Genomic DNA, 70,934 nt, shown 5'->3' on the forward strand with positions numbered 1-70,934 from the left:
TTAAATTTTTTTTTATTGGTAACGAGGAACCGATTACACTAAATAAACCAAACCCTGAATACAATCACTGATCTTATAACTACTACAACTAAAAAATTAAGAATTTAATATTAAAATAATATCGAATGAAATTTGAATTCATATCTTCTTATGTATAGAATCATTTTTTTATCACTTAAACAACTCTTTAGAGGCTACAACTATTAAAATATTAACCATTTTTGTCTAACAACTTGTCAAACCCTCCATTTATAAGTGTCTTATTCTCTAGCTCTCTCTCAACAATAGTTGTTCACATGTGGTTTAATCCCTCTTTTATGAAACAGTAAAACTATATATACCTATTTTGAGTACATAAATAGATACATATTTGATATATATTATCATATGAATGAATGATTTTAAATTAATGATAAAATAATATCTAATCACGTGATAATACATATAAATATATCTTCATTCATGTGTTTAATTTAGTACGTATAGTATTCCTCTTTATGAAATCTTTCAAAACCCATTTCATCTCCCGACAGACTCTCTACTATGTGTTCTATTCCTCCTATGATACACCTTTGAAGAGGTCTAATAACTGGATTTTCCTTCATGACCAACAATCGTTCAAAATTCTAAAGTGACACCAATGGCTGAAATTAGTGGCTCATAATGTTGGTCCAGATAGTGCAAAGCTAATGTATTATAGATAAAAATGACATTTTGGCTACATTATATTAACATTGGTTTTTTAATTCATGTATCATTATTTTTGTTCTCATTACACTGGTTGTTTGCCAAACAAACAATTAAGCCTTAGCCATCATGTACTAACTCTAGAATTATGTCTATATGGGTGGGGGTGATATAAATTGAATTGAGCTTGAACACTTTTTAACTCGAGTTTAGTTTAAACGAAAAATAGTTTGGTTTGAATTTCTTGAGCTAATATTAAGAGTGGTTCGAGTTCAATTCGAATGAAAATGATTAGGTTTGAATTCAGTTTGAGTTTAACTTAAATTTATAATTTAAATCCATATATGGAATATTTGACTCAAATTCATAGTTTGAATTCGTAATTTATTAATAAAATGACATTGTTTTATAATTAATTAACATAATTTGAATCAAGCCACGAGTCAAGTTCAAACCGAATTTAGTCATTTACCTAACCGTAAGTCAAACTGAGTCATACTCTATTTAGCCCGAATTTGGTTTAGTTTTAAAATGAACCGAATCTTTTAACTCAAACATGGTTCAAATTCAAATTAAACGAATTCGAATAGAGCCAAATCAAGTCAAGCCAACTCGATTAAGATCTAGTACTATGTGTGGGATAAATAAATAATATATATATATATATATATATATATATAAGAAGATACTCTCCAACTTTCAAAAACTCAAACTCTCACCCATAAACTAAATTCTATTAAAATTTTCAATTAGGGTTAAGGGTAAAATTGTTATTTTAATAATATTATTAAAAATTATATATAATTTATGCATTTTCCCTCCATATTTTAAAAATTAACAAATTCAACCCTAATAAAAGCTTTTCGGTTTTGAAAAATCACATTTTCACCTCCAACCAAAGGTTTTTCTTCTTCACTCTCTGGCCATTGGCAACCTCCTTTTTCCACCCTAAACCATCTCCATCACCGTCTCTTCACCTCTCTAGCAAAAATCCATCTTCATCTGACCTAGAAATGCGTCGTCTAGATGAGTTTCATTTGGATCTAACAAATCCAAATGAATAGTTTGGATGACGTTGTAGTCTAGAAAAAGATATCTCAGAGTGGTTTCTCGATGTTAACGGACGATGCAAGACGAAAGACAACGGATGAAGGATAAGCGAAATCAATGATAGAGGAAATCTCTTTGCTTGATTTCGTTGCTATTGCTCAATGATGAATGAAATTGACGACGTCTGGAGGGAAAGGGAGCTCCAGAGAGAGTGTTGGGAGAAATAGAGCGATGATGACGATGGTGGAAAAGCTTGTCAGAAAAATCTAAGAAAAAAATAAAACTTGGGGGGGGGGGGGGGGGGAATATTGCTTTTCAAACTTTTGATGAGAAAAATTGTAAGATTTTTAAATTAAATGGAAAAAAATAATAAAACTTTTTTTAAAATTTTTTTTATTAAATAATGGTTTTACCTTAACCATAATTGAGATTTTTAATATAAATTAGCTGATAAATGAAAGTTTGAGTTTTTTGAAAATTGGAAAATATGAGTTTAAAATTATACCCAACCTTAGATGGGAACAAGCTTTTGGCCTTTTTATAACTTGCTGGTGATAGTATTAGTTACAGCCAAATTTATTATTATTATTATTATTATTATTATAAGTTTGTAAAATAAATTTATTACTTTGGACCTGGGCTGAAGAAGCAGGTTTCATATGTGGGCCTAGATAGGCAAAGACTTAGTTAGCCCAAGAATTTAACCTGCTGAAGCACATAGGTGAGAGTTGGACTTGAAGAAGAGTTGAGAATGGTAATTGGAAGACCTAAACGAACTAACCTGTCAATTTAATACCAAGCCAATGACCGAATCGACTTAACGCAAGTCTAAAGAAAGGTTAAGAGGGTTGCTAGCTCAAACTTTATCGTCAGCTTTAAGGATAAATTTGAATTGAGTTTTCTCAAATAAGCTTGAAACAATCTCGACTCAAATGAATTAGAGTTTGAATTTAAGTTTGAGTGTTAAATATTTTCGAGTTTGAACTTAAATTTTAAGGGTCTTCGACTCATCAAGCTCATGAACCTGAAAATTTTTAATATAAATTAATTAAAGCAATGTCGTTTAACTAATATATATGAAAACGATATCAGTTTAGTTATTTTTGCCTAATTACAATATGAAACTGAACTTGAAGCTTGACTTGAATTCAAACTCAAACTTGGCTCTCTTGAAGAAAGCCGAGTTTGAACAACTTTAAGATGAACTCGACGAGTTCAAACTTAAGTTTAACTTTACTCAAATTCAATTTAATTCGAATTTGAACTTGAATTCAACTCCATTTAAATCGAATTCAAGTTTAAGCAAATTTGGTTAAACTCAAATCTACCCATAGTTGACTTTGTGTTATACACACTAGCTTTTTTTTACTAACTTAAATATGTCATGTTTTTAGAATCGATGCGTATTACATAATATATGAATCCACTTTTTTGAAGGCATCTTAGGAGAGTTGAAAGAGAGAAAATTTTGTATCTTTTGAAGACACAATATTGGGAGTAATTAATTATTTTAGTCATTTTTTATCTTATTTATACAAATTAAATTACTATTTTTTCACTATACAATTATAATCAAGTTTCTACTTTTCACGATATTATTGACACACATAGCACTCAATTGATCACTTAGAAATGTCAAAAGGGATTGGTTAGTCAGCATAGTATCTGATCAATTACTTAAAAATGTAAAAAGTGATTGGGTGGTCCGCATAACACTTAATCAACCACTTAAGAAATATAAAAATTTGACTATAATTGTATAGTAAAAAAATAGTAATTTAATTTATATACAAAGTAAAAAGGGACTAAAATAATTAATTATCTCAATTTCGGAGTTCAAATTAGTCATTTTATTTGCTATTTAACTAAACAAATAAAAAAATGACACCAATTTGAGTGGAGTTCAAAATTCTAAAGTGACACCAATAGCTGAAATTAGTGGCTCATAATGTTGGTCCGGATATTGCAAAGCTAATGTATTATGGACAAAAATGACATTTTGACTACATTATATTAACAGAGGTTGTTTAATTCATGTATCATTTTTTATGTTTTCATTACATTGTTTGTTTGTAACAAACAATTACGCCTTCGGTATCATGTACTAGCTCTAGAATCATGTTTATGTGGGTAGGGTAAGGGTGGATATGAATTGAATCAATTCCAAACACCTTTTAATTATCTCGAATAAAAAATAGTTTAGTTTAAATTCGTCAAACCAATATTAAAGATAGTTTGAGTTCGATTCGAATAAAAATAATTCGGTTTGAGTTTAACTCGAGTTTGACTTGAATTTATAATTTAAATCTATGAGTTAAATATATGACTCAGATTCATAGTTTAAATTTATGACTCATTAACAAAACGATATCATTTTACAATTAATTAACATAATTCGAATCAAACTACAAACTAAGTTCAAATCGAAGTGAACCACAAGTCAAGTTCAAACTAAATTGAGTCATACTCTATTATAAAAAAAAAAAAGGAAAATCGTGATGATAAAGCAAACCTTGTCCTTACTATCAGTGGGGAAATCAAATTCACGAGAGATCATTGACCGTAGCTATTTTATAAAGGATATTAATTAAAATAGGTAAAAAAATTTCCGCTTATACCCTTTTAGGCAAACACACAGTAGTTTTATTTTTATAAGTAAATTTTTTTGTAACTCCAAAAATACCCTCTCAGTCCTGTAGGTGTAGGCGCTGGAAGGAAGGTATGATGCGCGCGGTGCGTGCGTAGTGCGCGCGATGCATACAGAGTGCGCACACCCTCATATATATATATATATATATATATATATATATATATATATATATATAATATTTAATATAATATACATAAATAATAATAATAATAATTTTTAAATATATATTATATATATAATATTATAATATAATAAATATATATAATAATATAATATATATTTAAAAATTATTATTATTATTTATATATATTATATTAAATATTATAATATTTATTTTATATATTTATTTATTATATTTTTTTAAATATTATATTATATTATTTAATATATATATATATATATATATATATATATATATATATATATATATATATATATATATATATATATATATATATATATATATAAGAAAGTGTGCGCGTAGTTGTTTATATATATTATATGAGGGTGCGCGTACTTTGTACGCACTGCACACTGGGCACGCACCACGCGCACTCCGCGCGCATCGTGTGCACCACACCTTCCTTCCAGTGCCTACACCTACAAGGCTGGGAGGGTATTTTTGGAGTTACAAAAAAATTTGCTTATAAAAGTAAAACTACTGTGTGGTTGCCTAAAAAGGTATAAGCGGAAAATTTTTTGTCTATTTTAATTAATACCCTACTTTATAATCTCACGTAATTTGGTACATATTCGGAAGGCAATTCTATTTCTTCAGTGAAGCAAATTATAATTAATAATTATTGTATTGAATTAATCTTATACTGGAAAATCTAGTAGACTACACTAATTTTTTTTTTTATAACATATGCAACTCAATTTTATAAAGGGATGGTAACGAGGAGGGGTTGAGTCAAATATCCTATTTCTCATTTTTGTCTCTGTAGGAGATATCAATCTCTGTTCTCAACTCATTTTCGTTTGAGGATAATAGAGATTTTCTGACCTCTAACTGTAAAGAAAAATCTTTTTTTCGTCCCCTACTCCTTTATATCTTTTACCTGTGAAAAATATCTCATTTATATATCTTTTAAACATAATAAAAATATATTAAACAATAAAATTAACTAAAATTAAAATCAATCAATTATTTAAAATACCACAAATAATATATGCTAACCATTTTAATATATACAATAAAAAATATAAATAAATTTAAAAAATATAATTAATCTAACATTACAAAAAGAAAGTTAGTACTTTAAATAAATATATTAATATAAAAGAGGCGGAGTCGGGACGGGTTAGGAATGAGACATATGTATTCCTGTCTCCAATTGTAGAGATATTTTTTGTCTCCATCCCCTTCCTCATATTGGAGAATCTCTTTTTTGTTAGAGCAGGGGAGAGCCGAAAACCCAAAATCGAATCAAAATTACCATATTTGATTTCATACAACCACTCACTGCCTGCTAGTTTTATATATATTCATAATGAGTAATACTATATGTATCCATTTTGGGTACATAAATAAACATACACTTATATGTATCATTATATGATTGAGTATTACTTTGTCTTTAATTCAAAATTATCTAATCATATAATGACATATATAAAATATATATTCATTTATATACTTAAAATAGATATACATAATTTTATTAATTCATAATATGACTTTTATTTTAATTTTAATTTTAAAAAATTAAAATTAAATTGAAACGTCTAGTTTGGTCAATTTATATAATAAATCTAATTTTCTGAAGAACAAGAATTTGAATAATAAACATTACTGAATATGTTTTAAACTTTAATTTTTTTGAATTTTGAAAAATAATAATAATTAATTGAACAAAAGATATAATAATGGCTTTTGTCGTTCTTGTTATGTCAAGGTGCAAGTACTGAGCCCCCAAAACAATCTCTTTCCGGTTTGCCTTTTCACTTTTCAGCCCTATCTGGCTAAACATCTACCTCCCACGTTTTTGTATTTTATTTTTTAATCTCCAAAAGGACTCTTTTGTCCTATTATTTTATTTTATGCTATCAAAAATCAAAATTAAATTTATTTTTCTAACATTATATCAATACATAAATAGAGATGATAATGGAGAGGGAAAGGAAGGAGATGACTACCCTGTCTCTGTCCTGAAAGGGAGAGATATGCCTTCATTTATGTTTCGTCTTTGTTACGAAAATTATGGAGAATCTAATCCCTTTATCCACAAGAAATATTTTTTTTCTTTTTCTCTCCCATTTTCCCCTCTTTGCTCAAGTCATATTACAGTATTAACATTATTGTAAATAATTAAAAATTTAATAAAATTTTCATAAATTATACTTAAAAATATGTATGCGATAGAGAGGTAATGGGGCGAGGAGGGAGACGTCTATTTCCATTACTGTTTTGTCCCCACTTAACAAAAATTGTCCTTATCTCCATATTAGCTTTTGTTGAAAAATCTATTTTCGTGGGTTTAGAGCAAGGGCAGGACCCTATTTTAGGCCCAATTATCATTTTTTTCACATGAAGAAATTAAATTGATCTTTTAAAAGATATCATGTATCTCAATCAAGAAGTCACCATCTGGGATTGGGTAATTTTAATTTTGGGAAGACGAGACCTTCATTTCGCTTAACTCTTAGGTTTATACATCTTCACCGTTTATCCTTGTCCTTATCCATGAATCTTCACCTTACATGTTTGACTACATTAAAAATCTAAAAAAGAACAGGAATTACGTCACTAGATAATATGAAACTTTTATTTTATTGATGTGAAAATCTATATAACATCCATTAGTATATAAGATTAGACTTTTGCTTAGAGATGATAACAACAATTAAAATCTGTGCATAAAATGATTAAAATACCCTTTATTAATAAATACCCAAAAGAAGCGACAAAAGGATGTCTTCATAATTAATAACATAAATGTGTATAAATCATCAAGTACATAACTATAACAAACATGTGAATATAAATAAAAGGCCAAATGACTATTTCCCACCTAAGGTTTGATGCAAACCTAATCTCTCACCTTTTAACTATTGAAAATCTAAACTCTCACTCATTGACTGTTAAAATTAACAGAAATAGATAATTCTAGGGGTAAAGTCATTTTTTAATTAATAATATATTAAAACTAATAAATTATTATCCATTTCCTCTATAAGTTTTGAAAACCAATAATTTTCCTTTAGGATTAAACTTTAAAATCTTACATTTTTCCTTCAAGGGTTTTTTTCTTTTTCCCTCCCTTTCTTCGACGTTGTCCCCAGCCTGATTCTCTCTTCCTCCCTTTTTCTTCCCCTTTCGCGACTTCTCTCTCCCTTTTCTTCTCATTTCCTATGTTGAAAACCAAAAAGACTGACAAAACAACTAAAAAGACCTCGGGTGGGAGATATCTGGACGAAGCAAGAGGCTTTGTCTCTGGACGACGGACAAGATGAAGACGACTTCTTCATCCAGAGGCTAAACTTTGTCTCTTTGATTTTGACATCGAAAAGGAGAAGAAAAGGGAGAAAGCAGCCAAAAGAGGGGAGGGAGAGAGGATCCAACCAACGACAATGTCAAAGAAGCGGATGGTAAAAGAAGGAAACTGTAAGGTGGAAAATGTAAGATTTTAAAGTCTAATTTTAGTTTTCTAAACCTAAGAGAAAATTGATAATGTTTTATTATTTTTAATATATTATTTGTTAAATAACAATTTTACCTCTAGAGTTAATTGTTTATGTTAATTTCAACAACCATGCGTGAGAATTTGAATTTTCGGTAGTTAGCAGATAGAAGGTTGGGTTTGCATCAAACCTTGGGTGGGAAATAGTCATTTGGCCTATACATCTAACTATTAGTCTTTTATGTGCTAATACTTATTTTCCACTTGAACTTGGTTATCTAGAGTATATATTCAAACTCTAAACTTCAATGAAAAGAAATTTTTTTACTTAACTTTTCTAAGTAATACCTTTGGTCCTTCTCAAGACAATTCATTGTAATCTTTAAGCAAACATACTTTGCCAAAACATTTTCCCAGAGCTACTAAATTCAAAAACGTGGAAATAGGTTATTGAACAACGGACCAAACCACATTATAAAAACCATTGTGTCCAACTTTATCTTTGCATGTATGTCATATTGTTGTAGTAGATATCAAGATTCATTGTTAGATCCTCAACGACACCATCATAGCCTCTCTTGCTAAGACTCTGAATTGTGCTTATTGTTTGATGACAAAAAAGTAAAGGAGACTAATTAAGATAAAAATTAAGGAGTCCATGCAAATACAACCACATTGTTGACTTTTACACCCATATTACCATTAGATTCAAGTTTGACAAAATTACGAGAAATTAATTATTTTATCCAAAATTATTCTTATAGATAAACTCAATTTTCAATCATTCTACATATTCAAAGTAACTATATACGACTTAAACACATTTTATGTAGATGAGAAAATATGCAGTTTGAATACAGTTTTACACTAGTCGTGTACTTTTTTACGAAGGTCACATATTTTCCTTGGTCCACAGAAGTAGTCGCGTATATATTTTTTTTTATGTAGGTTGAGTATTATTTAGTTTTTTTGTCATATTTGTATAAGACTAGGGTTTATTTAATTTTTTCTCATAAACTCTTAGGATTGTGCAAACTTAAGAAATTGTATACTTTTCTTGGTCTATGAAAGTTGATTTTATAGATGAGTAATGTTATATATATATATATATATTGGTATATAATTCGTGTATACAGATGATATATTATTATATAATTAAGTGTTGTTTTATCTTTAATTTAAAATCATTCAACTATATGATGACATATCATCTGTAAACATAAATTATACACTAAAAATAAATATACATAATTTTATTGTATTTATAGTTTCACAACCCGGTGAACAAAAACACTCTATTTTCAACGATAATTTTAGTTGTTCTCAAACTATTTACTTTCTTTATACATCTTTGAATCTTGAGAAACAATTAACCAAATTGGAATAACACATGTTACACCATTTAAATACCATATTCAATAACATTAAAACAACATAAATTACATTTTAAAATCTTTTGTTTGTTATTCATTTTAATATCAATAAAAATATATATACTTATTGTTTATTCAAAATTTATATACACAGATAATATGTCATTATGTAATTGAGTAATTTTCAAATAAGAATAAAGTAATATTCAATCACATATAATATATCATTTACTTACATAAATAATGTATCAAAAGTGGGAACATATAGTATTGCTCTCTTAATATTTGGACTACTAATATTTTTTTCTTGATTTTTAGTTTTAAGTGTTATATATATATATGACTTCACTCTCGTCGGATAATCTTTTTTCAGGACCAAACCAATCACACTAAGCATGAGTATGATAAATTTTTTATTTAGTGATCGATCCCACAACTATTGAACCAGATAAGTCAAAAATTTGATCTTGATATATTATCAAAAGATTAAATGTAGTGTTAGACTTGAATCGAGCTGGCTTAAGATTGAAAGGTTGTTCCACTTGATTCGATTTAGTTTGGTTTAAATTTGTTTAGTGTGAATTTAACCGAGTTTGAGTTAGGAGGTTCAACTTATTCTAAAATCGAACTAAACTCAAACTAGAGAGAGTTTGATTCGGTTTGACTTGAGAGCTGATAAATAGTTTGATTCGATTCAAACTTGATTGATAGCACGATTTGAAATATGTTAAGTAATTATTAAATGATATCGTTTTCTCAATAAATTATTAATTCAATCAATAAATCTAAGTCATATATTCGAGTCACTGATGTAAACTATAAATTTGATCTAAACTCAAACTGAATTATTTTTATTTAAACTATTTTTAATGTTGATTTAATAAATTCAAAATGAGTTATTTTTTATTTAAATTAAATTTAAATAAATAAATATTTAATTAAGTGCCATATATTACAATGATATAAAAGTCGGAGACTTACAAGTTGAAGTTTTTAATTTAATGTTTTGCTGAAATGACGAAATTATATTTAATTACATTAATTTGTAATATTAATAAATAATTAAAATTATTACCATAATTATATAAACCCTCTAATTTGTAATATTTTAATTGATATAAAGAGAAATATTATCCCTGTGTAAAATGTTATTTCATTGGCCTTAACGCTCATGTAACAATGGTTTCTAGAACTCTCCTCAGAAACTAAAAGAAAAATCTACAACACGTGTGTACGGAAAATTGGAAACTTTAAATGAGAAAAAGAAATTATTGCCCTTGGTTTTTTCTTATTATTACAATATAACCATCAACTTTTTAAAATAAAATCCAAAAGACAAAAAACCAGTCAGCTTAAAAAGCCATTAAAATATCCAATTTGTTACCGTAATTAAAATTATATTCATTAATAATATATATTATTTTTAAACCATATTTTTAAAATTGAATCAACAATTAAACTAATTATTTTATTAATTTATAATTGAACCAATTTAATGAAATAATTAATTAATTTAATTTGTTATAGAATAATTAAATATTTCTTAAAATATGCAAAATATAATTTTAAATATATTAATTAAATAATAGATAATCCATTATATAAATAAAAAAATCAATTATAAATTTTATTATTTAAGATAAAAATTATGTCATATTATGTAAATTTAATTTTATTAGTTCTAAACAGTTTTTTATTTAATAAATTTATTTAATTTGATTGAATTTTAAATAAATTAATATTTATATATAGACAAGATCATATTATAAAATGGGATCTGATTGTATGTGGAAACCCTTTTTAAAAATATTAGTTTTTAAATTAGGTATAAATTAACACTTAATTACCATTAATATGCAAGTGGTCATAATTAATTTTATTAATTACCCAATTAATCACGCCTCTGTCAAGTTTAAGTAAGGAAAATCTGGAAAACTTGAAAGAATTGCACTCTTGCAACGACGTCGTATAACTTCACTTCTCTGAAAAATACAAGCGTAGCCTTGTGATAAATACTTCTCCCACATAATTCACTCGAAATTCTAGGCAGACTCAGCTGTTGGAAGCCATAAATAAGGTGAAAACGAGGGGTATTTTCGTAAAGTGGATATTATATAAATGGAAGGCTGGGCCTCTGCCATTTGTAGGTATTGTGAAAGAAAAGGCGAGCGGAGAAGAGGAGTTTCCGTTATCCACATTGTCAATATCTCTCTTGGAAATTAAAAATAGAAAAATCCCCAGTTTCAATCAAAATTTTATTTCCGGGATCAAATCTTTAGTTTTTGTAGTCCGAATTCATTGTCAGTCTTTGGTTGCGAGAAAAAATGGTTTCTGATTCAGTCACCAACGCTTCGATTCCGTCTAACCCCAACTGCAAGGATTTCGGCAAGAAAAAGAGGGTAATTAATTCTTATTTCCGTCTTTAATTTTCATATTGAAGCTTTATTGTATTTATTTTTTTATTTTTATAACTATTTTTGTGTTTTTGTTTGGGTTTCAGACTAATAGGACTGCCAAATTGAAGCAGTACAAGCTCGACGCTCGCCGTGAGCAATGGCTTTCACTAGGTTTGTATGCGATCTTTCTTTGCATGTGTTACATCTTGAGTTTGTAATTGTTCTGAAATTAATTTGACTGATTTTTTTTTGTTAGATAATTTTTAATTTTTATTGTTTTCTTTTTTTATTCGTGATGGTTTGGTATTTGTTAGGTGCGGTGAAGAGCAGGGGATGCAAGGACGGATTAGGAGATGGCCGGAAAGAGAGGGACAGGTCCTTGCTGAATTCAAGGCAAAGAGATGAGGACAATAACAACGAAAGATCGATCCATCATGAGAGCGACTCAGAGTCCCCGTCGAACAGCCCAATTAACAGCCCCTTAAGTAGCGGAGGAACGGATTCGGCTACAAATTTTGGCGGAAGCAGTAGTAGTAGCAGTAGCAGTAGCAGCAGCGGTAGTAGTGTTTGCGAAAGCAGCACTGGTGGCTGTTGTTCTGGTAGCATAACGGAAGAGGAAGATGATTGTTTGGACGATTGGGAGGCTGTGGCTGATGCTCTTGCGGCGAGTGATGATAAAAATAACAATAAACCGCAAGGGGAACATGATAAACCCTGTCACCAATCACCCTCCGAGAGTCATTTAAGTGTTCAGTCGGATTCTCCGCATGAGTTGACCTGTGAATTTGGTTTAGATTCTGTCAACTCAATGGCTGATAGTGCGACAGTTGTACCAAGAAGATCTGGGAATAATATGCGGGCATGGAGACCGGATGATGCTTTTAGACCTCAGAGTCTGCCTAACTTGGCAAAGCAGCGGAGTTTTCCTGCTTCTGGCCGGCATTTTGTTCAAGGTGGGGTTCCATGGACTTGCAACAATGTTTTAACAGTGCCCTCTTCTTGTCCTATATGTTGTGAGGAATTGGACTTCACGGACTCAAATTTTTTGCCCTGTTTGTGTGGTTTCCGACTCTGCTTGTTTTGTCACAAGAGGATTCTTGAGGAGGATGGGCGGTGTCCTGGCTGCAGGAAGCCATATAAGCCCGATGAAATCGAGTTGGAGGCAACTGTGCAAGGAGGCAGCCTGACATATCGGCTTGCCCGTTCCTATAGCATGATTGCAAGGTCTTAGGAAGTGGAATTGTCTTGGTCCCTATTTTCTTGAATTAAGTATGTTGTGTCTATCTTTTTCAAATGCTTTTTCTGTGTTGGTATGTTAGAGTTAGATTCATTTCATAGACATTTTTGATGTTGATATAGGGTTATTGTCTTTTTGCACCCGGGAATTGAGCTGCTTCTCTTATGAGTTTGGTTCTTATTTGTATGGTGCATGTGCTAATGTAGAGGACTAAAAGTTGCTATTATGTGAATAGACAAGGTGGTATAGAAATCGAATACATAAAAAACTGATTATAATAACTGTTTTATGGTTCACTTAGTTTCAATGGTGGGTGAGCTTTTTTTTTTTATGTATTTCTTCCTTGTTTAGAATAACTTAACAAGGTTAATTTCCATGATAAATGCTGTACTTAGACTGTTGATGGTCAGATTGGCAACTATTTATTTGAAATTTATTGTCTAAGCACAATTTCATTGCAGCCTTGGAGCCAATGTAATTTTGGTTGTATTCTTCCTTAACACATTTCTTATTTGTATTACATTTAATGACCTTAATGTATACAAAAAACATTTAGTTTTTCTCTATGTTTCTGGTCTGAGCTGTCTATAACTGCAGATTCACATTGCTGAATTTGACTGTAATACTTTTCAATCTTAGGTTCTTGCTAAAAGATTCAATACGTGCTAATCTATCTCGAGATTAACCTAATTCTTTATCTTAAAAAGTGTTAGAATAGAAAATATATGGAGGTCCCAATAAAGCCTAAAATATGTTGACAGGAAATTCTTTGGATGATTTTTGCTGTATAGCTTTGTTTTTGTCCCTGTTTAGTCTTCACTATCTTGTTCCCTTTCTTCTGTTTGTGGAGATGGTAGGACAGGATGAACTTAGGTTGTTTCTCTAGCCTTTTTTTCTTAAGGCTCACGGTTTTTCTTTCTTTAATATACACTTACAAAAAAAAAAAAAAAAAAATCTTTGGATGACATATGCTCAGTTTAGGTCTGGGCCTAATTTCTTGTGGTCTGCTTCATGCTTCCAGGTTGTTTGTTGATTGTTGTATTTCACTATGTACTTCATCACATGTATCAAATTTTTTTTGTCTTTTGTGGTCCTAGTTTATAGACTGTAGAATTGAATGATGGATAATGCCATAGCGAGGGTTTGCCTCTGAGATTAAAGTGGTAAATGTCCTGCAGGCTGAAATCTATCGGGTTCTCTATATAGTGAGTAGATTTAGAATGTTCTGCTGTTGCTTCTTGTATAGAAGTTTCCAGCCTCACTTCTTAGGCTTTATTTATAGTGGGGTTTGTTTATTTACCAATGTAGCATATATGGGGTTAGAGGTAATCTTTACCTCCAGAATGCGTATAGATTGTGTTATTTACAATATTTTATTTCACTGCTATCATGATATTGTTGTCTTGCAAGTCAATATAATATGTCACATTCTGATTCTTGGTAATAATTGGCTGTGTTTGCATAGCTATAAAGTTTCTGTACTCACACACACCTCTTATAAGTATATAGTCGCTGCCTGCATATGACAAATTTTACTTGTTATTAGCTTCCCTTTCACATTCAAAGAATTGTTATACAACAATAGAAGTAATTATTTTCTACAAATGGGAAGAAACAGAGGAAGGTGAGTATTTGACTTTTTCATGAGAGGAGAACGTGAAAAGCCAATAAAAGTTACGGGTTCTTATTCTGAGATTGGTGTTTAACTTTGATTTAGTGTTCCTCTGCTGCATGCTATAACTAATATTATCATTATGTGAGTTGATCAGTGTAGTGAGGTGTCATCTTTCTCTAGCAATTGATTTAGGTGGTGACATATTACATTGAAGTTTTTGAAGTGTTTCTTTATCTATAAGTACTTCCAATCTCCCCTCTCCATACATGTTTGTATTTCTATCTAGAAACCCTGGAAATATAACATTTTTTCCTTATTTTAATCTGTTTGTATAGGTCAGTAGATTGGTATGATAATTGATTATCATATGCATGATTATTTTCTTGGCCAGTAGGTATCTTTTAATTTTTGTGGTTCGCTTTTGATCTGCCTCTTATCTATAGTTGCTTTATCCTTGTGGGGAATTCTTGTTTAGAGACCTTTATTCATGCATTGACAGCCTTTTCATCATAGATAATAGCATTTGTCTTAGGTGCACTACTAATACTGTATCTTGATCATGAAGTCATATCCTTATTCAACCTGAAGTTGAGTGTTCCTGTGTTTGGGGTAGGCAGTAGCAATTTATTTATTTTACTCATTTTATATGGTCACTTGTGATGTTATTCATTTGAAGCAATGAATTTTTGCATTTTCCTTGTGTGAATTACTTCGCAGATGGTGTGGTTCTTGAGAAATTGAAGTATTGTGAAACCTTCTGGTCTCTTCACTTTTTAATCCATGCAGTCTTATAATGCTAGATTATGACAAAATGTAATCATTTAGATTGTAGTTTTGCTCAATTTTGGCTGGGAACTGGGATGTAGAACAACTTCATTTACCTTTGAGGCTAGCCTAAGTCTAGCAAATTACAATCTAAATGATAAATGAGATCCTGCATCTAGTAAAATGCAATCTGAAGTACCTTTGCGTCTTTAAATTTATGTCTTTGCAAGCATTGTTTTCATGCATTAATTATGCTTGACATAGCTTAACTGTTGAATATATTACCAGACTAGTACTCTTTGGAGCTGTTACATTATCAACATGTACTATTTACTCACGATCTCTACCTGCAAATGGGACATTTATCTGGATTGAATTCATTAGGATGTGGGGATTTCTGTTATTTGTTTTTCATTTTCACCTGTAATTGCTCTGGTAGGCTGATCTTTTGGCTCAAACCCTGTTTATTAAAGTCATTTCCAGTAAGTCCTGACTATCGAATCCCATCATGAAGTTTGTTAAATTTTGTCATCTTAAAGTTATAATACATATAAAATTCTGGTTGAACTGTATTGATGATTTGAAATGCCTGGTTTCTTTACATTAATATTTGCTGTTCTGTTGTTGACAGTCCATGAAAGACTTACAAATTCAGAAACTTGAAAGACTCGCGTTTTGATCCTTTCGAACCTTAGAAGTTCTAGATCTAGCATACATTAAAATCCAAGATTACTACTAGTTCTGAGGCACCTCTGCAGCTCCTCTACCTCTGCCCAGAAAGAAACAGGATTCCCATTTGGATACTTTTTCCATCTTTAGAGCATACTCACACAACTTCAGGTGAATTCGTATCGTTTCAGTCTGCCCTTTATAATATAGGATGATCATTTATCCTCGTTGTTCAATTGCCCGTAGTATTTAGGGATACTTAGAGGTTGTCGATAACTTGTTCCTATTTTTATTCACTCATTACTGCCTTGACAATTCATCAGGAAGTTCATGCCTTTTTATCATTTCCATCCTCTAATCATCTAGGAGTCCAGCCACTTCCAAGCGTCATCACATTTGCATCGCAATCATCATGGTCTCTCGACTTCCTGAAGGGGTCATAGCTGCTCTCTTTGCGAGCCTCACACCTGGCTTTGTACCTTTCTAGCATTTCTATTCCTTATATATATATATGTATGTATTTATTTTTTTCAAACTTTATAACCAATCTTTTCTTGTTTCTATTTGTATTCTTATTTATATAAATATAATAAATTGAAAATTTTTATATATATATCATATATATATTATTTTATAAAAACAATTAAACTGTAATTTTTAAAAAGTTTAGTCTAATTTTACAGTTTAAATTGAATTGTGTATATTCATATAAAATCAAACAATTCTGCATATTGTTGTAACAACAATTACAGTAATTAATTACACTATAAAATCAGTCGAAACTCTGAAATAGACTACAAACAATTAAATGAATCTTTTGAAATGAGGCCGAAAGATTTATTCTTACCCAAAGTTTGCCCTAGATCCAAACTTTCACCTACAAAATTTTAAAAACTCAAATATTCACCTTTATATTAAAATTTTTTATTAGGATTAAGCATAAAATTGTTATTTAATAAAAATTAAAAAATTAAAAATTTAAAAATTTATCTCATTTTTCCCTCAGTTTAAAAAATTCTTGTCTTTGTTTGTTAAGGTTAAGATTAAATATGACGTGTTTTTATCTTATACAAAGGCGGTGATGGAAGGAGATGATAGAGACCAGGAGGGAGAGAGAAATTGAGAGGAAAAAAGAACGTAGCCGAAGATTGTGATGTGCGTTGGAAATGGTGACGGAAAAAAATCAAACTCTAGAGGAAAAAAATCAAACTCTAGAAGAAAAAATAAACTTTTCAAAATTATTAGGGGGGCATTGTTAGTTTATTTAACTAAAGGAGGGAATGAGAACAAGTTTTAATTTTTAAAATTTTTTTCATTAAATAATGATTTTACCCTTACCCTTAATAGAAATATGAGTATTTGAGTTTTTAAAACCTTGAAAGTGAGACTTTGGGAATAGCCGACCCTTAGGTGGGAATAAGTCTTTTGGCCTTGAAATAAATTTAAACATACATTTGGATTAAATAATGTTTTATTACTAAAGACGAAATATTACCTTATTTGATATAAATTATTATTATATTTAATAAAAGTTGATAAAAATTAGTACGTATAAATAATTATTGTGTTTGATTAGATATAATAAAAAATACTAAAAAAATATTTTACTTAATTTCTCATACGTATAATTATTCTTAAATATTTTTTATGTTACTATTCATGAAATTATTTTTGTTTTAAAAAATGAATAAGTAATGATATAATTATAACAAAATTAAAATTAGTTTGATAATATTTTAACACCTACAATGAACATACTAATCATATTATCATTTATATTATTTGACACATCACTATCAGTAATATAAAATTATCAAAATCTTTTTATTATCTGATAAACCAAATAAAATAATATAAATAATAAAAGATAGATTATCAAAATAATTTTTATATCCTTTAACCAAACAATACTCAATAGTACACATGCTAATACAAATCTTTGTCAGAATTACAGGTGTCAAATGACTTGAGTTAGTTCGTGGCCAAGTCTAAAGCACAAGAAAATAGTCCAACCTAGAAAGGCCCAATTCACTACTATTCTTGACTTTAGACACAAGACTTATGAGACATAGCGTGAAAATTTTCATAATAATTAAAATAATTAATAATTATAATATAAAAAATTATTTTTTATTAAAATTAATGAGTTGTCTATTACTGTTAAGTTCGATTTGATTCATTACTTTAAAGCCTAACTTGGCCGTATATATAAAATTAAATAGTGAAAATTATACTTTTTATAGGTTAATCAACCAATAAAATTCGTTACTATATAAGTCTTCGATCGGCCGGACAAACCACACCATAGACAATTTGATCCATTACCATCTCTAGTTAGGATATTTACATACACTAGGGAAGTGCTACGAGTAAGATGACCGAGCTTACATTGTGACACCATAGAAGGTTCAAATTTCAATGTCAACGGCTGTTTGTTCCACAAATCTCCACAACAACCTATTGTTTTTAATATTAGATGTTTTCTAGGTAACAAAAATATGATAAACCAATTGATGATAAATAATTAATTTAAAATTATATAAATTTATTTTAAATATATAAATAAATATATATTTATTATATATTATAATATAATTAAATAATTTTAAATTAAAAATAAAATAATATTTAATTATATAATAATATATATTTATTTATACATTTATATTAAATATACATATATTATTATTTTATATAATTAATAATTAATAATTTATATATTTATTAATAATAAAAATTATATAATTGAACAGACGCTTCTTTGACTATCTGATTCCATTGAAAAGCCTCAGCTTTAGAATTCCCAAATTTTTAGGGTTTCTAATTTCCTTTTAGGGACCTCAAGTTTCCCTCTCCAACGGAAGTAGTCGGAAAAGTGCCACTCTTTAATTGACCTTAAAGTGTGTTATGACCGCAAAATTAAATGTTAATATTTTGACAGAAAATAATAACAAAGCAATGGCACGAGATTCATCAGCGAGTAATGCCGATGGAGTTCAAGTATCATTATTCGATTCTTCAGTGGAGAATTATTTTAAAGCCATCGACAAAATCTCGGAGCTCTGTGATGAGCCAGAGACAGATTGCCTTGATGAATCCGACATCCAACGGTTTTCTTCTTCAATTACTTTCTTGAGGTGATTAATTTTGCCTATATGTCTCTGTTTAGGATTTTATATATAAATATTTTAAGTGTAATTGAGAAATTTGTGTTTGTTCAGAGAATGGAGATATTTTAATTATGAGTCAAGAACCGTTAGGTTTGCTAATGAAACGGGAGTTGGTGGGAAAAAGTTGTTTTAAGTGAAATAAACTTACCTCAATTTTCATCAGCAGCTGTTCCTAAGGTATTTGGTACTTGTTGCATGACTAGTTTTTGTATACTTTGTGATGTATTATGATTTGTTATTTATATAATTTTGTTTGTATATTCTTGCAGAATGAAGGTTCATGTGCTGATGCGACTTCACTAGAATCTTGGTATGATTAGACTGTCTGAAGAGTTTTTGATTTGATGTTTGGTTTATGTTACTTATATTTTGGATGATATTTAGTTTAAATCAAGGCATGTACCGATATAGATATCATCCATATGTGTTGAAATTAGTATAACAATGGTTTTAATTCCTGTGGATATTTTTGTATATCCGGCTTTGAAACTTTTCTTCTGCATTGTGATATGCTTTCAACAACCCAATGGTTTTCTAGTGGGTTTAATTGCAGCAAAGACTTTGTGATGTACACCGGAGGATCTGTTTGGGCACTGGATTGGTGTCCTAGAGTTCAAGAAAGGCCTGAATGCCATACAAAATGTGAGGTACTTTTGCTTTTATCTCATAGAACAGTACCATTCATTCTGCTTTTTCATTCTATAATGTTTGCAAATTCTAATTTTCAACTTCATATCATCACCCAAGCCTTGCAAATATGATTGTCTTAATTACTCAAATATTGATCTATTTAAAATTTAGTATCGTTTTTATTAGCTTGGTTGGTGCAATGTTCAGAACCTCTAGCTTCAGCTTCACATCATCACCTAAACTACCTTTGCAATGAGATCAGTATGGGAGCTTCTAGTCTTTAACAAAGATTGAGAGTATGGCTTCAAGAAGATTTATTGTTAGAGTGACAGAGTAGAGTGTCTCATTAGAATTAATACAAGGGAAGAATATTAGGTTTTAATCAAGTTGGTATGGAGAGTAATTATGTATTTTCTCATTGGGTTACTGTGTTGTTATAAGTATTATTGTTTAAGATTATTTGAGTAATAAAAGCTTTTGTCAAATGGCGGGTGTGGAGCAATTTTAACAGTGCATAGTTTATTGTCTTGTGTGGTCGCTTTTTTTTTTTCTTTCTAATTTTAGTTCTTGGTGTTTTTGCCCAAGTTTATTGCCGTTGCTGCTCATCCTCCGGGATCGTATTATCATCAATTGGGTTCTCCACTTACTGGAAGAGGCATTATTCAGATATGGTGTGTACTCAACGTTAGTCTAAATGAAGAAGAGGCATCTCCACCAATAAAAAACCCTAAAAAACGACATAAAGCTGATGATGCCATTGAAGATGAATTAAAGAAACCAAGAGGAAGACCTAGAAAGAATCCGATAAATGAGTATCTTGACAGGGAAGCTTTAACGGATAAGTCAATCCAATTAAAGAGGCCAAGAGGAAGGCCTAGAAAGAAACTGAGAGATGAACCATCTGACAATTTGGATGTTAATGGTCAGTGTGTTCAGCCACCTACTGTTCAATATTTAAATGATTCATCTGAGCTGCAATTTATACAAGAATCTCATGGAAATACCCAAGAGCATAATGTACAGAAAATTATTGGTAAGAAAGAAAAACATTCCACAGAGAGAGAATCTTCAATGCATTCATCCCTTGAAAATCCAGCGAAGAGCAAAAGATTGAAAAGCAAGGGAAATGGTGGGAAAAATAACGCTGACATATGTCAATCATCATGTGCCAAAAATAGCTCTGGACAGGATTCTTTACAATGTAACAATGTTTCAGGCAATGATTCCTTGGACATAAGCTTGGCCTCATGTTCTACCCCAAAGAACATTGTTCTTCCACGAGTCATTTTATGCCTTGCTCACAATGGAAAAGTAGCATGGGATGTAAAATGGCAGCCCAATAATGTGAAAGGTTCCAAATGCCTGCAACGGATGGGATATCTTGCTGTCCTTCTGGGAAATGGATCCTTGGAAGTGTAAGACACCGCCTCAGTTTTCTAGGTCTTTAAAGACATTTCAATTTTTTTTCTGTTCAGTCTTCTGGATAGTTGAGAAATACATTTCTTTCTCCTGCTCATTTATGGGGAAATAGACTTGGTGGCATATCTGAATGGTCTATATTCTGGATTGCTGTTTCTGGTGAAAATGATGACCACATACAAATTGTTGTTATATTGGCTCTATAAAATCTCATTAGCTTATCTAAGTGATGTAGAAATCAGTGTGAATCTATAGAACATAAAATTATTGGAACTCTAGAGAGGTAGTTACCCTTGAGAGTTGCAATCACATGGTGACATAAGATAACATGCTAGGTTTTCGATGTTAGAAAATTGATATATAGTGATAATATAAATAGTTAGCTAATTTTGTTCTATTGTTAAGTTTCTCTTGTTATATTGTTATGCATGTAAGAGCTTTGACTTCTGTATGACCTATTGTTTGCCTCAGGCTATGATCTCCCCTAAAATTGCTAGGTTTTGTATTATAACAATATATCACGAGAATTTTTTTGGTGAGGTCTTATCTCATGTTCCCACCTGTCATATGCAGGTGGGAGGTTCCTCTTCCTTGTACAATGAAAGCTATTTACCTGTCTTCAGTTAATGAGGGCACTGACCCTCGCTTTGTAAAATTGAAGCCAGTATTCAGATGCTCAATGTTGAAATGTGGTGGCATACAGAGGTAATTTGCATTTATGCTGTTAATCTCTTTTAAATAATTTGAATGTTGGCAAAGAATTTCCTTTTCATGGTGATAAAGACGGATATTTCAATATGCTGTTCAACAGAGTTCACCATCATCGCATGAGAGTCCCTCTAGCTGACTGCAGCATTCATTTAGGTTATCTGAAACATAACGAGGGCAGTCTAGAAAAAAAAAAGATTATAAGTATGGTTTTGTTTTTTCTTCTGTTTTATTAGCTAGAGGATGGAAATTTTAAGTAGTGGATTGGGAATGGGAAGAGTGCACTTCACCCATTTCCATTTCCATGTCTGTTTTGGATGCTTGGCTTAGGAAGGCTCTTCTATAGAAATTGTTAGAGCCAAGGCATATGTAACTGGCAAGAAGAAAAAAAGTAGTTGTTTGAGAGTTAAGCTGAGCATATTGGAAGAAACCAATTTAGCAAAAATATTTTATGTTTTCTGATAATTAGCTGTAAAACATCATACTGCCTTAAATTTCATAATTATTTGATACTCTTAAGTGATCTTTGATTTAATGCTTATTTACTTTTATTAAACAGCATCCCTTTGACTGTGGAATGGTCAACCTCACATCCACATGATTTCTTGCTAGCTGGATGCCATGATGGATCGGTAATACATTATTGTATATATATTTGCATTATCCCATTCCAGTTTGCTTCCTAGTTGATTTGAGGCTGTAATTATCTTTCTTTAACATAGATGGTATCACAGATGGGAAAAAGGGTGTCTCTCTTTGTGAAATCTCTTTAAAAAACAGATACGAAAGATATTAGAAGTGTATTCACCAATTGGCACATTTTGATTGAATTTATGTTGATTTACATATCCCAATAATTGTTCAGTCCGATTTATAGGTTACTTATCTATCATTTTAAATTTTCCATCATTCAGGTTGCTTTATGGAAATTCTTTGCAAGAAGTTCAGCAGAAGGTGAATATAGCACGTAATTCACTTCTATGTAGTATAATTTTTTTTCTCTTGCTGACAATTGCTTGGACTTTTGAAGTATATCTAATTAATTATTTCTACATAATTTTTGATTTGCTGATCTACAGATACGAGACCTCTGCTTTGTTTCAGTGCAGATACAGTTCCTATCAGAACGGTTGGATGGGCCCCAACAGAAAGGTCAGTGATTTGAGAAGATTAATTTCCATATTTTCTAGTCTTTTTGTGTTTATATATCTCTATATTATCCTTTTGCAGTAAATGTATGCTTATGCCTATCCTGTGGATGTAATACAATATTTTACATAAAGGAATTTTCTCTTATGCGGAGTGTAAATATTCTTTTTTCGACCACGGCTTTTTTGTAATAACAGTATAAACTTCTAATCTGAAATGTCAATGCTCTTACTGTATCTCATAGTCTGGTATGCATTCAGTAAATAAACATGTCCATTGGATTGTTATCGTTTATAGGATGAAGAGATTGGATTAGGTGGCCCTTTGGCTTGGGTTCATTTGGGAAGCATTGATTGTATTTAGGATCCTGCTGCTACCTCAAGTATCTGTGCAGTAATTGCTTGGTGTAGGATGAGGAGATTAAACTTTATTATTATTATTTTTTGAAAACTAATAGGTGTGTGATGGAATTTGTTGGCTGGCCAGATTTTATTACCTTTAGGCACTTCTTGGTATATGGGATGGACTGGACTAGGTTGGATTGAATTATTGATTATATTTTCTTGCGTTCAGTACAAGATAGGGTTAAATTCCAAAAAAATGTTACTTGATATAAATGTAGGTTAATATGTAAATAAAACTAATTTATAAAAATTTTGAAGGATGTAATTGAAAATTGTGTTAATATTATAAAATATAATTGTAATAAGTTGTTACAATTTATTGTTATTTAAAAAAAAAATGCATTTTTCCTAATTTAATACCAAAACAATTATTTATTGTCAATCATGAGTAACAATATAATTAATGTCATCATCAGTGAAAACCTATAGGGTGGGCAAGATTCTTTTACTCATGGGAGTAAAGATATGTAAGCCAATGGATAGCTAAGAGGTTATGTATCCTATGTACAAAGGATAAAATGGTGTGTACCACAGATTTTATCCCTCGCATTCTACTACCAGACAACCAAATTGGGATTAAAATTCACCGCGATCTCCAGTCTCAGGCTTTCCTCATCCCGAGGCCTTATTGTGTATTATGGACCATCAGTCTGAATAATAATGTCATGAGTCATTCATATATGACTGCCCCTTGATCCCTACTGCTTTATTCTGTTAGACATCCATATATGATTATCTTACTCCTCAACATTAAGCTATATATTATATATTGAATGTCCTAATGTTTGATTACTATAGTTGCTATTTTTGGATTTGAATTATTGTTTTATTTGGTTGCCAATCTAATGCAATGTCATTTGATGGGCTAGGTTCACATTCACTAAAAGGAGCTAAAACATTGTACGTAAATGTTTTTGGTTTCTCAGATTAGGTCCTTTGTTCAAATCAAATGCATAAAAAAAATCTACACCCATAAAAAAAGATCTTTTTATCTATTTTTCTATATGATGCTTTGATTGTTGATATAGCAATATAAAATTCTCCTTTAAATGATTTTCAGTGATCAGGAGAGTGCAAATGTGATAGTCACTGCTGGACATGGAGGTCTAAAGTTTTGGGATATACGGTAGGTTTTATTTGTTTCTTTTTTAATCATATACAATGCCTTTTCTTCCCTTAAGAAAAAAAAAATTGATATTCCTCGTTGAACATGTTTGCACTATTTGAATCTCAACTACTTGATGACTTTATCTGTTCACTTTATTAGACAGATATTTTATAATATATAGTTTGTAAAGAAAATCTACTCAATATTCTAGAGTTTTTCATGTGCCTGGATCATAATGGAGATGCTTCACCTACAGAGCTCCTTTGTTAACAATGTTCAGCAACATAATTGAGGCCCTCTCCTCCAAGCCATGGCTTGTTTAAATATCCCTTACCTTATTTAATTGTAAACCCTGGTCTAAATAGGTAAATATCCTTATTCAATTCTAAATCTTAGTCTAAATAGGTAAATTCTCAATTACCTTTATTCAGTCTTAACTACTAATTTAAATAGGTAACTGCTTTAATTTCTAATTCCCTTTGATTCTCCTATCAAAAACCTTCAATGCTTCGACCCTTTTTGGCCTCCTATGATAAGTGGCTATAATCGGGAGTCTAACGCTGTTTCTTCTCTATAACTCTAAATATAACATGCTTTGTCACAACATCTGTTTTTCACAAATTTTAATAGTACTTGAAAACAAAAATATTTAACATTGACTCCAAGGGTTAGCAAAACTGGTAGAGTATTAGAATTTCCAGGGAGAAGACTTGGATTCGAGTCTCTATTATACTTATGAAATCTTAACTTACCTGGTACAATAGTTTTGGATCATGTCACTATGCCTTTGCTTTACCCGTCCGTCGATGCGCCCAGTTACCCCCAAAAAAAAAAAATTTAGTGTTGACCTTTATGTTGAATTTGTATCTTAAGGAAATTCTAGTTTTTTTTTTTTTTTTTTGTGTAAAATTGAATTCTGTCCTTCACAATACAGATGTACGGCACATGAACACTTTTTGGCATTTTAGGGTTTTTCTTGTTTGTCAAGGAGAGAATTCTGCATTGGGAGTTTTCATTAATAAGACATGTTGAAGACATGAACTCCTATGTTATATAACCTTTCATTTTTGATGATAGTAGGCAATAACATTCAACCTTGTTTAATTTATGCATTGGTTTGATTTGGGACTTTGCAGTGACCCATTCCGCCCTTTGTGGGACCTCCATTCAGTGCCAAGGTTTATATATAGTCTGGATTGGTCTAGAGATCCAAGGTGACTTTTTTATCTGTCTTCTAGATAAAAACGAAATTACATTCCTTATGTTCATTATGTTTTTTCCTACTCTTAAAAGTTGCTTTTTCCATGTGTAGCTGTGTTATTTTATCCTTCGATGATGGAGGATTGAGAATTCTCAGCTTGGTAAAGACTGCATATGATGTCCCTGCTACTGGAAAACCTTTTGTTGGGACAAAACATGGTTTGCACCTTTCAAATTGTTTACCCTTTGCTGTGTGGAGTGTGCATGTGTCGCGACAAACAGGTATCTCTCTTATTATCTGGTATTATTTGTCAAAATGATGTGATATGTTTCTATTTTGGAGTTCTGATCATCATTTCACAGGCAATAGATATGAAATTTCATGCATCGAGTTTTACATGTGAAACAGAATGGATTGGCCTTTTGCAAATTATTGGTTGACATCTATTTAGTGCAACCTTTGCATTTTTTTTTATCTGGGTGAAATTAGTATTTTTTATCCATATATTTATTGCCAAACATTCTTGTGTAGGTATGTTTATGATTCTGGAGATGAAAGAGAACACTGCATGATTAACATATACTTCTGCTTTTCTACAGTGTTTCAGCCAATGCTTTTAGATGGCTAAACTAAAATTTCCTAATGCCATTATTGTTTAATCTTTATGAATTTGATGAATTTCAATTACACTTTAGGTATGGTTGCATATTGCAGTGCAGATGGCACGGTTAACCGATTCCAAGTGAGTGTGACTTCCCTTTCCTGATTAACTTCTGTTAAGAATTTTCTGTCTTACCAGGTTTATAGAAATTTACTTTTAGATAATAACCATTCCCAAGGACCAAACTGTCAGTAAATTCTTTTTATCACATTTAGTTTCCATTACCACCTTTTCACTAGGATGATATTTGAGCATTGGGACCTTAAACAGGAAATCTCCTTCTAAAGAGGTTTCGATACTGAAAATTAATATGATTTTGTCCTTTGAACCACATATCAAAGTTGATAGAACTTTATGATGCGTGTCTATAAAAAACTTTCTGTGGTATGTTCAGTGGGTTTGGTTCACAGCACTCAAGTCGTCTACATCATTATGTGCAATGTTTATCATAATTAGAATTGCGTAGAAGGTTTCAAGTCCCTTTTAGGCTTACTTAACCATATGATCTTGTCTTGAGGGTAGCTCACAGCAAGAGCAGCTGAGAAAGATTCAGCACATAACCGTGCCCCACATTTTATGTGTGGGTATCTGACAGAGGATGAATCAGCTATAACAGTGAACACTCCAATACTAGACATACCAGTAACAACATTAAAGAAGCCAACTAATGATTGTGGGGAAAGAACCATGCGGAGTCTTGCAACTGATTCAAATGCAGTCAAACGAGCCAATGATAAGAAGGGAACAGGTTCAAATTCAGATAATCAAACTTTACGTAAGCTTCAGAAATTTTGGTTAATTGCTCAAATTCTCACACCCATTCTCTCCTTGTGTGGTAATTGTGTTTACATCATCAAATTTACTTGCAGCAATTTGTCATGACAATGATGGAGCTGGGGAGTCTGATGATGATATAACACTGGAAGCTCTTAAGAGCAAGAAAGAATCTAAATCTGTAAGTAATAGTAGAAAAAAAGCCAAAGATGATCAAACAATGGTATGCTTAGATAAACAGGCAAGAAACACGCAAGGGAATGAAATGGAAAAATTAGAAACTGGGGATGATGTTGAAGTTTTGCCTTCGAAAATGGTAGCGGTGCATCGAGTGAGATGGAACATGAACAAAGGTAGTGAGAGATGGCTGTGCTATGGAGGAGCTGCCGGAATTATTCGATGTCAAGAGATTATAGGTCCCCTGCCTAAGAAAGAACGTAAGCGAACTTGATATGGTCATGAGCGTTAATATCGTAATGTTTTGTCTATTATTTATTTATTTGTTAAATTGATTATATATTCGCAAATCAGAAATATATTTTGGAAGTGCAGTTGGAATTCTCATCTAAGTTCTGATGTGTCAATTGAAACTTCGGTGTCACTCTATTTTTGGTTGATGAGAAACTTTTACTTGAGTTGGATTGTTTTGAAAAGAACAAAATCGGTCATTTCAAACAGGTATAACTATGGATCCAGTGAGATCAATGGTATGCCTACTGATGGTTTACACAATCCCTCAGCATTCCACTTCTTGCCCCAGAGTTAAGTTTCCAATGTCTTCCATGCATGAACAAAACACTGCAAATAGAATTGACATCAATGGTATGCCTGCAAGGCTGTATGCTGAGTTAGGTTCTCCAGAGAAGTCTGTAAGTATTAGAACAGGATAATTACTTTGAGCCCTTTGTCTTTCTCTTGCCAACAAGTAGGGTTATGAACGGTCCAGTTTGGTATGGTTGAAAGTTTTTCCAAATCAAATTGAAAAAAATATTTAAAATTTTTTTTATACTAAATTAAATTATTTTAGATTTTAAATCAAATTGAAAAAATACAGTTTGATTTTAGTTAGAGTATGATTTGAATCTATTAAAGAAATTTATTTTTAAATATATATTATTTAATAGAATTAATTGTATTATAGTTTTTAAGAATATAATATAAACATGTAAAATAAATTCAAAATATATATGAAATATAAATGTCAAGAAAATGATAAAATAAATATAAAAAAATAAATTATATATCTAATTACTTATTAAAAAATTATTTCAAGTATAATTTTATATATATTTAAAAAAATATGATTTATAATTTAGTTCGATTTAAAAATCCTCGAACCGAATTTTAAAGTAAAAACTATTTTTTAAAATTTTATTAATCAAAATTGAATTCTCTTATAAATCAACACATTCTACCAATAAGCCTGGCCTTATTGTTGACATTGAAAACTAGTAGGCTGATTTTAGGTTGATTTGAAAAGAGTATAAGTTAGCTTTTATTGGGGTTTGATTTGGTTAGAGTCATGTTTATTTTCTTCTGGTCAGGATTTTGGCTTCATTTTACCGAACGTGGGACTGAACTAAAAATAAAAAACTCTGTACTAATCAGAGAAATTAATACCCATCTCCCCGATGGGTTTACTTTGCACTGGATTCTATCATAAATTTTTACATAATTTTCATTTTTTAAAATATTAGATTTCTTTAAATAATTTCTACCGGACCCAACGGTGACAATGGCAAATCTGTCATGAATGGTATTTTGCTGGAAAGATCAATGAAGATTTGATGAATCTTTTTCGACTATTTTCAATGAAATTTTGTCGACTAAATACTTTTCTGTTAAAACCTTTTGGGGAGATTGGTGGCCAATGATACCGACGGTGTTGTCAGACTCTGTGGCCTGGCGGCCGACAACCCTGCAGGTAGTTACAAATTTTTAATTTTTACATACTTATTGAAACATTTAATTAAATATAATTAATTAATTAAATAATTTAGTCCTATGTTTCGCTGAAAGCATGGAAATATTCTCATTCAAGTCACTGTAATCCATTCTGTAGATGTAATCTATTATTAATTATATAAATGAGATATATTTAAGGCCAAAAGAGTTAGTTTTTAGGGGGGAAAATACAGTTTTTAAAAACTTGGGTTGGGGGAAAGTAGTTTTTAGGGTTTGGAGAGGAAAATGATGATGACCAATGTAACTGTTAAGACAGACCCATACAGGTGGGTAAATAAGATTTTCAGTTAAGTTAACGGGGTGGGTAACGGGGGGAACTTTAAGAATTCAGCATAGTTTGGGTGGGAAATAGTCCTTTGGCCTAAATTTAATTGATATTATTATATAATTAGATAATTTTAAATTAATAATAAAATAATATTTTATTGTATAATAATATATATAAATATATATTTATTTATATAAGGTTAAAGGACTATTTTTTACTCAAGTTTTAATACAAAAACAAATACATACTTTCAAAGTTAAAAAAACTCAAATACGTACTCATAAGTCAATTTCGGTTAAAATTTTCAATTAGGGTGAAAGATAAAACTATTATTTTGATAATATTGTTAAAAAAATATATAATTCATTATATTTTCCCCCATAGGTTTTAAAAATTAATTTTATTCATATCTTAAATTTTCTAATTTTGAAAAATCATATTCTCCCTTAGCCCCCCTAACCTAAGGTTTCCTTTTTTTTTAATTTCAGCTGCTCCCTCAAATTTTTGAAAACTTCATTTAACCCCCTCTTCAACTTTAGATTATTCAAAAATCCAATGACCTTTCCCTCCATCAACCGTCAACCGTTGCTTCTCTCTAGCGATCGAGTCAACGTCGACAGTTTCTCCTTCATCGTGCAATGTCTCTAAGATCTTTTCATTTACTAATTGTGATAGATAAAAAAGTCAATTTGTCAAGTCGACCTGGTACTATAGTGTGTCGAGCCCAACCCATGACTTTTCTAGGTCGGGTTGTGGGCCTAGACATAGGTAAGGTTAGATTTGGGTCGAGCCAAACTTGAACTCGACTTGATTTGTATATATAACAAAACTTGAGTTCGAGCTTGTGAAAGCCAAGCTCAAACTAGTCTTGAATTCAGTTCGACTAGTTTTAACCTCGAGTTTTTAACTATTTCGTTATTAAAACGACGTTGTTTTAATACATATTAGTCAAAACGATGTTGTTTTGTGTTAAAATTTTTAATTAAAAAATTTGGTGAATAGCTCAACCGAGCTTGTATACGGCTGACTCGTTTCAGATTCGTTCAAACTGGGCTCAAACTCAAACTCAAACTCGAACTGACTCAATTCAAATTTAGCCTGAAACACAGGCCCGTGGGTTGGCTTGGTCTGATCGATATTGTTCATATAATATTTAAAAAATAAAAAATAAAAAATTATAATATTTAAAATCAATTTTTTTATTAAAATTACTAGATTGCCCATTTAAGGCCCACCCTTATATATATTAGGTCAGGGCTTGGGCTTATATATCCCATGAGTCGCCCAAGCTTGAAGACCTGTTACTATAGCGAGTTTAGCCTAACTTGAGCCATGGGCTTGATGGGTCGCACCGAACCCAGTTTAGCTCATGGACACCTCCAGTGATAGAGGTAATATAATTACTACCTCCACTTAAAACATAAAAATATTTTTAAAATATTTTGATTTTGTCATAATTTTTTTATTTATTAATTTTTTTAGGACAAAACTCTCATTTTTAATTAATATAACAAATAAGGTAAAAATATTTTAGGATAATTATACCCAATAATTTTTAAGATATTTAAGTAAAATTATATCATAGTATTCTTTCATTAATATCAATAAAACACAATAATTATTTATATATACTAATTTTTATCAAATATACTAATATTTTATTTTTGGACCTTAAAAATTAGTAAAATTGATAGAATATTAAAACTTCTAGACAGAAAATCTGGGTTTTGAGTCTTTACTATGCTTGAAAAATCTTAACTTATTCGATATAATGATTATAAACTCGATTACTATATTTTAACTTATTTAGTGTAGTGATTATGAATCTGATCACTACGACTCTAAAGTTATTTGGTATAGTAATTATAAGTCTGATCATTTCAACTCCAAAATTTATTTATTCAATCAAATAGATAAGGTTTGGGGTTAAATATATATATATTTGGCATTAAAAGATCATCCAAACTATACATAGCCCCTTAGTGCACACCCCCCTTTTATATTAGATTCAAATGCTCACCTATAATATGCTTCTTACTTCCAATCTTGAAGGCAAACTTAAGGAAACGTTACTTTGAGTTGGTTCCACGTTACTTGTTTCTGGGTCATCCAAAAAGCTAAAGCAGTACCGTTGAAGCAGAGTGAGTTTCAGCAATCAATTCGAGAGGGCCCTACTGCATAAATTACCAGCCAGTCTTATTGGGCACAGTAATTTTTATTTACTGTGAAAAAAGTTTATTACCTCTTACAGATGCATCTCTGAGAGTAGTTTGAATGTTAAACGAATCTTTATTAAGGAAGCCCAGGAGGCAGGCAGACTCCTTTGTTTGTTTGTTTTTTTAAATAAAGGAAAACGTTCATATTTAGGAAAAATGACTATGTCCCATCCAAATTTAAACTCAATTTCAAAGTCACATCCATGATAAATGAAAATCTAAACTCTCACCCATTATAAAATTATCGTCCAAATTTTCAGTTAGAGGCAGAGGTAAGATCATCATTTTACCTATAAATGTTAAAACTTCAAAATTTTTATCATTTTCTCTCTTCAAGTTTTAAAAACTAACACTTCAATCTATTCTTAAAGTTTGAAAAATTTAAATTTCACTCCTAGGGTTTACTTCGTTTTCTGACCACCATTGACGACTGACGTTTTTCACCGATCTCCTTTCTCCAGCTACAAAGGATGATGAAAAATGAACCTTCGTTGTCCAGATCTGGATGACGAAGCATCATCCAGATTTGAAAGAACAGACGAAAGATAATGTTTTGTTGTCCTTCGTCGTCGCATTTAGATGACACGACGAGCTTCATCATCTGGGTTGTGTGACGAAGAGAGACTGTCGTTGTACCAGGAGAAAGAGGAGGCCAGAGATGAAGTCGGAGACCACCAAAAGATGAAGTTGAAGAATGGGGTGAAATTACTGTTTTTAAAAGTTATGGGGGTGACTGAGTTTTGAAAAATATGAAAATCCAAAGTTTGGAGGTGAAAATATTATTTTTCAAAGTGTAAAAACTTTAGGTAAAGGTGAAATGTTAATTTCTAAAACTTAGGAAAGGGAAAAATAATAAATTTTATAACTTTTAGTATATACAGTAAAATGACTATTTTACCCTTCTTTAACAGAAAAAATTAACAAAAATTTGGTCATACATAAGAGTTTGAGTTTTTCATCTTCCGTAGGTATGGGTTTAAGATTGGCTAAAATTTGGATGGGAAATAGTTATGTTCCCTTATATTTATTAGATGAACAAATCTAAAATATAATAACTAAACCCATAATTATTACACCAGATAAATTAAAATTTTGTAAACATAACAAATTCAAACCTAAACCTTTACTTTAGATTCGAACTAAACTTATTTGAATTCAAAAACAAACTAAACTTAAATCAAACTAGTTCAAAACAAACTCAACTCAAGCTAGCTAATTCAAACTCAAATATGAGAGTTAAATATTTTTAAACTTGAATTCAAACTTAAGTCTTAAAATGTTCAATTCATCAAACTTACAAAACCCAAAAATTCTAAATATAAACTTATTAAATCAATATCTTTTTGACTAACAAATTTAAAAAATACACCATTTCATTGGTTTTTAGTTCAATTACTTTATCAGAACCAAATTCAATCTCGAACCGAACTCAAATTTGAGTCGAGATCAACGAGCTCCATCTTAACTCTACTCAAGTCAAACTAAGCTCAATCTTAAGCTAGGTTGAGTTTCACTTGAGTCAAATGAAGCCTTCCTCATACCCGGGATTTCATTAAAATAATCAAATTTCATCTACCACAAAACGCACAGAAAGATTTCTTGAAGTATTTTTCTTTACATTTCTGACATAATTTCACTATCAATCTCAGCTTTTTTTTCAAAGATATAACAAAATTAATCTTCTACTTGCGGTTGCGGTAAACTACTGATTTGTATGGACAATAAACGGCCAATCTTTGTCACTCATCAGTCTCTGCTAAGGAATTTCGACCGCTTGACCGGTGACAACAGAGAAGACAGTGGAAGCTCTGCCGGACTACATGGTGATGACAGAGACGACGATGGTTCGGAAGTCGATGCATCATCGGCAGGAGGCTGTGAGTATGATAGTGAAGTTGGAGAGGAGGAGGAGGAGGATGAGGGCTTATCATCATCCTCTTCCCTCTGCTTCGTTGGAGAGGAGGAGGAGGAGGATGAGAGCTTATCATCATCCTCTTCCCTCTGCTTCGTTGGAGAGGAGGAGGATGAGAGCTTATCATCATCCTCTTCCCTCTGCTTCGTTGGAAAGGAGGAGGAGGATGAGGGCTTATCATCATCCTCCTCCCTCTGCTTCCTCTTCTGATGTCTTCTCTTAGAATTTTCCTCCAATTCCCCTTTAATTATAAATTCTTTTAGCCTTCTAACATCTGATAGTTTTACAGGCTTCACTATGTACTCCTCAGCCCCTTCTTCCAAGCACCTGATTTACAGTAAAACAAAGGAAAGTTGTTCATAAGATTGCTGTAAAAACATTGTTTCAGAAACAATATCTTCAAACTGATTTTTTGGGTATTTAATTCTGAAACAAGATTATGAATATGATTAACATATAATAAACAAGATTTTGATTCTAAACATTCAAAATTTTGCCTTCAAAATATTAAGATTCGAATCCTTCCCTCAATTCTAAATTAGACAGTGGTTCCAACCAACACCAAAACACCATGTGCAGGCTTTTATAATAAGTGTAAAAGAACCCACAAGATATTATGAGTCTAAAACCAGGCTGGAAATTCTGATTAATTGAACAGATTTAAGATCAGAATAATTTCATAGGCAGATGATGTTCAATACAAATCAAATAATGGCTAACTATTGAATCATGTCAGAAGATCCCCTGGATTTTTCTGGGTCCATGATTGATTTGCAATCAAAATGCATTCACAAATTTGTTGTCTCTGTAAGAAATTTTCAAATGAAAGGGGATTATACCTGTCAATACGAGTGAGTATGTTCTCAGATGACATTATCACAACTGGGATTTCTCTGAAAGCTGATGATTCCTGCTCAAATGTACAGTAAATGACAGATCAGTATAGAAGGTTTTGAAATAAATCTTGGCATAAAAATGCAGTGGCCTTGTAAAATGCCTGGTGAAAGAAGAGGAAAAGGCCTAAAGGGCTCACTTTGATCTTTTTGAGCAGTTCATAGCCAGTCATCCCAGGCATGGAGTAGTCTGTCATTATAAGATTCACTTTCAGAGCCTGGATCCAAAGCCATCAATCAACAAAATATCATTAGGAAGAACCAAAAAATAAAAACTTTTGTACTGTTCCATTTTCTCATCAACCAAGCACAAAAAGTAGCAATTTGAAGACATATTAGCTTACATCAAAATCAACAGAGCTCTTCCTTCCATCCAATCCCAGATATTGCAGAGCTCTTATTCCACTTTCCACGGTCGTCACTGCAAGAGTCCAAGTTCAATCAGCTTCTTCAAAGCATTTTTCATCTTTCACCACCCATAAAACCAAATAAACAAAAACACATACCTTTACAAGCCGACACCTTGAGCAATCGTTCAATCACCTTACGATCAACATAACTGTCATCAACAGCAAGGACATGCAACTCCTCATCAGACGGTGTACCGTAAGCCTCTCTAGCCGTTGCCATTTCCAATCCTCAAATCCAAAAAGAATCTCCTTATGCAGGAGCCGTTGGTGGGTTTTCTTTAAAAACTTGTCAATGTTCAAAGAAAGAACATAACAAGAGACCCTGCACCTTGTGCTTTAACTTTATAAATAAGGCAAGCAAGGAAGGGAGGGAAGGAGAAAGAGAAGGAAAGAGATAAAAAAGCAAGAGATTCTGAGGATCCAAATATCGTAAGATCTTTAGCAAATCTTTCTTTTTAAGAAGTAGCAGTTGGGATGAGCATTGTTTAGCCACTTGTTATTATTTGTCGTGTCAAATTACTAAATTTTCTCGGGAAATATTTGTAGGACCAACCTGTGTCAGGGAGAAGACAAAACGTATATATTATAGCCTGTGTGCTGAGTCGAGGATTTTGACTCCTGGGCTCTTCTTAGATTTCCTCAAGATCTCAACTTTCTCCACTCGTCTTCACTTTGACCGGCATTCTGTGACCCACACAGCAGATAAACCTCCCTCCACCTCCACTCTCTTCTTCAATCATCAAAGTTAATCAGGATTTTATTATATTCTATATATATAATGAATAAATCTAGAATTTCAAAACCTCATTGTTATTATCCATTAATCTGAATTTACATCTGATATGCTCAGATTAATTTTCATTTATCCCAAAATCAAAATATTAATAATGATAATACAATTTTAAAAATAACTATTTTTCATCCATGGGTGTTTGGGTCCACCTCATCAAATATTAAAAATTTATATTTTATAATTAACATTAAAATATTAGATAATTTGGTTTAAGATAAATAAATATTACAGTAATATTTTATTATTTATAGTAATATAATAAATAAAAATAATAATATATATATATATTTTATACATAATTTGAATATATAAATGATACATTATTATATAATTATATATTATTTTATCTTTAATTTAAAATTATCTAATCATATAATGATACATTATTTATGTATTTAAATTATATATAAAAAATATATATGTATGGTTTTATTAAACGAATAATATATGAAGTAATCTGATTTATACCTTTTTTATTTTTAATCAATATAATAAAAAAATAAAAAATTTTAAAATAATTATATCAATAATTTTAAGATATATAAGTAAAATAATCTTTTAATAATATTTAAAATTATATCTAATTAAATATAATAATTATTTTTATTTATAATTTTTATTAAATATAATAATAATTTAAATAATTTATTTTATATTATTTTTTATTTTTTATAATAAAATATTACCCAATCCATTCCTACTAAAGTAAAGCAACCAGATATCTTACCGAAGATATCACTTTTTTCTATTTTTTCTAATTACTAACAATAAATCTGAAATATTAAAGGCATACAAAATAATCTAATAATCAAAATTCTGAAAAATTGATTTAAATATCAATTTAAAAATATAAAAAAATTAATTTTTTAATTTAATTATCGATTTATCTAATTTTTAAAATCAAATAATCGAATTAAATTGATTTTAAAAAAATTAGAAAAAATAAAAAATATGATAATTTTTTAACATTCTATTCGAAAACCAATTAATTGATATTTTTAAAGTTTTTAAAATCAATTAATCTGTAAATTAATTCAATTTTAATTCATAATTTTTTTGAATTAAAAATTTAATTCCATTCAAAAAAAAAAAAAAGCCTTAATCACCCTGCATAATATGAACAGCCTGAAATAACTTTGAACATAAAGTAGAACTTTCGCAGCGAAAACGAGAAAAAGAAACACGGTTTGACCAAAGGTCAAGAGCCAGATGTCAAATATATTAATAAGAAACGTGGCATTATGAAAATTAGGTGAAAACGGTAAGAGTGGGCCGCAACGGCGGCGGCAAAAGGGAAAAGCGGCCCTCGGATTGGCTGTGACTGTGAATAGATAATAATTTAATTGATTGAAGTGGGTTGGGTTCTTTCTTTGATTCTTCAGATCTTGATTGCTCACTCTCATGATCTGCCTTTTGGGTTTAAAATTTTGGAGAGAATACGAATCTCTGATGGAGTGTAAAAGGGAAGAGATTTTGCTGTCCATCCATGGTGAATCCTCCTGAGGTGACCACTCAGAAGCCCCTTTACAAGGAGTTTCGATTTTGGTGATTCATTTTTCTTATTTTTTTAACCTAAATTGGACCACCAACCCAACTGGGATCTCCCTAATATCAACATTGGTTCTGAAGAATTAGTTTGAATTTAAAAAAAAAAAAAGGACTATAAAGTGTATAAAGTTAAGAATTCTTTTAATAATATTTTAAAATTAATATTTTTATTTATACAATATAATAATTATATAATCCATGATTAAATTAAAATTTTATCTATTTGCTAGAAAAAAAAAAATATATATATACATAGGAAATTGCTTGCCTTGCCACATTAGGGATAACTCAGAGTCTTCTAAATATAAACATTGGGTCTAAAAAACAGTTTGAATAGTTAAAAAAAATAATTTATAAACCCATATATAAGGTAATATAAATTTGGTTTTTCTGATAATATTTTAAGATTAAATTTTAATTTATTTAATTAGTGATTATAAAATCACTAATTAAATCTAAAATTTTATCTGTTCAAAAAGATTAATTCAATCATGAAAAATAATCAAATTTAAATAAAATTTTTTGTTTAAAAAAATAAATAAATAAATAAACATTGGGAATTGCTTGGCTTGCCACATTAGGGATGACAATGCCTTGTACCACCAACCCAACTAGAATCTCCCAAATGTAAACATTGGGTCTAAAAAATAGTTTGAATGGTAAATTTTTTTTTTTTTTATAAATTTATATATAAAAATATATAAAGTCAACTCCTCTAACAATATTTTAATATCAAATATTAACTTATCTAAGTAGTGATTATAGAATTAGCCATTAAATGTAAAATTTTATTGATTCAATATGATTAATTCGATCATAAAAAATAATTTAATTCAGATGAGATTTTTTTGTTAAATAATAATAATAATAATAATAATAATAATAATAAATAACCATTGGGAATTGCTTGTCTTGCAACATTAGGGATGATAGTATCTTGTACCATAAACAATGTAACAAATCTCAAAATTCAAATCGCATATTACTAAAAATGCCTTCACGAATTGTATCCCACTTTTAATTATAAAAATATTAATTAGATTTTGCTATCCATAATGCAATATAGCTGTCGCTCATATTGCCCATTGCTTGTGGCAAATCCACAGCTTATGCCCAACCCATGCTCTGAGAGCTTGGATCTAAAGAATATTATAAGAAACTTCTCTTATATGGAAATTTCCGACCAACATAACATTTTTCCTGGAAACTTCTCTTTGTTCGAATTGATACAAACAATTATGCTTTGTAAATAGCTATAGTAACTGCAGTTAAAAACATCTTTAATTTATTCACCTATACCTAGAAATGTGGATATATTTTTTACTCTGCATCAACAAGAAGAATCTCATCAGATGGAGCATCTCCTGGACATCAAAGAGATAATTTTTCTATTATTTCTTTACCCAGAAGGTAAATTTTACTCATATTCTATTTTTTGAATGTAACTTCTTCTCTGGCTTTGACACCCCCAACAATCTGCTCTCCTTTATCTAGGGTTGCTTAATGGTTCCTCACAAAAAAAAAAAAAAAAATTGTTCCGGTTGTATACACCTGAAACGTAGGCCATGTTCACTCGAACATTTTGCTCGATGATGTCTCCCATATATATAGCAAGTTGGGGTATCATTCATTCTCTGATTCTTGTTGTTCGTGTTCTTGTATTGGAAATGTCTCTTGCCCTTGTCTAAATTGTTTGTGGTATGTGGTTCAACCTTTTACCATGAATTGCTTGATACCAATATAAATTTCTCCATCCTGTCTTAGGTTGTACTTGTCATTCCCAAAGCATATCTCACCAAAGCGTTGAATATGGTGGCATATTCTTTCATTAAGTTATTCCCTTGTTACATATTTATGAACTTTTCTGCCCTCAGGTATGTCATGTATGTTGTCTTGTACTCCCCATCGGACAGTCTCTTGAACTCAATCCAAGTCATCTTTGCCACCTCATAAGTCTCAATGATCGTCATCCACTGGACATTGACATCACCCTTGAGAAGGTAGTTGGATATCAGACCTTCTCTGAATTTGTCATATAGAAGAGGGACATAACAGTTTCTAATATGTCGAGCCACTCCCCGACTACTGTTAAATCACTAGGGCTTGAAAATCTAAAGGGTTGGTGCATACTAGACAAATAATAAACCCAACGTAACTGAGTTTGGCCGATAACTAGTGCCATCTCTCACTCTCCGGGCATCCCCTTTCGTACTACATTTATCAATGGTGTTACCCAACACATTTAAACTGTCTGGAGTGCCACTTTACTGTATTAATACCTCTTGAACTATATTTTTGGTATCGGTGGCATTTAGACCTTACTGCAAGGCTAGGGTAATTGTACCTAGATCTTGCGTCTCTAGTAGGTTAGTTGTCAGAGCATTTCTATTTAACCTCTTGGATTTTCTCATTTTAGTCCTATAAAACCCATATTCATTGTCTAATAAACATAACTTGCAAGTATAATTAAACTTTTACATACATTGGTAACCATGCGAGAGTGACCAATGTTGTATAAGAGACTTCAATAACTGAAAACTACAATAATCTATGTAAAGAATATTGGGGTCATCCATATCTTGCCTATATTTATATAGATTTTCAAATCAGATAATTGTTAGAATGATTATTAGACCTTAGTAAACAGTATTTCATCACTTAAAATTGATTTGACGTGATGTGTTCTTTGATTTATCCCTTTGACACGATATAAATGGGCGTGCACTTTCATGCATGATCGCTTAATAGTTTATTTTTATAAACTTTATTACTTAACTATTTTTCAAACTTACACTTAATCTCAATAACTTAAACTTAATATGAAAGACATAAATGATCTTGCTACGTATTTGTAGGTATTACATAACCTAGAAGAAGAAATCTACATGAAGCCTCCACATGGTTATAAACACTTTTCTAATAAAGTTTGTCATTTTTAAAGGCTCTCTTCATATTGAAACAATCACCATGAGCTTGGTTTGCAAAGTTCAACAATATTGTTACACAATATGGTTTTATTTTATGTCTATATGACTCTGTTTTCTTTATAAAACAGACTGATCAAAGTGTCATCATTCTTCTTCTTTATGTTGATAATATGATTATTATTGGAGGCAATATTGTAGGTATATCCAATCTTAAATATTTTTATGCCCAATTTGAGATGAAAGATTTCGACTCTTTTATTTACTTCTTAGGACTTGGTATTACATCTTACTCAAATGACTATTTCCTCTCCCAAGTTAAGAATGCTTTAGATCTCTCTTGTACTCCTACATTAGATGGTGGTATGTTTTCTACTCCACTAGATCTAAACATCAAGCTTAAAAAACTAGATGGAGAACCTTTTCTTGATCCCACATTGTATCATCAACTTGTTGATAGTCTAGCCAATTTGACAATCATTCAACTTGACCTTTCTTTTGTTGTCAGCCTAGTTAGTCAATTCATGTATATTCCACACATTGCTCATTATTTATTGTACTTTGAATCTTTTAATATGTTTGAGCTACAATATGTTATGGCCTTGAATTTTCATCAACATTTTCTTTTCATTTGTGTGTTTATTCTATGTTAATTGGGTTGGGGACCGTACTAAGCATAATTCTACTATTGATTATTGCAATTTTTTTGGAGATTCACTGATCTTCTAGTGTATTAGAAAGCAAAAGGTTGCTTCTTGCTCTAGTTTTGAATCAAATTACAAAGCTCTCACTAACACCACTTTTGAATTCATATGCCAACTTTTGAACTCGTATGCTCGTGAGGTTTCACACGATGGTAGTGCTTCACTTTATTGCAACAAAAGAGTGTCATAGGCATTGCTCAGAATAATGTCATCCATGAACATACCAAACACATTGAAATTGATTGTCACTACATTTGTAATCATATTTGAAAGAGTACTTTACATCTTAAGATTTGGATCACTAGATTAGATTGCTAACATTTTAATGGTCTTTCCAAAATGCACGATTTTGTCACCTTATTTCCAAACTCAATCTAGTTTCCATACTACCATTTCCAGTTTGAGGAGGATTAGTAAAGCTATAATTGTTAATTTGTTAATCTAATTTCCTTGTACACATTAGCTCATTGAGTCTCCTTGTTTGCATTATTTCATTTTCGTACATAGATTATACTCTTCATTATATATTCACATAACACATTACAATTGATATATACACAATATACCATTTTCTTTCAGTAATATTTGTCTATCCTTCTTACAAAAACAAACAAATACATATAAAAATAGTACATCAATGTTTTCTGCAGCACAGATTGCCAATATATGCTTGTCACTGTAACCAAACACATCTCAAGCGTTTCACAGTTAAATAATACCTCAAAACTGTGAACCAGAAGAGTCCCAGCTACTGCATAGGATTTTTAACTTGCACGTGTGATAGCTAAAAAATCAGGGAGGAAAGTGTACAACATCCATTGAAGCAAAACTTGATTGGGCTGCTCTCATTCCCCGGAGCATACTCTTTGCAGTTTCTTTCTCCTGCAATCATGCACAAAGGTAATATATAAAACACTTACGAGTTTTGACATTGTTACTATACATGATTTATATAAAATTGACCATTAATCTCTTTATAAACTATAAATTAGGAATATTAGCATAACTCACTGGACCAGTAAAATCCAGAAGTCTGGTACAATACACCTCTGCTTCTTCAAGCCTGTTATGGGCTCTGCAGTGAGTCGCAAGAAATAACAAAGCTTCAACAATATTTGGTCCTTCCCTCTCTTCAGCTTCCATCCTATCTAAATCCTTCTTGTAGTAAAATGCTGCTTCCTCATCACGCCCAAGTTCATGATGCAGCTTTGCAAGCTCGTTTAGGGCAATTGCTTCCCTGTCATTACAATTTGCAGCCCTTCTATAGCATTTTATAGCCTCTTCAAGCATGTGAAGCTGTTCAGTTTCATAACACCGAGCCATAGCAATCCACAATCGAGAATCGTTTGGCTGCAAAAATACAGATTTTCGAAAATAATGAAGAGCATATAAAGGCATATGCATCATCTCATAAGCTTGTCCTAACCCATACCAGGCTCGATAATCACAAGGATTTATATCTACAGCTCGTCTATAGGCATCAATGGCAGCTGGAGTGTTTTTCATCTCAACATATTCATGGCCCATCAGTGTCCAAGCTGACAAAAAATTTTTGTTCAATTTAAGTGCCCTCTGAAAATATACAACTGATTTCTCATGCTGCCCCTTTAAACTGTAGTAATTCCCAATTATGCAACAAGACTCAGGTCTGTATTTGTCAGTCATGAATACTCTGTGGGCAAGGTAACTTAAAGCAGAGAAGCACTCCTTTGCATATAGCACATTAGAATACATATCCATGTCTTCAACTCGATAGGGGTCATTCCTTAAAAGCTCTTCAAATATCACTTCAACTTGTTCAAATTCTCTCAGACTGTACTGTGCTTTTGCAATTTGAGCCTGTATGTAATTGCTGAAACTGAAAGTGCCCTGTAGATATTCATATTTCATTAAGGATTCATTGTGCATCCTAAGCTCTTGATAAGCACTGGCAAGAAAAAAGTCCTTCATCCAATGATTATTTAGATTAAGGCTGTTCAAGATGTCAACTGTAGTGCACAATGACTGCAGCTCTAACCAGGCACTCCAGTTCCAAGGATAGCTATTCACAGACTCCACTAAAACTGTACGGGCAAGATACTCACTGCCTTTATCTTTTAGTACCATACCATATAGATACAACCCAAAGGGATCAATCATTCCATTTTTGCGAAATGTAGATAACTCTCTCTCAAGGGAAACGAGTTCACAATTCACAGCATCACTTTTGCCCAATGGTCCCTCAAGTTCTATCATTTCTTCGTCCTTCCGCTTTTCTCCAGCCTTAGGAACCAAATAAAGTTAAAAAATATGTAATTATAGAACTCCTTAAATATAGCATAGCTTTACTTGATCACAGTTAATTTAAAAAATAATTGGACCACCAAATGCTCAGGCATTGCTGTGAGTGACAACATCGTGCATTATTGATGTACACATGTGAAAATTAATACAACACCATCAGAAGTAAATACCAATATGTAATTGCAATTTCTGATTCATTTAAGAAGTTAGCCTGTAATTCATAAACCAATTCATAGACATAATGAAAGTTCTCCCACATTGATGGTAACTATAACTTTGCAATATGTCCTCTTGATGTGAAAACTTTAAAAGCAAAATCAACCAAGTAATTTGAGGATTCACAAGAATGAGTGTATTTCAATCAAAATGGGTGGAAAACATGCAAAATGAGGCAACAGCAGGGAATGGGTATCCATACATCTATATAAGCGCATATGAATATACATTCCATGGGCAGATGTAATCCAACAGCATGGTATATAGAAACAAATATTGCAACCAAGGGAACCCTAGTTTTGATCCTGGATGATCAGCCGTGTGAAAATGAAATAAAAAAATTGCAGAAACAATATGAATGGCAAAACATGAGCAAGACATTGCAGAAACAGTATCAAGTGGCAAAACATGAGCAAGACAGTCAGTTAAATATTTTCTTTCCCACTAAACTCTCTGTCATGAAAATTTTCAAATACTGCACAATTTTGTAATCAAAACCGTGGATAAAAAAATAATAAGTGTCAGAATGAAACAAACCAGATAAAGAGCATAGCAGCGCAAAAACACCGATTTCTTTCCATTTTGATCACGGAGCACGTGAGCAGCCCTCCTATACTCCCTACAATCGAAGTATGACTTTGCCAGAAGATAAAAATCACCATCCACCACCTCATCTTCCTCCATTACCGGAGTGGAGACGTAAGAAACACCTGCAAACGGCGTTGAAGTAATCTCATTGGTGCGGAACCTTCGACGAATGCTTGAGCTTCCACGCTGGAATCTAGTGTTTGAGGGTGTATACTTGGTTGGGTCTTGTTCTATTCCAACTAATTGTTCTGCTGCCCTGCATATCCAAACCCATTAATTAAAAAATTAGCCAATTAGCATCTTGAAATTATCATTTCGTAGCTTATAGAAAGAAGAATCGAGGGGTAATTGGTTTCAAGGTAATAAATGAGAAGAATTAGATAATTGGGGCTTAGGGTTTTAGTACCATTTGGAGGCGGAGTAAAGGCATCGATCACTGAGTTGACTAATGGCCGTGCGGAGCTCGTTTCGGCAGCTCTCTTTGAAACTCATGGATCTGCTTGACTAGGTCACGGCGGGCTCATGGAGCGGGTGTAATGTGAGTGATGGTGGTGCTTGCTTGCTTCTCTCCGCGCCCTGATTTTTGAAATGAAATGGTTGAGCGGATGCTCCGGTGGACTAAACTACAAAGAACGATGGAAATATTTTGAAATTTAAACATTACCTTCAATAATTTATCGACTTTCTTTTGAAATTTAAATTTAAATTTGGTGGTTAAAAATAATGATTTTAGAATTTGATTGGAGTGACATGATCTAATTGATGATCAGTTTAGTTGGCCGATAATTAAATTAGTTGACTAATCAAAAATAATTTTAATAAAAATTTTATATAATTTATAATTAAATATATAATTTAACTTTTTTAACATTAAAATACGTTTAATCTAATAGTATATATATTCTCATATGATAAATAAAATTTTAGTTCGAGTTTTCATAGTAAATTTAAAAAAAAATATTTATATTGCCTAAGTTAAACTCGATTTTATATATATTTTAATTGGTTTAATTAATGATTAACGATTCAACTAATCAGATCGGCTAACTTAATATAATTTTTAAACCCGTAATTGAAAGTAGGAAGCAAAACATACCAAAATATAACCAATAATTGATTTCCAAAATTTAAATAGTAATGTCATAAATTTTATTTATTTTATATTTTTATAATAAGATAAAACAACAAAAATGTGTTTTTTTTAGGGGACATGTTGCCAACATCACTACCACCTCTTGCAAAACATGTCACGTGCTAGTAAGGAGTGAATTAGTTGAAGTCTTTCCATATAAAGGTCTTAGAATCGATTTCTTGTTGAAAATAAGGGTATAATCAAATTGAGTAGTATTTGACTCAAATTGATTTGATTATTTTAAAAGAGAGCTCGAGCTCGTTGAGTTGGTAATATATCAGTTTGAGTTTGAGCTTTTAACAAGAATGAATGATTTGAATTCGACTTAAACCTTTAATTTCCAAAATATCATATATAAACTCTATATAACTTATATATTTCTAAATTACCTATTATATTAAAAGTCAAAAAACAATATTTCGCATGTGTAAATGTAAGATTTAAAACTATTATATTTTTCTTGAGCTAACTAGTATAACACTCGAACTCAGCTAGAGAGTCAAGCTCGGGTCGAGACAATCTAAGTCATGAGCGACTCGATGCATTTACAGCCCTTGTTGGAAGATTGATTCAAAGCCATTAAGCCTAGAAAAGGTTATGAAAATGATAGTCTAAAGAGGGAGTAATAGTCATTCCATACTAATTAAATGACCTGTGAAATATGATAAAAGTGATTGGGTTTTGTCTCTTTGCTTGTTGAGGATTTGCTTAAACAAAATTCAAAACAAAAATTATTATGGCTTATTGAACTCCCCGATGACACTAAATGTCCTCCCACTCCTCACACATTTGTCATTCTTAGGTTTTGTTGTCAGTATGATTACATCTTATACCTATGTCTGTTAATCACTCATCATCATGATATGATATGACATCCCTTTTTAGATGCAAACTCTATGAAGAGAATACGAATTTGAAGATACTTTCACACGCAATAATGCAACAAAAATTCAATTTCAATAATAAATGAGCATGACATTCATTTTATAAAAATATGTGCAAAATGTGTTTCATATAATTAAAACAAATCTAAACATCACCTATACATGAAAGTATCTCAAAATTCAAGAAGTCGATAAATGTGCACAAATAAATACGTTATCCCTATATACATAAACAAAAATGACAAATATATCCTTCCTCACGCATCTGAGGCTAACTTACCTGTTATTTTCTTGTTGCCTTACTAGCTCATCTTCTGATTGCAAAACAATTTAAAGAACACATGAGTGTGAAAATACTCAATAAGTAGCTGACATATTAGATATCACATCATGCACAAATCATATACTTATTCTTAGCATTCCATATAAAACATTGTGTAGAACTAGCACATAACAATTGCCATTAAGGTTTCCCATTCATCCCTTCTCTCTATGACATTACATATTTATTTCTAAATTGATATTCTTCGACATTACATATATGTCCAATCTTGCAGAACTTTAACATCCTAGATGACTAGTTTTCAAATTTCTTTAGTATCTTAATGATACATATTCTTATCTCTTTAACATCTCAAATGTTTTGTGAAAATATGTCACTTCTAATTTAATCATCCCAAATGTCTCATTCTTAATCACTTCTACTAGGTACACATAGTACATGTCAATCGAACTTAGGTTGTATAGGGATCAACTAAGGCTGGATTTGAGCCGAGTTGAGTCTGAACATGGCTTGGCTCGGTTTCAGCTTGTTTTATAAAAGGTAAGCCCAAGCTTTGGCTTAGGGTCGGTTCACTTGATAGTTATGAAGTTAGGGATCAACTCGCACATACTCAAGAGTTAAGACAGTGCAATAGGAGATTCGGAAGCGAATATGTTTGGCTTTGCTCCAAACGAAAGTGTTAAGCTTAGAGGCTGGAGATGTCAGAGAGTCGAAAACAGAAGCAAGAGGAGATGGACTCATGACATAAGAATAGGAGAAATACAACCAACAACACTGAAAAGTTGAAGACATAAAAAGAGGACGAATGACAGGAGACGATAGAAAAAGAGGAAACACAACAGAAGATATGAAGAAAATGAGACATCTTTTTAGGTTTCTATTTTATATTTTGACTTATATATATATATATATATATATATATATATATATATATATATATATATGTATATATAAGTCGAAATACAGATGTGTACGCGTTTCACATCTAGCGTGCACTTGATGCTACTATGATTTGCACTACTCACCAGAGGTAGTGCTTTTATAGGTGTGGGTATGACGCCTTGGTGAACTTTAAACATGCCTAAGTCGCCAACCTAGCTCTTAGCAACGTCAAGTGAAGACCCAACTGAGGCACTATCGATAAATTCTCATGTGCTTATGTCCTATCGTCGATTGTTGCACTCTGTTTTTGACTTCTGTTGATCTAAAGTTCCAGGGGTCGTAACGTCTTTAACCATCCATTACAAATCTTTATCTACAAGTTCCCATGCTTATATGAATTCCATTAACACAAATTATGAAACTCCATTCCAATGTATATTTATATATATGGCATTTCTCTGGTTTTTGTAACCTACACAAACGCCGTAAGCACATGTAATTTCTCACAAATGAAGACTAAATAAGCACACACATATAATATAAATAATTTTAATTCTTGGAAGCATACAAAGACCATAATTAAAAGGCTTAGATGCAAGAAAATTAAGGATTGATAGCCTACCTTTCCTCCAGGGATCACGTTGGTCTTCCCGTGGCAAAGGTTTCTCTAGCGATCTCCTTCCTTGTTCGGTGCACAACAACTTTTCCTCTTGCTTTCTTTCTGAGTTTGAGTGCTATGAAATTCGGAAAGGTTCATCAATCCCTTCCGCATCGTACTTGTGAAAATAAAGGGAAGGCAATGCTCTTTCATGGAAACTTCCTCCAATTTCCCCTTTTCTAACGCAATTCTTTGGAGTTATATCAAAATAGAGCAAAGTCTATGAGATTTCTATTTAAATTCCCAAAATACAATTAGTACCGAATAATAAGGAAATAATCGAATTATCTTTTACACTCACCTAGGGTATTAGAAGTATATTGTCAAACCACGTAAATTTTGTTTGTGTTTTTGTGATTGATCTTTGTCATAGGTTTTCTTTATTTAAATTTTAATTCAATGCAAAGTCATTTTTGGTGGACATAAAAATTTCATTTCAAGAAGAGCCAATTAGTTTATAATTGAGAAAGTAGTAGTTTATGGTCTAAGAGGCAAGGCAAGATTTCTTTATGCAAGTTGCTAAAATAGTCTATTGACCAAAGGACTTAATTGGTATATTGTGGAATTTATCTTAGGGAGAATGGTCATTTCTTACTCTTTTTTGTCTGAATGACAAATACTTAACCTTAAAATTAAAAGACGACAAATTACTACTTTCCATCAAATTCTATTAATAAATTTCGTTAACTTTTATAATGAAAAAACTTGAAAGAAAATACGAAAAATACCCTTATAACAATATTAAAATAATGAAGCAATCCATTCACAATGTATGTATGAATCTTTTACATTGAAGAGTTATTATACTTTAAAGGGCCAAAGGACTATTTCCACCCAAAGTATGCTCTAATCTCAACTTCTCACTCTTTAACTTTGAAAATCCTATTTATCTACCTATAAACGGTTAAAATTAACAAAACCCTAACTCCTTAAAATTTTATTTTTCTCCCCTTAAACCCTAAAAACTAACATTTCCCCTATAGACAAAGTTTTAAAAAATGATATTTTTCCCCCTAGGGTTTAATTTTCAAACTCTGGTGTCATTGTCAATGACCTCTCCCTCTTAAAGTTTCCTTTCCCTCCGATAATCTCTCTTCTCTTAGTTGGATGTTTGATCATCTTCATCTGGGAAGACAAAGAGCTCCATCTTCCTGACGAAGCTCTTCGTCTCTCCAATGTGATTTGACACTGATCGGATGTCTACATAAGAGAAGAGAGATCGTCGAAGGGAGAGAAAACTTTGGAAAGGAAAAGCCACTAACAATAGCGCTAGAGATGATATCAGAGTTTGAAAACTAAATCGTGGGGGGGAAATGCCATTTTTTAAAACTTTGCCTATAAAGGCAATGATTAATTTTTAAGGTTTTGGAAGGAAAAAAAGATTAAATTTTAATTTATTTTTAATATTATAGATAAAATGATGATTTTACCCTAAAACTGTTAATTTTAACTAGTCATAAGTAGATATTTGATATTTTCAAAGTTAAATAGTGAAAACTAAGATAAGAGAATACTTTGGTTGGGAATAAGTCCTTTGGCCAATTTAAAGATATGAGGTTTCTTTTTATGCCAAAGGACTTATTCCTATCCAAAGTTTTATGTTTTTCCAAGTTTCCACTCTTTAACTTTAAAAATCTTAAACACTCACTCATGAATAGTTAAAGTTAACGAAACTTTAATCCTTTAAAATTTAATTTTCTTTTCCCCTCTTAAACCCTAAAAACTAAAAGTTTTCCTCCTAGATCAAATTTTAAAAAATAACATTTTCCCCACTAAAGTTTAGTTTTCAATCTTTGGCACCATCACTGGTAATGAAGAATGCCTGACACATCACCATACTTTGATAGTCTCTCTTCCCTCTTTTGAAACTCTAATAGATGAAGATCTCATCTTTGTTTTCTCAAACAAGATCTACATCGGTTAGAGTTCTAGAAGAGGGGAGAGAGACTATTAGAGTATAGTGAAGCATCGGAGACTTTGTATTGTTGACAATGGCTCTGGAGATTGAAAACTAAACCCTAGGGGGGAAAATATAATTTTTTAAAACTTGATTTAAGAGGAAACTTTTAGTTTTTAGAGTTTAAGAGGAGAAAAAGAGATTAAATTTTAATTTATCTTTAATATTATAAATAAAATGATAATTTTATCTTTGAAACTAATAGATTTAACCTCTCATTGGTAGGTGTTTGAGGATTTCATAGTTAAAAAGTAAATATTTAGGAAAACGTTACACTTTGGGTGGGATAAGTCCTTTGGCCTTCTTTTTATTTAGCATAACATAGCATAAACCATAGTTGCTTCATCAAGGAATGTTCATATTTCACTCCCCACATTCGTAGAGGTTATAGCAGCAATTTTTTCCACACTCACAATTTATGCTCCATCACCTGTTGCCACAATCGACAACCCTAATTGAACATTTAATAAAAAAGAAAAAACAAATCCCGTTGAACACTCAATCAAACAAAAAACATTTATCAACATTCAATTAAATCAAACAGACTCAAGTGAATCAATGAAACAAACAAACATAATTTTCATCGTAGTTTCATTAACAATCATATAAATCCAGTCGAAAATTGTACCATTTATTTAGTTGGTAATAAACACTATGTTTCTTGTCAATACAAAACAATAATAGTTCAACAAACCAGTTATCAAAGGTAAAATGACCAAAGCTTTAAATTTCTTATATATAAAATATTATTCAATAAATATATTTAATAAATACAAAATTATAATGGATGTCCCCGGCCCGACCATCTTACTAGATCAAAACCTTGTTAGATGTTTTGTTGGTAACGAAGACTTTTATTCGAACTGAATCTCATTTGAGCTATATGACCAAAGTTTTATCCGAGTTAAATTTAAACCAACATTTTAATAAAAATCATTCACGAAAACCCTAAAAAGTACCATTTATTTTGATCACGACTTACGTGGTTCTTGATGGGACAACCTCATTTGGGTACATCCAAGGGCATGGTTTCCTTCTTTCACCCGGCAACTCACGTAACACAAACCCTCCACAACAAATTCATTGCGGTCGAATCAATTACATCGAAAATAATAAAGGTTTATTGATCAACCTTGTAAGTACTAAACTTGGTAAATTAATAATTTATTCTTGATACTTAAACCTATACTCAGATGTTTAAAGATTTTGTTATCACAAGAAAATTACCACCACACCCTCGAATCATGAAGCCAACGGATTATTATTTAAGTCGAGAGCTTCTAAATTCCAATTCAAATTTCCGCTAATCCAGGTCGTCTTTTAAACTTTTAAAACCCCAACGCCCTCCTTCAGATCCCTCGCTTTCAAAATTTTTACCCCGCCAACGCCATTATTCAATTCCCCTCTCTGTGCTTAACGGTCCTCTTCGTCACTGTCCTTTTTCAGCAGCGCGGCACCCACACCACCCCCCCCCTTTCTCTCTCTTTACAATTGTCTTTCTACAGTATTCACTCTCTCAGAAATGCCGCAATCTTCTTCCAGCAATATTCTTGATCCTTCTTCTAGACACAATACTTACAGCCGCAAACAAAAATCTCTCGGACTTCTCTGCTCAAAGTAGTTTTCTTTATTTTTTTATTGGAGAAAGAACTGTTTCATTATTATTGATCTTTTTGATTTGTTTTTTTGTTTGATTTGCAGTTTCTTGACCTTGTGCAATCGAGAGGGTGTTGAGTCGATTGGTCTTGATGATGCAGCGACAAAATTAGGTTTTGGTCTGACTTTGAATTTCGTATATTATCTTTGAAATGTTCTGACTGTGTAGGATTTATTTGGTTTGAGGCATTGCAGGTGTCGAGAGACGGCGAATCTACGATATTGTAAATGTTTTGGAAAGCGTTGGAGTAGGTTTCTTGCTCTTTCCTTTTTATTGGTTCTAGTTTTCTAATTTTTAATTATATTCTTGCTTGCAAATCTGTGTTCATCTTTATTATTATTATTTTTTAATTTAAGCTCTTTTGGTTAATTTAGGTTCTTGCAAGAAGTGCAAAGAATAGATACACGTGGAAAGGGTTCAAGGCAATCCCTAGGGCTTTGCAGGAGCTGAAGGTAATTTTGATTTGTTTTGTTGGGTTTATACTATGTTTTAAAGGTTGATATTTTATATAAAAAAGTCCAAGTGATTTTGTTTGGTTTGATTGTAGGAAGAAGGTTTTAGGGATGCTTTCACTACCTTCGACGCCAACAATAATGCAAAAGTCCGTCAATTAGGGTCATTGAATTGATATATTTTAATGGTTTTTTTTTTTTTTGGGTTTTGTAGTGAAATTCATAGCGTTTATTGTTTAAGGTTTCGGATGATGATGAAGAGGATGAAAGTTCATCTAACCACAATACTGGAAGCCAAAGCGATAATGCGAACGCTAGACCTTTTCCAAAAATTTCTAAGAACGGTAAATGAAGGAGTTTTTTTTTCTTTGTTTTGATGTAACCTTTGTTTTTAAGGGTACAATATCTGTTCATGCTTTTTAAAAAAAATATTTTTCAACTTGCATATTCTTTACTCAAAGCTGTAGATCGCTATTTAGTTTACAAAATTGACGACTAATGAAAAAATAAAAGTGAATATGATTTTAATGTTTTCGTATAATTTGAGTTCTTTATATGATCTTGAATTGGCGACAGTGCTTTGTAAGTTTTTTTCCCACGTGGTCGTTATTATAAGCAATAGATGTTGAAATTATCAGAAAACTTGGACAAATTAAGTGACATGTTTCAGTCAGACTTGTTTGTATATTTTCTGTACAGATAGCAGAAGAGAAAAGTCTCTCGGACTTCTAACACAGAATTTTGTCAGGCTCTTTGTCAGCTCTAACGTGAGTGAAAACTAGAGAATTTTCTTTTAGGGTTGCCATTATCTTATAAGTATCAATAGTATGCAGTTTTGTTTCTCAGGCAGATATGATCACCCTGGATGAAGTTGCAAAGTTACTGGTTGGGGATGCACACAATTCATCAATAATGAGAAGTAATCGAAGTCTTTAACTTATACTGTTTCATTTTGACCTGTCTTTGTAAGGAGGAACTGAGAATTTCTCTAATTATTATCTTGTTTATTAATTCTGCAGCAAAAGTAAGGAGGTTGTATGACATTGCTAATGTCTTGTCTTCCATGAATCTCATTGAGAAGGTAAACAAAGAATCGTCCGTAACTACTTGTGGGATAAGGATATAAAAGCCACTTGATTTATTTGTTTTAGTTATATAGAATGTGACCCAACTTACTCAAACACTAATGCAATTATATAGTTCTCAAGTTTCAACTTTTTCTATGTAGACCCATCCTATAGATAGCAGGAAGCCAGCTTTTAGGTGGTTGGGGGTAAAAAAGTCAGATATTGGTTATGATGGTTCGTTGATCCTTAATGAGTCTAAGAAGAGAGCATTTGGAACTGATGTTACTAACATCGGTTTCAAAAGAAACAAAGTGGACTCTTTAATTGATGGGAATATAAGCCAAAGCATTAAAATGGAAAAGCAACAGCAATTTGACGATTTGATAAAGGTGGTTGATAGTAGCGATGTAGATAATGATGGAAAACAGTGTCAACGAAGTTACCAGTTCGGTCCTTTTGCTCCTGCAATTTTGCCCGAAGCTGATCCCTTAAAGCATAATGAGAAGAGGACATATGACTGGGAGGGTCTAGCTTGTGTGTGTCGTCCTCAATATTACAACCAAGGTATGATCTGATGCTTATTATGATCTGTGAAGTTGTATGACTGTTGATGCCTAGGATCCAGCCAATCGAATAAATTCTACTGCAGAAATGTATATGGTTGCAGCAGACTTTATGGGAACAAATAAACGGAATTAAAAAAAAAAAAGATATTGGTGGAGATGCCAAACTATTTGTACTTCATCTATCTGTTTTCTGGTTTCCGCTTCTTCCCCTTTAAATGCTTCTTCCAGTAATATTGAGCTTTTTCTTTCAACAACACTTTGTTATGGTTGGGGATGAATTCGAATTAGGCATCTCAAGTTAAACTTGAGTTTAACTATAATGTTAAGTTGAGTTGAGATTTGAGTTTGGCTTAGTATTATAATCGAATAAAAAATAATTAAAATAATATTATTTTAATTTGTATTAGTTAAAATAATATTGTTTTAATTACTTTATATAGAATTTTTCTAAACTCACAAGCTTGATAAACTAAATATCCTTCAAGCTGGAGTTAAAAAATATTTAAGTTTTAGATTTGAGTTTACACTCGAATTCACTTGAACCAAGTGTGTTTAAGGCTTATTTGAAAATAAGCTTGTTTTCTAATTTTATGAAACTTGGTTCGAATCTAATCTTAGTTATGATAAATAAGTTTGTTTAATCTTACATGTGCATTTCCAGGTCTCTATCACAGTGTTAAGACTGAAATATCAAGAAAATACACAGTAATGATCTTTAATCTATTCTTACTATTAGTTTGTTCGTTCATTCACTGTTAAAATATTTAAGCCTAATGGTTAAGATTTTGCCTTCTGTTCTCAGCGGTTATCTCAATTCCAAGAATCAATCTTTCATCTTTCAGCTCATTAAAGACGTTTGCTTTATTTAAGTACTCTTAAAGTTACATCTTTAAGCATCGTATTGCTGAAAATGAAGTTGTGCTAATAATATTGCAGCTCTAAGAGACCTATTTTCTCATTACGTGGAAGCTTGGAAATCGTGGTGCACTGAAGTTGCTGGTAAGAAGACAATACATCAAATCTCCTGATGTTTATTACCTCTTAAACTTTTCTGATGACCACATAATTTATTATAGCACTGAGATAACAAGAAGGGATGGCCTCATGTTAGATGCATGCTATGCATCAGTCAACTTAGGAATGGCTATCCTCAGAGTAGTTTTAATGTAGTGCCCACGCTTGTACACATTTACTCAGTGTGCTAATTCATTATATTGCAAATCTGACTTCTCGGCCAAGTCCCATGGTTCTTTCAACCAATTATCTTAGGTTTAATCTTATGTCTATTTTGCTTTTGTTAAAAACCCACCAATTCTGTAAACAAATCAAGATTATAGTGAATAGATCCGAAGCTTTATGTGTTTCCACAACACATTTTATGTGATTGTACAATTTGGATTATGGATCGAGTTATTATGAGTAGATCGAAGTTCAACAACATTATATTCAAGGTTACAAGTAATTTAGCTTAAGTAATTGAATATAATAACATTTAAGTATATGGTAATTTATTATTTATGTATTTAAGTATATAAACATGAGATTGCTCCAAATTAAATGAAGAAATTTGGTATTTATATGTAGATCATTCACACACAAGGCTAGCACTTTGTATCAAAATGGTACACTGTTTTATCGTGATAAAATTGCATATAAACAAAAATTAATATTAGATATGATTTATGTTTAAAATGTGAGTATTAGGGTTGGAATCGAACCGAGTTTATTCGAATTCTAGCTCAAGCTCGGCTCGAACGAGTCTGAAATGAGTCAGTCTTATACGAGCTCGAGCTCAAGCTCAAGTTACTAGTCAAATTTTTCAGTTAAAAATTTTGATATAAAACGACGTTTTGACTAATATGTATTAAAACGACGTCGTTTTAATAACGAAAAATGAGCGGAGCTGAATTCGAATAGAGTTCGAGTTTGACTTTCACGAGTTTGATGAGCTTGGGCTCGAACTCAAGCTCAATTATATGTAAACTGAGCCGAGCTCAAGTTTGACTCGATTCGAATCTAACCCTAATGAGTATATTAAAGATGGGCATGCATTGTAATGGTTTAGATTTGAGAGTTGACTTCCAGGGTTGGATTAATTTAAATTTGAATTAAGTTTAAATTAAAAGATTTAATTTGTTTTCAAAATTTAGTTAGAGAAAATTTAATTTAATTTGATTTGACTTGTGAGTTAAATAAACGATTTCATACGATTTTATTTGATTTAAATTTAATTTATGATTCGATTTGAATTAGATTTATTAATTATTTAAATCATATTGTTTTACTTATTATTAGATAAGATAAATGTTATTTTGTCCATGAGTTACAAATTTAAACTTTAAATCTAAGTGATAGATTTGAATCATAAATTTGAATTGAATTATTTTTATTCAAACTGAATTTTAACCATCTTTAATTTTAATTCAATAAACTCGAACTGAAGGATAACTAGGCTGGATGGCTCGATTTGGTTTTCACCCACCAATTACATGGTGCACAGTATATGTATAAAGCATTGTGATAAAGAACACCGATAGATGAGATTTGAAATACTTATGGTTTACCAAATGCATTTACAATAAACGATTATGACCCAAGCGAAAATGGGAGCGGCTGGGGCTCAAAAGTCGTAACTTTCCCACCCTCAAGGAACTATACGAGTCTCTGAGTGTCTTGAAGGAAGCAATTCGGCCCGATGGATGCCTATGGTTGCTTCACGCCCTCGGTTTCAGAACTTCCGATAAAAGCTGTCCTTTGCTGGTAAGGCTCGTTTAAACTAACTAATCTGGTGACTGCTATTGTTTTTGACAGTACATTGAAAAATGGGATTTTACAATACATTCAGATTTTAGACTTCTGGGAATGTAAAATTCATGATGCCTGTTATGGACAAATCGTAAAGTGACATTAACTGCCATGAAAAATTAGTTCTCACTTGGTAGAATTGCTATGGCTGTTATGGACAATCAATACTGAATATTGATGGCTGTTTCTGAATAGTTGGATCGGATTAGGTTTAAAAACTTTAAATTGCCAAGTTCCATTATTGGGAAGAAGATTTGACGCATTGTGTGTGTTTGTGAAAATTTCACTTCAATCCGAGAAAGATAAATTACACAAGGGAAAGGGAGAGATCAGAGAACCCAAATGTTCCCTTTGCTGTAAATGTCTCCTTCCCATAGTAAGCTTCTTTCTCTTCACTCACCAAAACTTGTCTCACCTTTCACCATCGCCCCTACACTGCCACCGCCGGCAGCCAATCCCACTGACATAGCCAGCCTCATCCTCAATTCCAACAACCCACATACCCTAACCCAAATCCTCTACTCTCCTACTCTCCATTGGACCCCACAGCTTGTCGACCAAATTCTCAAACGCCTCTGGAACCATGCCTATAAAGCCCTCCATTTCTTCACTGTCCTCTCCCACCATCCGACCTACGCTCACTCTCTCTCCTCCTTTGACCACACCATTGACCTTGCGGCTCGCCTGTGCGACTACAAAACTGTATGGACCCTCGTGAACCGGATGAAATCCCTCCACCTGGGTCCTACCCCAAAGACATTTGCCATCATTGCTGAAAGGTATGCCTCTGCTGGGAAAGCCGATAGAGCAGTAAAGATTTTTTTGTCAATGCATGAACATGGTTGTAGTCAAAGTTTGACTTCTTTTAATACCATTCTTGATGTGTTGTGTAAGGAGAAGAAAGTTGAGAAAGCTTACAACTTGTTGAAGATTTTTAGGGGCAAATTTAAGGCTGATGTTGTTAGTTATAATGTTATTGCAAATGGGTGGTGCTTGGTTAAGAGGACTGGCAAGGCTTTGGAGATTTTAACGGAAATGGTTAATAGAGGATTAGAGCCCAATTTGACGACTTACAATATAATGCTTAAAGGGTATTTTAGAGCTGGTCAAATTGAGGCAGGTTGGAGGTTCTTTTTGGAGATGAAGAAGAGGAAATGTCAAATTGATGTTGTTACTTACACTACTGTGGTTCACGGGTTTGGTATTGTGGGTGATATTAAGAGAGCTAGAAAGGTTTTTGATGGGATGATTAGGGAGGGTGTGCTCCCATCAGTTGCAACTTATAATGCTCTAATTCAGGTTTTATGTAAAAAGGATTCTGTCGAGAATGCTGTAGTGCTTTTTGAGGAGATGGTGAGGAAGGGTTATGTGCCCAATACGACAACTTATAATGTGGTGATTAGAGGGTTGTGTCATGCTGGTGAAATGGAAAGAGCTATGGAATTTATGGGAAGAATGAAAGATGATGAATGTGAGCCAAATGTACAGACATATAATATTATCATCCGGTACTTTTGTGAAGCAGGAGATATTGAAAAGGGTTTAGATTTGTTTGAGAAGATGGGCAGTGGAGATTGCTTGCCAAATTTAGATACATACAATATTTTAATAAGTTCAATGTTTGTGAGGAAGAAATCAGATGATTTGTTGGTTGCTGGGGAGTTGTTGATTGAGATGGTTGATAGAGGATTCATGCCTACGAGGTTCACTTTGAATCGGATTTTGAATGGGCTTCTATTAACAGGTAATCAAGGTTTAGCTGAAGAGATTTTGAGATTGCAGAGCAGATGTGGCCGTTTTCCTCGTCAATTCAAATTGTGAAGCCTGTTTGCATTCAGATTTGCTGATGAATCTGCCTGGACCATTTCAGACTCTGACATTCAGAGGATGGCTTGCTTCTTTTCCATACGGATGTATCATGATTGAATTTGGATTTAATTAGGCACTGGGCTTGCGGTTTTCTGCTACTTTTCTAGCAGTCCAAAGAATAAGACCTTTGTTATGTGTTTTGATTGAGGTATTGACAGTCTTAAGACTCCATCCTGGAGGTTTTGTATCTCTTTCAGTCTTGAGGGAAATCAGAGTACCATTCTGTATGGAGGCAATCAATAGTGGAAGCATTAACTGTATGGCTGTGATCAGTTTCAAGGTTTGTTTGCTTCCTTTCCTATTCTAATGTGCTATGCTGGGATTATAATCATGTCAGTTTTAAAATCAATATATGATTGTATCAGTTACTCTACCTGTAAGTCCTTCATATCAGGTGCAAAGATAAAGACGACTGCTGTCCCCGACTGTTATTTCTGTATATTTGTTGTAATTAGGATAAGGCAATATATTTCAGTCAGAGTTGTTAACCTTATTGTAGAACAAAGTTCTCTAATTTTTTACAGAGTATTTGCTTAATCAATTCAAGTTTTTACACCGGCCAAAACAAACGCAGATATTAAAGCTTTCAGCCGCTGAGTCCCTAGGCTTAGGTGGTTGTAAATTTGGGTCTTAGACACCATCAGTGAAGATGTTAGAACTGATTGTAGTGCATCAAATGTGGTTGGTGATGCTCTAGCAATGGTGTTGTCCCAAATCTCAGTATGGGTCCTTATGAGATATGTCCTTAGGGAGAAGATTGCTGTTCATAGTTCTTCAGCATACATGACGAATCTGACAAGGAATGCCAAGATGCAGTCTTCAATTTGAAGCACATTGCTACTGGGGTTGAATTCTGTCCTCATCTAATTAAAAAACCACATCTTTGTTCATTTCAAAGTTGTGGGTTGACTAGGATTATGCAATTTCACTTAAACATGATCTTTCCTTGTGAATTACACAGGTGCTTAAATATCCATTCTAAAATTGTATTCCGATCTAGAAAATGTCAATGTACAAATTGCGTAATAAACTAATTGAAAATTTATGTTGGTTTCCCTGCTCGAAAACCAGTATGAGCAATCAATACAATAACAAGGACAAGAGTTGTAGATATGTTCATCTCAATCAAAGAATAATTTCCTCTTGAACACTAACGTTGAGTGTCTTGTTTGGAAGGACAATGCTGTTTGCCACCACAACTTCATCTTCAACAGCCACAGCTTCACCTGGATCATATATTTTTACAATTCAGATTACACTGGGTTAACATAAATATACCTATATATAAATATGTATAAAGATAGAAAGAAAGAACAAGAGCCAGAAGGCACTAAGAAGATACCGAGGATTGTAATCCCCAGTTTAGCATTGTAATCTCCTTGAGCCTGTAAGTCACTTTGTTAGACTTGGAAATATATTCAGGATTTGAAACATAAGCAAATGTTAACCAGTATAAAATTTGACAGAAATATAAGAAAACATGACTAGGTCATCACCGATGCATTGATCATAAACAGTTCAGAAGAATTCTGAACAAGGTACCTGGACACTGGACCATTGAAGATTTCCACCCAACAATTGCACTTGTGACAACTGCATTTTCCTGATAAGGGGTATACATGTGCTAAGTTTATAGTTTTGACTTGCCTTGAATTCTTCACATCTTTTTATTTATTTATTACTTACCATGATTTCAACTCCGTCAAGGATAATACAGCTCTTTAGCCTAACTCCTGCTCCAATTCGAGCATTAGCAGATATTGAGACATTGGGAGCTATCTGTTTCCATCATTGCACAAAAATCAAATCAATTTAAATCTTAATTACAGAAAATATGAAGGAATCCAATGCGTACAATGGGAACATCTCTGAATAAAAAAAATAAATAGGAAACAAGAAACGCATCCCATAGAAGAAAAGCAGGGAAGGGAAAAACAGAACTACAGCACAGTTTTATGGCAAGGATACCATTGTCATGTAACATCATTGTGGTGTATGAGAATTTAGAATTGAATTTTTTAGCTAAGTCATGCAACTTTGTTACAGAGCATCCGGCAATGATTTATTGAAAGTAATGAAAAAATACCTTAGCAGTTGGATGCACTTTTGCTGATGGATGAACATACACATCACCGATAATTTGGCATTCTTGGTACCATCTCCACTAGCCAAAACATGGGGAGAGGTCTGCCGGAATAGGGAAAGGTACAAGCCAGAACATTTTAGTGACATTCTGCAGGTATTAGCAAGAAAAAGAAAATCAGTCCTACTTAGAGAGCTTTCTGTTCTGATTTTCATTTGCTGGTTTCTTTTTAGTTTTGGTTTCTAATTGTCACTGTTTTTTGCTGTTTGAAAGAGAAGAAGGAGGGAGGTGTTGTGGGTGTTTTTTTTAATGAAGCAACATGCTCAATTGCTTGGCTTACCCAGGAGTTTTAATTTGTTCCCAGAAATCCAAGGTCTCATATATATATAACTGCTTCTTTCCTGCAAGAGGTGACAGGATATCTTGATCCATTCAGACAAAATCCGCTGGAAAGCTCCTGTTTAAGGACCTCATGTTAGGATAGTTGACATGAATCATAGTCTTTCAAACAAGAAACTGCCAAAAGTGACATTATCTTCCCAAGTTGAGATTAGCTTCCAAATAAAAATCAATGGGCAAATGTCTTCACCAAGAGACATACAGCCTACAGTTTTATCAAGATGTCGTTTTCCATTGACACCCAGCCTTGCTCATGGAGGGTGTAAAAGATATTATGAGTTTACCATAGTTAATATATACCTAGCCATCTATCAATGCTGTTAACACCTGAAGAATCAGAAAACTAAACAGTGAAAATTTTGAGAGCAGGAAAAGAGAAATACCTCATAGCTGACTGAAGTGCTTCAAAGCTGGACATTTGTCTCAGATTTTCTACAAGTGACAAAAAGGGAAATTGGTTTTATAGATCATCCAGAAGTAGCAAAATGAGACAAAAGGAATTTGTATTGAAACAACATATGAATATTAAATTTCAATATCTTGAAATTCTCCGATAGTTAATTTGATTTCTAATAAGGTCATGCCTTCTGCAGTTAAATCTGTAAAGAAGTCTGTTTTAATCTACAGGAACTTTTTAACTGACAGTTTAGAATCACTAACCTCTGTGTTTCCGTTGTGTTGAAACACCCTTGATGGCAGTAAAGATATCTGATGTAAATACATACACACCACAATTTATGCGGTCACTTACCTACATTACATCAAAACTGTCACAAACTTACAAAAAATATATCGACTGAAAAAAAGATTGAAAGAGCAAGGCAATAAGAAAGGCCCTTAACATGCTAAGAAGTACAAAGCTCTCTGATATTGGACATACAAAAGTTTCAGGTTTCTCTGTGTAATGCCAACAATTCGTTGGCAACTGGATCAGCTACCAATTCACCAAACTGGCTGGCTGACTCTGCAGAAACCTGCACAATAAAATAAGATGGCAACAAATACAGAAAAATGAAAATTTTGAAATAAAATCCATCTATACAATATCTTGCACATGTCTTCACTAACCTTGATGACTAGTATAGTTCCCATGCCACCGTATCTCTTGTGAGCATCTGAAAATATTGAAAAAAAAAAAAAAGGCAACAATTAGAGCTCCACGAGAACACAAGTGAACTAGAAATATCAAACTTATAGTATAGGAATATATCAAAGTTGTTGCTTTACTTGAATCATTCATGCACGACATTCAAGAACACTAGTAATTGGAAAATATAGATTCAATGAGTCATACAAAAAATGAGAAGAAAAACCAATCTTAGAGATAAGACGATGGTTACCAAGCATTTCTGGAAGAGGAAAACTGCAGCAAACATCGCAGTTCAGCAGGAAGATATGAGACTGTTCACAAAATAATTGCACATCAGCATTAACATTCTAATAGAAGAAAAAGAAAAAAAAAACTATAATCTACTAAATATATTACAACTTACACATGTATCCAACAATGATCCCTATTATTAGAGAAAAAAGTACAAAAATTTTTCGAAGATTGAAGTTTTAGACAAACATCACGTCTACACAAGATTCTTAGGTTTAGGTAATAACCGGACTATCTTCCATGATCAGATCTCTGAAGTTGTAAAGTGCACCAGCTGAACCATGAGGCCTGTCTTCCCTCAGATATCTAAAAGCAACAGAAACAACAAGAATGACCACTGAAATTTTAATAAGACAAATACCTAATAGATAGCAAGAAGTTACCTGACAGGGACCTTAAGCTCATTGGAGATTGAGGACACATACAATGCAAATTCACGCTCTCATGGTTAGAAATCCGTAACAGAAAAAACAATCTCAAGCTCTCTCAAATAACAAACAGGGAAGTACTTTCAGTAAGGCTCAAGGAATATACTCTTTTACAAGCAGAAATTGGATGATGGACCATTGGCTTTCCAGCTAAAGGAAAAAGAGGCTTTGGAATATTCAGTGACAGAGGCCGGAATCGGTACCTGTAATTTTAGAAATTTTTAACAAAATTCGATATAAAATTTTGTTTCATTTCCAAAATTTTCAACACCAATCAAGCTTCATAATCAATCATATCTAAATTCAAACCGGGTAACAAATGTTCCCAATATATTGAATTGGACTGGTTAATGCATCCAAGATTGAAAATTACCCACAAAAAAAAGAAAGCTGCTAATGAAATGAAATCAAACATCACAATTCAATTACCTTTCGTGGGACCGCCCACCATGATCATGGCAACAACTCTATCCTCTGAGGTTCCCATCTTCAATTTCAACACAAACCGAGATCTTCAAAATAATGAACACACAATTTAAGTTCATTCAAGAACCCAAATGAGCAAATACATACAACTTTGTGTAGCTTCAAAAAGGGACCAATCATCCCACTGAAAAAACAAATAAGCTCACAGTAATGACTCAAAAATATCGGTACTATTAGCATGTATAATGTATAATCTCTCAGTGTGTGTTGTGAACGGAGAGAGATATAGATTAATAAATGAATACGAAAAACGAAAGATATAGAATGGGGCTACGTTAGAATTGTTGTGAGTGAAACGTATTTATTGATTGCGACTGAAGATCCACGTAAAGTCTGATTAAAGAGTTAAAAAGGTCAGATGATGAGGGCATGGTGACAACATAAGAAGCAAGACAGAACTCTTACTTTCCATCCAGTAAATCACATTGTCCACCCAAAGATTGGCCCTAAATTATTTCCCATCCTTAATGGCATAAATCATATTTTTCACTCAAATTAGAACTCCTTTCAAAGGGAAAAAAATGTTGGCATAGTGTTACACAGTATTGGGATCATACTTTCAAATTTTATAATTCTTATAAAGGCTACAAGACTTGTTTCCATCCAGGGTACAATGAAAAACCAAAAAAACTTTTTCTAACTTTCAAAAACTCAAATATTTATTATATAAGTCAAGTTCCATTAAAAAACTCAATTAGGATAAGTGTCGAAAATATATTAGATTTATAAGTGTGAAGATTGAAACTTGTATTATACAAAATTAAGTTACATGTATTAAGGTCTAATCTATCACATTTATATATCACTCACTTTTTTATATGTGAGACTTTTTTTTCTTTTAGTCTCAACAATAATGGGTAAAACAATCATTTACTAAAAAAATTTTAAAAATTAAAGTTTTATTACATTTGCATCTTCAAATTTAAAAATCTTATAATTTGCCTCTACCCAAGGTTTGAAAAATTATGATTTACCCTTTAGAGATTTTTCCTTTCTCTTTGGCAAAGATTCATGGCCTCTGGCCATCGGCCATCTTCCCTATTGCCTTATCTCTTCCTCATGTCTTTCTCCCTTGCCTTGCCGACCATTTTTTACTTCGTTCGAGACAAAGATGATTTCTTCATCTTGTCTTGGCGGATGATGGTTGACAAGGCAAGGGAGAGATCAGGAGGGAAAAATAAAGAGGAAGTGAGGATGACTAGTGGTTAGAGGCCAACAAATCATCGTTAGAGAGAAAAGAAAAAACCCTAGGGGATAAATCGTTGTTTTTCAAACTTTGGGTGGGAGGAAAATTATTAAATTTTTAAATCTGAAGATGAAAATATAATAAAATTTTAATTTTTTATTTTTTTAATAAAAGACAGTTTCATTTCTCATCCTAACTAAATATTTTGATGAAATTTATCTCATGAGTAGATGTTTAAGTTTTAAAAAATTAAGGAAAATAACTCTAAGTTTTCATTATATCTTTAGAACAAGTCTTTTGGCTTTCTGTAAATGATAAATATGAAAGGGTACGGTGGTGGAAAATGCAAGAGGGGATGATTAAAGGATGAAGGGGCTTGGAATGCTGCTAACGGTGGTGAAAGAGTTTGTGTGGTTTGTGATGAAAATGAGAAAGAAAAATAGAAAATGAAGAAAAATTTGAGAAAATTGAAAATAATGGAAGTTCTTTTCCTCTGCGACAAAGACAACCAACGAAGTTTTGTTTCCACGTGCTTTTTATCGCTTGTCAAGTCGGGGGGCCTTTTCCCATATAGTAGAGAAATTTACTTGGCAAGTGCCAATGGTTTTGATTGTTGCCTCCTTCATTGAAAATACAAAATAAGGAAGGCATTAGAACAGGTGAAATATCATCATTTTCGAAAAGGATGTTTAGGTTAAAGTTTTTATTATATTTATAAAAGAGATATTAATTAAAATCGGTAAAAATTTTTCTACGTAAACGTTTTTAGGTAAAGTAATAGCGGTTTTACCTTTATAAGCAAATTTATTTGTAATTTCAAAAATACCCTCATGGCTTATTATGTCACTTTCAACAACTTTCGTGAATGAGATGTCAAGGGTCGTACAAGGTGCGTAGGTGCGCATAGGGTGTGTGAGTGCGTGCAGGGTGCATATAGGGTGCGTGAGTGCGTGAAGGGTGCGGGGGTATGTGCGGAGTGCATGCAAGGTGCGTGCGGAGTGTGTGAAGAGTGTGTTAGGGTGCGCAAATGGACAGGTGATGCATGGGGTGCCCAACTTTGGGAAAATGATTATTTCTAATCATTAATGAACATATTTAAAAAATTGATTATTTCTAATCAGTTACATTACATAAACATATTTTAAAAAAAAAATTGATTTGAGTAATTAATGAATTGAATTGTTAGCTTAAAGGCAGGTGAATATATTTACTTCGTCAACACAGTTTCACCTTTTCATTCTTTATTTCACTTTCTTCAATTCATCTTTGCCTCATTTCACTTGTTTCAATTGATCATCCAACTGGTTAAATTAATTGAAAATTTTGATAGAGATGATATTCATGATTGGATTTGGCCAGCAATAGCACAAAGAAGGTAATAATGATTTAAAATATATTGGTGGAGTTCAATTGTTAGTTTCAGTAAGTAGAAAAATCAATTATGATAGATTTGTAGAAGTAGTATCTTCTTGTTTAAATATCGATACAAGTTCTTTTGAGATAAAAATTTATATGTCAAATCCAACATAATTTAGTGATTTGCCATATTTATTAAAAGATAATTATGATATTCAGATGATGATGAAGTTGTCTAGGTCATAGAAAAAGTCTTTTGTATTTCTTGAAGTGGTGGTAAACCAAATTGAGCAACAACATTTAGAAGAAGTACAAACTAACAATGAATAACAACATCCAGAAACAGAACAAAGGATTCACCGGACGGTTCAGCAAAATCCTTTCCCATCCACTGAAGTTGACTCTGGATATAATATATATAGGCAACGAGAAAGTACATCAGAAAGAAGTAGAATAAATATAAACTTTGATCATGATGATATTGAGGTTGGTGTTAGTTGGAATCCTTCTCAGGATTGGGCAGATGACGAAAGAGGTCCACCTGAAGGATGCTATCAAATGGGCGACTTACCAACAAATGATTTTCATTCTAGCGAAGAAGATGAATATCGTGGTCATGATGACGGTGGCATTGATTATAATTGTGTCAATGATATTGATGGTCCTGAAGAAGGTGACGATGTTGTTGATAACACAGGGATTGGTCCATCAGGGTTAGTGCACGAAAGTTCAATACAACATGGTTCAAATCATTTTTTTGGTGTTCTAGAGCCATATAGAGACGTAGAAAATGAGGTAAGTCAAATTCATGCAGCTGCACCACGCGATGACAGATTCAAAGTCAAAGATCAATTTGCTTCTAAATAAGTTTTAATTGACACCATATATAAGGATGCATTGGAAAATGATTATCAATTCAAAGTATCAAGTTCTAATAAAAAAAGATGAAATATAAAGTGTTTGCATGGACAGTGCAAATGGAAAGCAGGAGGGGTGAAGTTAAGCAACAGTGATATTTTTGTGTTACACAAGTTTGGAACACACACTTGCCCTCGTGATGTCATTAGATCTCATCATAGACAAGCAGGTAAAAGGGCACTGGGGAAAATATTACAGACATTGTTTACTGCAGGTGACCGTGTATATAGGCCAAAAGATATTGTCACGGATATAACAGATGGATATCAAATTGATGTCTCTTATGCGCAGGCTTGGCGCGCTAAGAATTGAGCTTTGAATGAGATAAGAGGTTCGCCAGAGGAGTCATTCAGACTATTACCGACATTCTGTTATAACCTTGAACAATGAAACCCTGACACTATTACACAAATAGAGACTGATGGGGATAATCGATTTAATTTTGTCTTTATGACTTTAGGATGCTTAATTAGGGCATTTCGTGATTATTGTCATCCTGTTATCTGTATTGATGGGGCATTCTTGAAAGGTCAATATTGAAGTACACTTTTTATTACAGTGGGTAAGGATGAAAATAATCAAAATTTTCCATTAGTGTTTGGTATCGGAGGAAAAGAGGAAACGATAACTTGGAGCCCGTTCTAGGGCTAAATAAAATTATTCTATAATTAAAATCGCACCCATACGCACTCACGCACCCTGCGCACCCATGCACCCAATGCATTCTACGCCTGTACGCACTTTAAGGACCTTACCACTTTACGCACCTTGCTTTGCCCAATTTCTCACTTTGTTAATATTTTCGATTGGACTGAGAATTGATCTTTCGAATAAGTTTTTCAACCTTCGAATTATCGAATGTAACAAATATACGATGTTAAAAGCTATTCGAAATTTTTTTTTTGTGAAATTAAGCATAACGGTTATCTAATAAGCCGAGAAGGGTATTTTTGGAATTAAAAATTAATTTGTTTATAAAAGTAAAATCGCTATTCCTTTGCCTAAAAACGTTTACGCGAAAATTTTTTTACTGATTTTAATTAATATCCCTTTATAAAACTTTAATTTATTTAATATAATAATTATAAATTTGAGTATTATATTTCAGATTTATCTGTTTAAAAATATAAACAAATTTTTTATTATAAAATAATAATAATAATAATATAAAAAATAAAATTAAAGAATGTCTCAAGTGATTGGGATCAAATCATCTTCTACGAGTTTGAGATCCTTTTCCTATTTGATGCTCTCAAAATTCCCATTTTTGCCTAGAGTCATTAAATTTGAATAACAATATAACTATTTATACATATTTTTGATATATAATTTAGATATATAAATAATATATTATTATATAATTAAATAATTTTAAATTAAAAATAAAATAATATCTAATAATATGAAAATATATTATCTATATATTCAAATTATCTATAAAAAATGTATATGTATATCATTGATTTTTAAATAATGGATAAGTTATTCAAAAAAATTTCATTATAGACAAATAATATGCATTTCCTAGCATAGACATGATAGAATATGAAATGAATTCCGTAAACAATAAAGGAATATATTATTGTATGAAGTTCTTCTCGTTGTGTCTAAATAATAATACCTTTACTCGGGTTCTTGAATGATTAGTGAATAAGTGGTATAAATGTGTTTACATTTCCTGCCTGACATTATTAGCTTAACTAAAAGCTAAAAATTAATCAAGATTTTTTTTTTAAAAAAAAAAGGGTAACAAAATTTGAGTTAATCGAGTTAAATTTAGCAACTTATAATTCCCTCAGGATACAGTAGCTATGTATGGGGGTAAATATAAATCAAACTGAGTTTAAACATTTTTTTATTCAAATTCGATTTAAACAAAAAATAATTCGGTTTTAGTTCATTGAGTCAACATTAAAAGTTATTCGAGTTCAATTTAAATAAAAATTATTCATTTCTAGTTTTGCTCAAATTTAAAGTTTAAATCTATAACTTAAATATATCTCATAGATTCATAGTTCAAATTCATAATTTATTGATAAAATAATATTTAATAATTAATTAATATAATTCGAATTGAATCATTTATCTAATTTGTGAGTTAAATCATGTTAAGCTATCTCTAATTTAAATTTGATTTGGGCTTTCAACTCCAATTAAACCAAATCGAGCCCACTTTGAAACTAGAGTCAGCTCTGTTCGGATAACGAAGCATTGCGCTTTGTTCAAACGTGGCATGGCCGTTGAGGATTGAATTGTTGAAGAAATAACATCTGACAAGGACTCACCTCAGTGACACCCGTGAATATGGGCCTGTCTGAAAGGGATAATGGTACCACTAAGTTATTTACTTTTTTGCCCGCAAAGCATGCCAATGGGCCCTTTTTTGGTGGGCTACAGAGTCACAACCAAGCAGCAGATTCCCCCAATCTGTACCCTCTTGTAGCAGTGGATATGAATCATGAACATCTTTCGATTTAAATTTGATTCGAATAAAAAATAATTTAATTAAAATTTGACTTAAGGTTATCAAGCTAAAATTAAAAATGATTTAAATTGACTCAAATAAAAATAATTATGTTCGAATTTATGATTTAAATCCATAGTTTAAATTCATGGTTTAAATTTATCATTTATTGACAAAATAACATTATTTTATCTGATAATAGATAAAACAATATCATTTTAACAATTATTTAACATAATTTGAATTAAACTAAGAGTCAAGTTTAAACAAAATCAAACCATCCACAAAATATAAGTCAGACCAAATCAAACTCTCTCTAAATTAAGTTTGATTTGATTTTAAAAATAATTCAAACTTCTAAACTTGAACTAAATGAATTTAAATTAAACCAAACCTAACTAAGTAAGCTTTTGAACTCAAACTAGCTCGGTTCAAGTCCAGTCATACCTCTTTGAGCATATTTGAAACATCCCATTATTCTGTGAAGTATTGAAGCAGCAAAACAGGACTAGGATTCTTGTTCTGATATGATTAATCATGATCATCCAATGTATCGGATTGTATAGAGGCCTTAACTATCAAATCTGTGTGTGTTTTCAGGCTTAGAGCCATTATTTTTTCTTTTATTTATAATCTTTTAATTTCTCAATCTCAATTATTTCATTATATTTTTAATCTCATTAACTTTCTTAAGAAAAATATTTGAATTCGTAAATAATAATTCGTTCTATTTATAATTTTATTTTATCATTACAAAATATTATAAAATACTTGAATTCGTAAATAATAATTATTTATCTTTGAAAAATTTAGAGATTTAGATATAAAAGATAAGTAAATAAATATTATATAATAAATATATTTTATTTATGTTTTATAATTTATATAGTATGTAAATTAATTTATTTGTACTATGTTATCAATTTATAATATTTTTTATCATATAACTATGGTATTCTTCTACCATAAGTGAGAGATTATAAATAAAATATTTGAGGTACTGTTCTCAATTTTAATAATTGAAAAATAATTTGTGTTTAAAAATTTTAATTATTTTTTTTTAAATATTGATTAAATGGGCCAGGTTGGGCGATTAAAGCCCAGCCCAGCCCAATTAAGTCTCGTTATTAAATAGGCAGGGCTTTTATATTTCAATTAAAGCCCAGCCCAGCCCAAAGGTCTATTACTGTTTGGGCATCGGGTCAGGCCCAGCCCATTGACATCTCTACTTAAGACTCTGCAAGAAATACACAAATGGCAAACAAACCATTCTCACAAACTAGTTTTCATTTCACGTCTTATATTATTAAATGGTCTTTAACATAGAGCTCTGTAAACTACATAACTCTCACCTTATTTGCTCGCTTTTGGTACATTTGCGATTTCCCATTTCCATTTCAGGCACACTTTCACAACTTTGAAGGAGATTGGTACCATCCCCATGGTTCATCAGAGACATATTGAGTCACCTGCTTCACACTCAAGTAATTATCAAGTCCCCTGTGAAAAAGCCAGCAAAATTATGTTATCAGTATGAGCCATATACGGAATTATGGCACTTGTGCCATTTATGCCCAAATAAAGAGAACATACCATGCTCCTAATTCACGCCCGAAACCACTACGTTTTTTCCCTCCCCATGGAGCTTGACAAAAGCACGGCTGTGAGCAGTTGATCCATACAACACCCGCCTGGAGAGACTGCAGAAAGCATACAAAGGAAAACCATTCACTCATTGACTCAGATAGTCTGTACAAACTAATTTTAACATGATTATTTTAAGCTGTATGCTTGCATATAACTTCAGAATTCTCACCTTGCTTACACGATCACACCTTTCTAGATCATTGGATATCACAGCAGCACCTAAGCCATAACTGTGAAGCATGGATTGTCAGAACTCAGAATATAAGCTGGGAAATGAAGGTAGGAGAAAAAAGATCCAAAATATATTTTTTAGTAGAAAACAAATCAACTAACTGGGTGTCATTTGCCAATTCAATGGCTTCATC

At 31.9% G+C, this 70,934-nt stretch overlaps 7 protein-coding genes and 1 pseudogene across 11 annotated transcripts in view; 4 read left to right on the plus strand and 4 right to left on the minus strand.

The window, feature by feature from the left end:
* The first annotated feature begins 11,518 nt into the window (after positions 1–11,518).
* LOC123204806 (suppressor protein SRP40-like) lies at positions 11,519–13,312 on the plus strand. 2 transcript variants are annotated; one of them, XM_044621604.1, is made up of 3 exons: positions 11,519–11,782; positions 11,884–11,950; positions 12,100–13,312. In XM_044621604.1, the coding sequence occupies exons 1-3, from the start codon at positions 11,708–11,710 to the stop codon at positions 13,008–13,010; spliced, it is 1,053 nt and encodes a 350-aa protein (XP_044477539.1). In that variant the 5' UTR covers positions 11,519–11,707; the 3' UTR covers positions 13,011–13,312. The 2 variants fall into 2 exon arrangements, with proteins under 2 accessions (XP_044477539.1, XP_044477538.1); XM_044621603.1 differs by having other exon boundaries at positions 11,520–11,782; positions 12,094–13,312.
* Positions 13,313–19,023: 5,711 nt separating this feature from the next.
* On the plus strand, positions 19,024–27,895 carry LOC123204776. The gene is made up of 15 exons (XM_044621575.1): positions 19,024–19,202; positions 19,287–19,344; positions 19,505–19,545; positions 19,774–19,882; positions 20,451–21,280; positions 21,858–21,989; positions 22,552–22,624; positions 22,907–22,946; positions 23,072–23,144; positions 24,606–24,671; positions 25,790–25,867; positions 25,966–26,135; positions 26,550–26,596; positions 27,038–27,290; positions 27,385–27,895. Exons 1-15 carry the CDS (start codon positions 19,024–19,026, stop codon positions 27,738–27,740), a joined length of 2,505 nt encoding a protein of 834 aa, XP_044477510.1. The 3' UTR covers positions 27,741–27,895.
* Positions 27,896–33,252: 5,357 nt separating this feature from the next.
* On the minus strand, positions 33,253–35,460 carry LOC123203891 (two-component response regulator ARR5-like). Of its 2 annotated transcripts, XM_044620361.1 has the most exons (6): positions 35,050–35,460; positions 34,888–34,964; positions 34,684–34,761; positions 34,490–34,560; positions 33,710–33,977; positions 33,253–33,655 (listed from the first exon to the last, which is right to left on the minus strand). In XM_044620361.1, exons 1-6 carry the CDS (start codon positions 35,171–35,173, stop codon positions 33,485–33,487), a joined length of 789 nt encoding a protein of 262 aa, XP_044476296.1. In that variant the 5' UTR covers positions 35,174–35,460; the 3' UTR covers positions 33,253–33,484. The 2 variants fall into 2 exon arrangements, with proteins under 2 accessions (XP_044476296.1, XP_044476295.1); XM_044620360.1 differs by having other exon boundaries at positions 33,253–33,977; positions 35,050–35,457.
* Positions 35,461–41,474: 6,014 nt separating this feature from the next.
* Positions 41,475–44,681, minus strand: LOC123204951 (anaphase-promoting complex subunit 8-like). 2 transcript variants are annotated; one of them, XM_044621775.1, is made up of 4 exons: positions 44,416–44,681; positions 43,959–44,265; positions 41,970–43,184; positions 41,475–41,804 (listed from the first exon to the last, which is right to left on the minus strand). In XM_044621775.1, exons 1-4 carry the CDS (start codon positions 44,499–44,501, stop codon positions 41,715–41,717), a joined length of 1,698 nt encoding a protein of 565 aa, XP_044477710.1. In that variant the 5' UTR covers positions 44,502–44,681; the 3' UTR covers positions 41,475–41,714. The 2 variants fall into 2 exon arrangements, with proteins under 2 accessions (XP_044477710.1, XP_044477709.1); XM_044621774.1 differs by having other exon boundaries at positions 41,934–43,184; positions 44,416–44,677.
* A 6,462-nt stretch (positions 44,682–51,143) lies between these two features.
* Positions 51,144–54,919, plus strand: LOC123204266 (E2F transcription factor-like E2FE). 2 transcript variants are annotated; one of them, XM_044620870.1, is made up of 12 exons: positions 51,144–51,422; positions 51,507–51,574; positions 51,657–51,709; positions 51,837–51,914; positions 52,010–52,063; positions 52,156–52,258; positions 52,614–52,681; positions 52,761–52,833; positions 52,934–52,995; positions 53,143–53,545; positions 54,484–54,546; positions 54,624–54,919. In XM_044620870.1, exons 1-12 carry the CDS (start codon positions 51,328–51,330, stop codon positions 54,632–54,634), a joined length of 1,131 nt encoding a protein of 376 aa, XP_044476805.1. In that variant the 5' UTR covers positions 51,144–51,327; the 3' UTR covers positions 54,635–54,919. The 2 variants fall into 2 exon arrangements, with proteins under 2 accessions (XP_044476805.1, XP_044476804.1); XM_044620869.1 differs by having other exon boundaries at positions 51,145–51,422; positions 54,484–54,919.
* A 1,158-nt stretch (positions 54,920–56,077) lies between these two features.
* On the plus strand, positions 56,078–58,762 carry LOC123204518 (pentatricopeptide repeat-containing protein At1g74900, mitochondrial). The gene is made up of 2 exons (XM_044621224.1): positions 56,078–56,307; positions 56,562–58,762. The coding sequence occupies exon 2, from the start codon at positions 56,713–56,715 to the stop codon at positions 58,171–58,173; it is 1,461 nt and encodes a 486-aa protein (XP_044477159.1). The 5' UTR covers positions 56,078–56,307; positions 56,562–56,712; the 3' UTR covers positions 58,174–58,762.
* A 421-nt stretch (positions 58,763–59,183) lies between these two features.
* LOC123204519 lies at positions 59,184–63,283 on the minus strand (annotated as a pseudogene).
* Positions 63,284–70,191: 6,908 nt separating this feature from the next.
* Positions 70,192–70,934, minus strand: part of LOC123203853 (betaine aldehyde dehydrogenase 1, chloroplastic) — a 5,055-nt gene continuing 4,312 nt past the window's right edge. The window contains exons 12-15 of the mRNA XM_044620307.1: positions 70,903–70,934; positions 70,739–70,799; positions 70,516–70,622; positions 70,192–70,422 (exon numbers count right to left, since the gene is read on the minus strand). The exon at positions 70,903–70,934 is cut by the window's right edge and continues 120 nt beyond it. Of these exons, the coding sequence (XP_044476242.1) occupies positions 70,332–70,422; positions 70,516–70,622; positions 70,739–70,799; positions 70,903–70,934 (291 nt within the window). The 3' untranslated portion in view covers positions 70,192–70,331. The remainder of the gene's footprint in view (positions 70,423–70,515; positions 70,623–70,738; positions 70,800–70,902) is intronic.

This window comes from Mangifera indica, chromosome 20 (assembly GCF_011075055.1).
Source record: "Mangifera indica cultivar Alphonso chromosome 20, CATAS_Mindica_2.1, whole genome shotgun sequence".
NCBI lineage: Eukaryota > Viridiplantae > Streptophyta > Magnoliopsida > Sapindales > Anacardiaceae > Mangifera > Mangifera indica.

What these genes read in the sequence shown, in the direction of transcription:
- LOC123203891 (XM_044620360.1), bottom strand. Translation starts at nt 35,173, where the DNA reads ATGGCAACGGCTAGAGAGGCTTACGGTACACCGTCTGATGAGGAGTTG. An exon ending in AACTGCTCAAAAAGATCAAA is followed by an intron (nt 34,561 to 34,683) that starts GTGAGCCCTTTA and finishes ACATTTGAGCAG; the next exon opens with GAATCATCAGCTTTCAGAGA. An exon ending in ATACTCACTCGTATTGACAG is followed by an intron (nt 33,978 to 34,489) that starts GTATAATCCCCT and finishes ACTGTAAATCAG; the next exon opens with GTGCTTGGAAGAAGGGGCTG.
- LOC123204518 (XM_044621224.1), top strand. Translation starts at nt 56,713, where the DNA reads ATGTCTCCTTCCCATAGTAAGCTTCTTTCTCTTCACTCACCAAAACTT.
- LOC123204806 (XM_044621603.1), top strand. Translation starts at nt 11,708, where the DNA reads ATGGTTTCTGATTCAGTCACCAACGCTTCGATTCCGTCTAACCCCAAC. An exon ending in ATTTCGGCAAGAAAAAGAGG is followed by an intron (nt 11,783 to 11,883) that starts GTAATTAATTCT and finishes TTTGGGTTTCAG; the next exon opens with ACTAATAGGACTGCCAAATT. An exon ending in TGAGCAATGGCTTTCACTAG is followed by an intron (nt 11,951 to 12,093) that starts GTTTGTATGCGA and finishes GGTATTTGTTAG; the next exon opens with GTGCGGTGAAGAGCAGGGGA.
- LOC123204266 (XM_044620869.1), top strand. Translation starts at nt 51,328, where the DNA reads ATGCCGCAATCTTCTTCCAGCAATATTCTTGATCCTTCTTCTAGACAC. An exon ending in CCATGAATCTCATTGAGAAG is followed by an intron (nt 52,996 to 53,142) that starts GTAAACAAAGAA and finishes TTTTCTATGTAG; the next exon opens with ACCCATCCTATAGATAGCAG. An exon ending in TCCTCAATATTACAACCAAG is followed by an intron (nt 53,546 to 54,483) that starts GTATGATCTGAT and finishes ATAATATTGCAG; the next exon opens with CTCTAAGAGACCTATTTTCT.
- LOC123204776 (XM_044621575.1), top strand. Translation starts at nt 19,024, where the DNA reads ATGGCACGAGATTCATCAGCGAGTAATGCCGATGGAGTTCAAGTATCA. An exon ending in GGAAATGGATCCTTGGAAGT is followed by an intron (nt 21,281 to 21,857) that starts GTAAGACACCGC and finishes TGTCATATGCAG; the next exon opens with GTGGGAGGTTCCTCTTCCTT. An exon ending in GCATGTGTCGCGACAAACAG is followed by an intron (nt 26,136 to 26,549) that starts GTATCTCTCTTA and finishes ATTACACTTTAG; the next exon opens with GTATGGTTGCATATTGCAGT.
- LOC123204951 (XM_044621774.1), bottom strand. Translation starts at nt 44,501, where the DNA reads ATGAGTTTCAAAGAGAGCTGCCGAAACGAGCTCCGCACGGCCATTAGT. An exon ending in CTTTACTCCGCCTCCAAATG is followed by an intron (nt 44,266 to 44,415) that starts GTACTAAAACCC and finishes TTGGATATGCAG; the next exon opens with GGCAGCAGAACAATTAGTTG. An exon ending in GCTGCTATGCTCTTTATCTG is followed by an intron (nt 43,185 to 43,958) that starts GTTTGTTTCATT and finishes TTGGTTCCTAAG; the next exon opens with GCTGGAGAAAAGCGGAAGGA.